The following is a 72,089-nucleotide window of genomic DNA, read 5'->3' as shown; positions in this document are numbered from 1 at the left end:
CAAGAACTTGAATATCTGAAAGGCATTGCAATATAATATGCCTATTTTGGATGACATGACCTTATTGTAGAAAACAATGGTTCTGGACCATTATAATATGCCTACCCTAGTGCCTTTCCAAATTATTTTCTGCTGTAGAATAAACACTTTGAGAAAACTTTCCCGCAAGAAAAATAGATTTTGGTTTTTTTATTCCCTAGCCCATAGCCCAAATTAGTTTGCACTATAAGAAGACTAGTGGTTTGTCTTTGATATTTTCCTCTCTCCAGCATGCTGATGAAAGCCTCTGGCATAAGTATGAAAAATTGCTTCCTGAACAATACAGATAAAGAAAATTTCCCTTGGAAAAAGTTCTTTCTAAAATAGCTGGTCAGTGTCCCAAAATATTTTGGACATTTCCCTGGCTCCATTCTTCCTGAAATCTTGGAAATTCATCAATGGCTTATGGCAGTGACTTGTGCATGCACCATTATACAGTTTATGGATATGAGGGTCCATTTAAAGTTGATGCAATTACTGAATTAATTGAGTCTACCAGATCACTTAAAAATATTTAAATGAATCCTGTCATAACCCAAACTCTTATGTCCTTCCACACCTGAAAGGGGTGATCTTCACCTGCCACTTGTATTCCAAGAAATCGGTGTTGGAAATCAATGAAAATCAATGTTTCTACCAAAACCAGTTCAGCTTAATTTTTCAGAGAAGATTTTTCTTCTGCAGACATGGTGCAGATTTTGCATTCTTTATAGACACTATGTACTTCTTTGCCAGATAAAAAATTTTCAGTAACCCCTTTCTCTGTCAGCCTCAGGAGAATTAGAATATTTTCTAGGTAGACAACTGCTGAGTTAAGATATCTGGTTTTTTATGGAGTGGCTCAGATGGAAGCAATGAAAACCAGCTGAGCAAAGAGCAAGACTGATAGGATTGGTGTGTCACACAGAAGTGAGGTATAGTTTAAAGTTCCTTAGTAAAACAGCTTATTTTGTGCCAGACATTATAAAGTTTCTGAACGCCTTTCAAGCAAAATCGTATTTACCAGAAGAGAATGATCACTTGGATAATTGATGTATTTTTTAATAACCATCAATAACAGTGATTTATGTACTCTCCTTATAAATAACATTAAAAATGAGGGAGATCACCAATAGAAGATTTTAGTTCCATGGTTTTTTAAATATATTTGATTCATAATGTACAGCTGCATTTTTCACTTGATATAGACCATAGTAAGGGAAGATGAGTATATGCCCTTTAACAGGGGAATGAAGTCAGGCCAGGTCAGCCAAAGTACATTTGCCAGCTCTGTTTTACCTCAGGATGGGAAAAAATGCCAATTAAAAAAAATGCATGATTCATAGACCTCTACAGCCACTATTACTCCTTAAGTCTTCCAGCTAGAGACAAATGAAGCATGGAATGTCCAGCATTGACATTATAATACAGTAAAGACAATCTGTTAAATCATACATATATTGTAGTTAACTCTAATTTGGAATATAAATCTTTGTGACAGATGATTGTGATATCAACCTTCCCTGAGTTTCATTGCAAATAACTGGAGCTTAAAGATAATGAAATGCTTCATGTCCCAGCAACTCTCTTAAGGTCAACCAGGGGAAGAGCTTGTACATTGCTGGGTGAGAGCACTATGAACAAGTTTATCCTGGCTCAGCATTCAGTGTTAATAAACATATTTTTCTTCACATGATTGGATGTTTTCTCAGAAGGCTGCCTGATCTTTTGATTTCCACAAGTTTTCCCTCTTTTATTCTTTCTCACTGCAAGAATCTAAGTTTCAATTAGTTCTATGGTCAAGAGTTTTTGGGATATGTTACTTTTCTTCCATGTGATTGCAATACTGTGTACATTATGCCTAAATACAAAAAGCACTTAAATTACAATGCCAGTGTTAACTTTTGTCAACCTCTGGAAATAAATAAAATGAGCATGGCGTAGGTGTATTGTGACTATCAAGTGAAAGAAAAGATAAAGCATGAAACTCCATATTGTTTTTCTTATAAATATTTAATGTAGCTAGGTGGAAAATGTATGTATTGTTTGCCTATCAAGAAGATGCTTCTGTGCACCCTGTACTTAATTTAAATAATTGTAAAAAACATCTAAACAATCAGATCTATATTAATTTATGACTGCTATTGACTATGCTCCTTGTCAATTCAAAACAGACATGTAATTTTACAGAATATTGTCAAAGTTGTTTTTTTTCCCATTTAACATGAATGTAATTCTGATCAAGATCAAGGACAATTACCATGGAATAATTGATAATATCAATTTTTTTTCTTTGCTTCCTGCATGTCAGCTAAGACAGCAGAAGAGGCAAACATCACACCTTTAGAAGGTCTTGTGCAGACAACAGGCCTATTGTTAAATTTAAGGTTCCATTGCACTGATATAAGTCCAGAGCAACCCAGTGAAAGTCAAGGGATTTACACTACTGTGAGATTGACATAAATGGGAAAGTAGGCCCAGGATCCCATTCACATTCACAAGGACATTCACTTTCATAAGGACACATTGCGAACAGGAAAAAATTAGCAGTAAAGAATTTGTTCATTGCAGGACTGAACAAGTTTGTTGTGAACTAATCACTTTCCACTGACATAGGATCCAAATGATCATAATTTTGAAAAAATCAGTTTTAAAACTTTCCATTATAACTGCTCAAGGTTTATAAACGTATTGTAAACAAAATGGAACGTTCCAGATGAATCTAAAGAGTTAATATGTACTGAAATTTGGTTGCACACATTCTGCAATCTCTCTCTCCAACAGGGAAGGAATTTATGTGCCATATAGGGTTTATTTTATTGCACTGTTATTTTTAACCTCAGACAACCTCTTTCTTATCTAAGGAAACCAAAAGTGAATGCTTTTGCAGCTGGATGAAAAGCGTTTCTAAAGAATAATCCTCTTGCAGGGAATCTGCAGTAACAATCTGTTTTCCAGAGATGAGAAGGCTGGCAAACCAACGGATCTCAGCTCTCTTGCAAAGATCATTTCTCCTCTCCCTTATGTTAGGATTAGGACAAAAAAGGAATTGAGGTCATTTGCTTCAGCAGAAGGTAGGCAAGGCAGGGCAAGACTTTGTGAAGAAAACTTATGTACTTTAACACTGGATAGAAGGAAGACAGTGGAAATCAATAGAAATTCTCCTGACTGCAACCCCAATTTTATAAGGTGATAAATAAAATTTGCCAATGTTTACGCCTATCAAAACCAGTGAGATCAAGCATATGGTGAAACCTACATATACTCACCATAAACTCATAAGAAAGAGCACCAGGAATGTTAAAGTCAGATAGAAAATCCTGTCCCCTTACCCGCAGGTTTTCCTTTTGTTTATGCTATAAAACTATGGAGAGCTATGGTGTAGATTGGTATAAGCCCTAGAGACATTGTTAGACATCATCTCCTCAAAGCCAGCACTGCCAAACACAAAATAGGTTCTTGATTTGCTGCAAATAATCTGTCAGATCTGGGTCTTCTCAAGGTGAATTTGAGTGAGAAAAAGGAATTGAAAATCTTAAATAGTACAAGCATGATTACTTGCTCATACATGAAAGCCAAGGATGGGCAATTTAGGTTTTCTGCATCAGCTCTGATTTTACTGGAATACTTGGTAGTTAAACCCAGAATATATTTATGGATTAATGTTTGGATGGATTGGATTTGGATTTATGAATGGATTATGGTTTAATGTTGGAAAACAGACAAGCTTTTCTAGTGATGGGCACATGGTGTTCCCCATCATTCAACTGATGTTATAAATCCCTTTCTGTGGAATCTAATTCTTAGGGAATTTGACCTCTCAGTAGGGAAATATCTATTTCACTCCTTGAGACTGAGTAAATCAAATGACACTTGAGAGGAATCCCCAGGGCATTCAGGCTGGGACAGCATGTGAGAAGTGGGATGCTTAGCACATAGAGTGCCAGATGCTTCCCTCATAAGAGTGCAGTTGGAAGGAACACTGGAGTGTGTTTGACTGCCAGTTTAGGATTCAGGTGCCTATAGTTTGCTTTACACACCAAAGTCCTCTCATAAATCATAAAACTATTTATGTCATTAAAAAGTTATCATTAAAAGGATGGATTGTAAGGATCATTATTCTGCACAAGTCCTTCAAATGCCTGTCTCAAGTCTTTTAGGCTACAGAATGCATAGGCAATGAAGGAGACATATCAGTTTTCACCCTGGATATCATTACTTTGCCACAGTTAGTAGAGATTTCTTTGCAGGATTTTATCATCCTCTGGGGTATAATCCTGCTTCTCTGAAGCTCTCCATAGCTCTAAGTTTCGTGCATCTCTCCTCTGAAGGAAAACCTCTGAACCCCTTTTCACAGGAAGTATTACCCAAGTACTCAAATATCTAGGGGCATAGTAATGAGTGTAAACCCATGGATACTGCAGCCTGTGTATGCAAAAGTGTAACCTACTGTACTACAGTGAACTGTGCAGATGGCCAGGAACCTCTGAATCAGCTTACAGCAGAAAGTCTAAACTGATTAAAATTTACATCAGATTTATGCGATTAACTATCATAAAAGTTTTAGTTACATACTGAAAATTATCCTATTAAACTGTATCTTTACAATCAGACATGTCTACATGTTTTAAATCCAGTTGAATAATAAATGACTTCTTAAACCTACAAAATGCAATTGTCGCTCCAGTCCTGTGACCAGCCTCAAAAACTGCTCATAATTTGAAAAAAGTCAAAAGAATTTCCAGGGCATATAAATATAAAATAACCTGCTGCTAGTTCAGAGACTTGATAGCAGAAAGAAAAATAGCAGACTTTAACAAGCTGCCTTTCAGAACTTCTGCTCCTGCAGTCTTTTTGTTGTTTTTGAAACAGAATAATGAGAACTGAACATCCTTGGTACCTTATGCAATCACTGCAGCAAAGTCTATAAAGACACCAGAAGATTTTATTTCATATTTTCTTGCACCCTCCTGTTCACCTATGTCTACAAGGAAACAATTACAAGTCATGTATATTGTAAAGTCAGACATTCAGAATTACAGCAAGCCAAAGTTTTATGCAACATGTAGGAGCAACACTAATTTAACTCCAGCTTCTGCATATCTTGCTTTGTGAATGGAAATTCACTTGAAAAAAAAAAAAAAGCAAAACAACAAACAAATCAAAAACAAAAAAGGCAATCCTGCAGCTGAAGTCTGTATCATCATATGTAGGCACAGTGAGGGCAGGAAAAAGGAGGAAAACTGTGGCTCACTGCATGGGCTAAAGATGTACCATCACTAACAGGGCTGACTCTTTTCCTTTGCTGATCTCACGCTGCTGAAAAGTTCTTAGTACAGCCTGTTCTGCAGGGGCCAGTGTTTTGTTTAACAGGTGATAGCTCCATGGAACTGAAAGAGAATTTCCTGGAAGAAAGATTTTTTTTTTCTTTCAGCAAAATTTCAAAGCTTTGCTTCAAACACTGGACATGTTAGTACTTCTCAAAAAGAAGAATAAAAAAAGATCATTTGTATCTGCTACAACAGAACAATGAAGAATTTTGCCTTTGTCAGTAGAGATTTTCAGAATGGTTTTAAGGCTTTTTTACCTGATGGGTTACGTTTAGCTCAGAATCAAGCTAAATAGTGGCTCAAGGACATTCTTTCTGATCTGCAATACTCGTCTTGCCCATCACGTGGTTTTATCTGCTCCAGGCCATGAAGTCTCTTATCTGTGCTATTACCAGTATGCCCTCTGGGCAATGACACTTCAGATGCTCCTTCCCTAAATGAAATAATTTACATATCTAAAATACCCATGCACATGTACACACGGATATGTACATGTACATGAACTTATATGTGCAAATAGGTAGATATATGTAAGCACATTAAATTTATATGTATATGCATATAGGTAATAACTCCATGAATAGTTTTATAATAGTTTTATTAACTCTTTTTTTCCAAGCCAGCAGAAAAAAATAATTGATCTGTTAAGTACTTAAGACTTAATTTGTAAATAATTTTGTAATTTATTTTTGTTTGGCACAAAGGAATGTAACAAAACTCCTTAAAAGAATATCCAAGGTAGAATAATACCCTACATGTATTGTTCTTCAGGTCACTCATGATGCTGTTTTTTTTGTAAGTCTGTGCAATATGGAAGTCTGTGTGAGACTTGCAGCAATGAAAGTTTATCAAAGTCTATTTCTAAACCAGTGCTGTTGTAATTGTAGAAAAAAAAAATGAAACCATGAACATGTGCAGAGTTTACTATTTAAATATGTGAAAAGTACAGTAGCAGTGTAACAGTCAATGACATGCAAATTGTAATCCATGAGCAATGGAAAAACAGCAGCTGTTCAGTAAAAGGCATCTGAAAAAGGAAGCATGTTCTCAGTAGGCTAAATGAACTTCAAGGGGGCCAGCACCTGAAAAGAGATTCTAAATACAGAAAGTATTGGGATTACTGATAATCTGTTGTTCATGCTCAGACTAAATACAGAAAGTATTCTAAATACAGAAAGTATTCTAAATACAGAAAGTACAGAAAGGGATTACTGATAGTCTGTTGTTCATGCTCAGATTGGACAGTTTACATCTAGTTTGGGTGTGCTTACTAAACACTGAAGTAATAGAACACGACTGAATAATAAATACTATTTTGCCCAAAGCAAGAAGTCAGTATGATTCTTTGCTGGTCAAAGCAAATTTGTTGTAAGTCATTTTAACCTATATACAGAGATTGTCCTAGTGATGAATTCATCCAGCTGTGTTTTGGACTAAAAGAGAGCTTTTAGAACAGGAAACATGAGTACATACATAGAAGGAAAGAAAGAAAAGCAAAACTGTATTGAAGACTGACACAACACAAAGGCTTAAAAGGATCAAGTTTACTAAAGGGGGAAGGGAGATTTAAAATAAGAAATAAGATATTAGAAATATAGATCCAGAAAGATCATGGACATTCAATTAAAGGAAAATCTTCCTAAATTTGGATGACAAGAAATAATATAAGAAAGAATTATGGATGTTTAGGAAAATAATTTAGAAAATATTTATGTCATATGAAACAAAAGCTATCAGTAAAAGTAAGTTTTTATAGGTCATATACAGTGAGTGTATTATCAAAGCCTAAGGAAAATAATTTTTGTAATAGGGAAAATCTTTAAAAAATCAGCTCAAATTTCAGTAGAAGTTATTTTTTCTTTCAGGTTCTTATAAAAGTATTTGATTATCAAGGACTGACTGAAAAATCTATTTTTCCTAAAAAAGTAAAACATGCTGTAAAATGGAAAACCTATTTTTTAATTTCAGAAATCCCTTCTGTAGCGACATACTGTGGTATTCTCTGTGTTTGGCTATCACTAAACATTTCTTAGAAGTCACAATCCTTCTCAGACCTCTTGCAGTCAGTGTAATGTGTATTGTAGTTAAAAGAATGTATATAAAGTTAATAAGAAAAAGGATTAAACTACAATTTAGAAGGAACCCACAGAATTTATAACTAGAACCCTACAAATACAGAATTCTATAAAAATATTCTCTTCACTCCTTAGTTATGAGGCACTGGGTGTTCAAAGCCAATATATGGTCTGGAATTCTGTCTAGTTCATGAAGAAAGACAGAAAGGAAGGGGGCAGGAACAGAATTCCTAAGGATTTCTATTAAGAAGGGAAATGTTACTTGTTTATTTATTTAGTTAGTTAGTTACTTAGTTAGTTATTACCTAAATCTTCAAAATCAAAGCTGAATATTTTCCCACTGAAATCAATAACCTTTTGTGATCTGATTCAACTCACATTGGCACACACCAGAAAGTACTTCAACAAACCAAAGAGAAGATAAAGTTAATTTTAAAGATTCTGCCTTTTAGAAACAAATGAATTTTCTTTCTTGTTACCTACCCCTAGCAGAGACAGCATTGACCAGACTGTAATGCTTTACATTTTAAAGGAAGGAAGAACTCCAAGAGAAGACATGAAAAAACTCTGGAAAGGCTGTAGAATTTGGGAATAATTATTTAATTGGATTTCTGTAACTTCATGCAACTGTAGTTTAAATTTCTGTTAAGCTCAGTATGAGGGAATATTTATTCTCCTTGCAGTTAGGCAGGTAGAATCACTGAGAGCCTCCTCTCCCATGCCAAAATGTCAGGAAGTTAATACAATGTACTCAAGGCATTGGTACAAGCATATGCAGCAACCTAAAGCAGCGTTGTCAAGTCAAAGCTGCTTAAGATAAGCTACAGCCTGAGTGAAAACACAGATCTCTTCTGAAATTAATTGTGGCTTTGAAAAATATTTTGGAAAGTATTGTGGTCCCTGTTTGGTGCAAAAAGGCTTGTAGTGAAAGTGTCACATTTTTCATGTGATGTTCCTGTCTGCTACTTTGATTAGCAAGCCCCAACTAATGCTGTGGTAGACTTTGGGAGAACCTATAGCAGAGTAAGAAATTGATTTTCAGGGAACACACTTACCATGCTCCAATTCATTGTGGGGGTGCTCTGAGGGAGAGCACAGGAATGAGATTCCACTGGGATGAGATGAGGGACATGCACCATGACTGAGCACCCCTGTGCTTCCAGTGCTTCCATGGGGCCAGAGTGGGGCCAGCTTGCAGGAGGTGTCCCAGAGGTACAGCCCTAGTTGTGTCCCAGAACCTCTTCTCCTCCAGCACTGTGTGGTTCATTCATACAGACACAACACTTACCTTGCTTGGGTTCACATTTTGTCCTTACTTAACATTAGTGTTTTACATCAACTGGTTGAAACCTGCAAATGTCTCTGTATTTAGATACATCTTAAAGCAGTTTTTCCTCTTTGGGCTATATTTGTGAGACAATGAAGAGTCCATCTGAATTCACTTGAGTGTCCTCTAGGTATGTATGAAATCTGGGGTTGCCGAAATACAACTCCTGATAAGGAGTTCATGGAAAAAAGCTCACCTATAAGAATCCTATTAATGCTATGCAGAGTACCTCAGATCCTGGGTACTTCAGCCCCCAAAAGAGATGAGAGGAAATCTCTCAGTCTAGGAAACAGTCTCCAAAGACAAAATGCAGACTAAGGATATCTTCAGGTTTCTGTTGAGACTTTCTGAAAAAAGAAAAAGAAAGAAATAATACAAAATTAATTCGGTTTTTTCCTCCACATGATTTTCTTGCTGTTCTCTTGGGAATATTTGGCCTTTTGACATGAGGATGATGTGAATATAACTAATGATGGCATGGATGTACTGCTGGACATATATGGCCGAACTTCAGCTTAACAAGATTTTGCCTGAAGAGGGAGATGGGAGCATGGGGGCCATGGCCTAACTCAGGTGGCTGTACCTCCAATCTCTGTTAATCTAAAATGTATTTTTTTTTCCATCCATGGTCCTATATGCATGTATTACAGGCACTTCTGGGGGTCAAATGAGGATATCCAATTGGCTGAACAAAGTTTGCTTCTGAAACTGGCAGTTTAGATTCATGTCAGCTGTGCTAGTGTACTTGGAACTAAGTAATTTTATTTTATCAAAAACCAAGCACTTTGTTATCTTCAATCAATGCAATAAGTCTCACCAAAAAAAATAAAAGAAGAGAATTTATAACTACAAATCAGATGCTGTTCATGAGAGTAATTTCAACTTTCCTGGAGATCTTCCGCTTTTACTTGAACTCACTTCAGTCTTCAATGTTGTTCTTCTTTTCAAGTAGAGCATGATTTTCACTCCCTGTGAGTGTTAGTTAAACATTATATTCAGGCAGGAGCAGGCTAAGCTTTTGTGAATATCATTCAGGAGGAGAAAAGTGTTTCATCTGTAAAATTGAGATTTTGTAAATATATCAGAATTCTTATCATGAGGAGTTTTGAAAATTAACTTTTTTTAGTATTTTGAAGCATAAGACTTTCAAATGGTTGCGATTTTTGGCTTCACTGAGGACTCCCCATGTTTGGTGTCTGGGGAATGTGTTAAATTAAAATGTAAACAAAATAAAACAGCTGAATCTTACACCCTACTGCCTCATCTATGCAGTCATATCCAACAAGAAATTATTTTAACAGAAAAATTAGCTGCTTCTATTTAGAATAATAATCACTCCAAATACCATCCAGTGCTGGAATACAGCTTTACATGAAAGCTAAAAGAATAAATAAGCAGCATCAGTTTTCATTAAAAATATTGAGTTTGAATCTTAAATATCTGAGCCCATTTTCTATTGTTTGGGTAACACGCTGGGATTTTGAGTTGCTAATTTCATTCACTCCTTTTACATAAGTCACTTTTGAATACTTTTTACAATATGACTGGAAAAACTACAATGTAAAAACAAAAAACCCCCCCAAACATGTCTGTGTGACATACATTTTTCACATTTTGAGAATGTATTTAGGTTATGATTCTATAACATATAAACCTTCTTTACAGAAAACTTCTGAATAGCAAGAACAGATTTTGCAATCAAACTAAATGCAAACTAAATTATTAATATTTACCAATTTTTGATATTACATCTCAGACATTTTCTCTTTTCAGAGCAAGCAATTCCAGATAAGACACATTTAGAACAGTTCCTACTAAGTAGTCAAGCTGCCTTTGATTAAGCTGGCAAAGCTGCAGAATATATATGACTGTGTGTTAACAGCTCAGCCAAGACAAAATGAAGCACAGAGTCACTGACAAGTGTAGATTTACTGTTAGGTCTCAGAGTCTGAATAACATACAGCAGCTCAGAACATAATAGGAAATTAATCTTGTGGAAAGACACACAAAAAATAAAACAAAATTAAATTATTTCTTCTTACAGTTGTTTCTTGAATAGCCGTAATTCCTGGATAGGAACAGAGCATGTGAAGAAAATACAGTATATAGGCATTATTTTGCTGAGTACAGAATTGGTAGGATAAAAGCAGTTCTTAATATCTTTCAGGAAGAGACACAAAAACTGACCACTATGACCACAATAAACATAATGAATATGTAAGAAACACTAAGTTAGATTTGCATAAATGATTGAAAGGGAAACTGGGGTTTTGGTAGATATGTGAATGATTCTGAGCTATTGGAATGCCTTATTTTTTAATACTTTTGCAGATTTATGGTAGAGAAAAGTAAGAGGAGCTGGAATAGATGTCATACAGAAGAAATGACCCAGAAAACCAATGCTGCTGGTTCTCTGCTCCTCATTTTGCAGCATAAGTGTAAATCTAAATACACTTTTAACTTTTGAATGAAAACCAAAAGAACATCCTCCATATTCAGGCAAATTCTTGGACTGATAATGGGTAAAATTTTTAAAATTTAAAAAAATTAGTTCCTGTCTGCTCTTCCTTACATCTCTCCCAGCTGCAGGCTCATCAGATTTAATGTGTTGGCTTTTAGGTAAAGCAGTGAAGATATGTGTAAGGTGACATCAAGTAATGATATGAGTCACAGAGTTGTGGAGCTTAAAAATAAAGCATTTCACTGTCCCAGTAAAACACTGGTTTTCTAGAATGATTTTCTTACTGAAGAGCATTATTGACCTTGTACAGGAAAGGCATAAGAGATAAATAGTTATTAGGATTACTTTTCTTTTTGGGTTTTTTTTGTTTAATTTTCTTGTTGTTTTGCTCTTAACTAAGCCTGGTGAGAACTACTTTTGCCTTGTAAGAAAATACACATCAAGGATTTTTGTCTAGAGAAAAAAGACATTGTTTTTTGTCTATTCACATTAAGATTTTATAACAGCAAATCTCTATATAATGGGTATATTCCCAGTGTCACTTTTTTCTTAAGATATTCAAGTGTAAGGCAGTTGACAATCACAAGATTTGCTGGTGATCCCTTCAACCAAAAAAGTGGGGAGATTAGTCAAAAAATAAACAAGTTAAACTGATGCTGTATAGGGCAACCCAAAAGTCAATGAAATGCTATACATGCTGTCTAAATGGAGTTCAGTAGTGAGCTGGGTGTCAGACTCTTCTCTCAAGTAACAAGCAACAGGACAAGAGGAAATGGTCTCAGGTTGGACCAAAGGAGGCTTAGATTGGCTATTAGAAAAAATTTCTTCTCCAAAACAGTTGTCAAGCAATGGAGCAGGCTACCCCAGGAAGTGGTGAGTCAGCAGTCCAGGAAGAATTTAAAAGACATGTAGTTGTGGCATGTGGGGACATGGTTTAGTGGTGGATTTGGCTGTGTTAACAGATAGACCTAATGACCTTGGACGTCTTTTCCACCCTAAATTATTCTCTGAAAGTTGTGTTTGCCTGCATCCAAATGACCTGCTGAGGCTTTCACAAGAAACTAGTCAAGGTGAAATATATTCTATGATGATAACTGGACTGCTCAGCTGGCATAATTCAGAGCAATAACCCTGTCTCTAATAGAATACAGAAGGGTAAGAAACATGGTTGTGCTGATTGTATTTGATTTATAGTTCTAGAGGAAGGATACAAATTATGCAACTGAGAATTTGCAATAACCTCTATGAGCATAAAGTGCAACAGGCCATCAAATAAAGGTTGACTTTTACAGAACTTCTTTACCATAAGTGTCCAGAACTTCAGAAATTATTGGTTCCAACAGTAGTGAGACATTTAAACACCTTTAAATATCTGGTCTTAAATTAATGTGGGATGATATCTTTAATTCACAAGTAGAACACCCATTGGTTGATTTGAAAATATCACATGTATTAACAGAATACTGAGGTGACATCTTGTATCAAATCATGATTGTTGTGAATTATATTTTAATGGTGTAATAATCATATATTATTGTTAGAGACTTCTATTTCAAAAAGACCTTGTCCCAAAATGTGCAAAGTTTTGTTTAGAAAGGCTGAATCACTTTCAGAAAATCTGTCTCCCTCCATTGACTTTGCAGAAAACAAATGACAAACAAACATAATATGACTAAACTCCCACCTGAGTTAAATGAAGTGGGATTAATTGGTGATAAACTGGGGACTGAAAGCAACAGCTATCTCTGTAACTCCACAGGGAACTTGATTCAGCTGCAGGGTTCTAAATAGTTTATTCCTAATGTTACATATTTTCTAAAATATTAAAGTTTATATCCAAACTGTTTCTATATGCTTTTCTTCACGCCATCTCTCAGTTTCATAGAGTTTAATACTGAGATCTGAACAAAGAGTCTGGGAAAGAATGCAAACACTCCTGCAGGAGCTGGGTTAAAGTCTATCAGTTAATTTCCCAGATCCTGATTCAGCCGACATAACCATTATTAGCACCATCATGAATAAGTGATTACCATAGGATCCTTGACTACAGCAGTTTTGTGGATAAACCCTATTTCACTTACTACATTCAGGAGTTAATTCAGGGCTCAGCTTAAAGCAAATAGGAAGAAGAATGTCAAGGAGAATATTCTTCAGTTTTGCTTGCTTTGCCATTCATATTAAATATGCTTTTATGCCAGTGTGGATGAAACCAGGTTTTCCTTGCCAGCACTGACTGCCCCAAGTAGACTGTTCACACAGCAATGATGACACATGGACAACATCAACAGACAAAACCAACTGGAAACCTCTCTAAAGAAGCATGGCATAACTTCCCAGAAAGACAGAGGGAAATTAGGGGAAATTTAAGAGTACGTCACCTAAAAAAGGAACTCTGACTTACCTAAAATTGAATCTTGGGACTGCACCCATATCTTCTTTTATCAATAGAGCTGACTGTGGTCTCTGCTGTATGATGTATGATGGAATCCTGAGCTCTTCCAGGCCTATTTTACAAATTCATTAAGTCAAAGACACAGAAGACTGGCATTATTCCTTTGAAGGGGAAGGTCAGATAGCATCAGGGCAATAGAGAATTCTGAAGATATAATCAAAGATGTGAACAGTCCTTTACCTTCAGGAAAACATAAAGGGGACTTTTTCAGCATTTCAGCTGAAGAAACAGGTAAGTGAAAGACAACAACCTGAAATAAAATGAAAACATCAATGCATAAATAAAAATTTCAGTAAAATAGTAGATATTGTACAACAATCACCATGAAAATTTATGTGCTTGATCCCAAAGAAGCAACCAACAGTATTTTTAATGTGAGATTACTATAGCATCATTTTTTAATAGAATAATTGGGTTTTGTAAATTGATATGACCCTGACACATGGTCTCATAGAGTTTACACACATTTCCCCAGTCCTTCCTATAGCATATTTGGCAGAACCTGGGAGCCTTGGAGATTGTGTCCTTTTACAGCAGAAAGCATTAAATCATGTTAATATTTTTCTTCAAATAATAGCTTTAAGGAAAATAAAGACAAATGAGCAACACAACCTGTGATACTACAAAATGTAAGCCCAAATTTGAATTTCCCCTCAGTGATAAGTTCTTCAGGTGCTGAAATCCAGAAGGAAGTATGAGACACTCCAATATTATTTCTTGAAAATAATTTAAAGGCTTTTTCACAGTTCTAGTGCTGACTTGAAATATTTTACAGCCTTGGTTTCTCTCCAAACTGTATCTCTTAATCACAACAAACTGTCACACACTGTCAGTTTTCACCTGTGGAAATTATAATGAGCAGCTTCACTTTACAAAAACACATCTAACTGATTTCAGATTGATGGGAATGGCAAACAAATGTGCCCCAGCCTTTGATGAGTTTATTTGTGCAGCTTGGAAATTTCATCTCAGAAGAGTAAATGTGCTCTTGACAGTTGGAATACAGATAGCACCAGTGCTCTTTTCTACTATCACCTCTCTTCAAGCAATACTGAACTAATCATGGGATAGATGTTGATTTCTTTCCCTTCATACACTGTTTCCTTAACTCTAGGCTGCAATCTCTAATGGCCACTTCCACATGTAGTAGTTGTACCCCTGTGTAATAAATCCTTTCTTAAGTATTACAGATGCTTTCTTCCCTTTATCAAAATCCCAGATGCAGAATTTTTCTTTCCTAATTTCATTACTTCTAGATGCACATGCATGGTGAAATCCTCCCACCATGGTCAAACAAATTAACAGATCTCTTAAAGAGTATGCTTGCCTTGTTGGCAAGTGGTCAGGAGTCCTTGCATTGTACCTGTTCAGCCTCTGGTGAAGGGGAAGCATATGATGGTTGATGTCCAAATTACCACTACTAAAGCAATTCAAAGTGGATTATTCTCCTACACAATGGCAAACTCCTAGGAGCTCAGAGAACAAGCTGGTGGCTGTACATTCTCTCTATTTAGACAGTAGGTATCTCCAACCAGCAGTGAAATAGAATATGGAAGAGGTGTTAGGAGCCATCACTGTGTGTCCCTTCTTCTTTAAACAACAGATGTGACTCAGGCTTCAAATTCCTTCTGAACACAAAGTTTGTATGATATGTACCTAGCTACTGGTAAGTTTAAAAGTATTATTGAAGTACAAGTTACTTGCAAATCTTGATGTTTGTAGCCTCATTTCCATACTACATAATATAGTACTATGTAATATTCCATACTCTACCAGAGAGTTGCAAAACCATCAAGAAAACAATAGAGTATAGCCATAATGCTGTTTTGGACAACAGAAAATAACTGAGCCTCAAGTAGAGTTGGCAGGGACTTAAACATGTGGAGTACAGTTGATTGTATTGGAAAGGTGAAGCCCCAGCACACGGTGCCAGGGTGAGGTGCCAGCCCACACACCGCTGCTTCTAGCTGCCCTCCATTTAGTTCTGCCTTTGAACAAAATCCTGCCTTATTAAGGACTCCCTGTGGAATCAAGATAATTGTCCCTTAAACACTCAAAACAAGATAAAACCTTTACTATATTTTGTTTTCCAGCAGATTTTTGCAACTCATTTACAGAATTGTAAATACACGAGCGATAAGAGTTTTCTGCATTACACAATGGATATCAAGCCTCTAATTACATTTCAGCTGTGAAAGCTGACTGTTACAAAAATGCTTTCTTCATTGGGACACAAACTAGATGCTTGCTCATTTGGTATAACGCCACTGAGATCTCAAGCTGCTGGAATTTCCAAAGGTATATCTGGAGGAAAATAATTACATCTTTTCTACTATTTTTGTAATGTGAAGGAAATAGAAATTGAGCTTCATACAGTGATGGATAATTTAAGAGTCTTTAAATAATTTCCAAACATTTTACTTTATGAAACCTGAAAACAAAACCATTACACTAGCAGGAAAAAAAAAAAAAGAAGAAGAAGAGATGGATAACTAAGTATAACTAAACCTGTGTAACAAAGTGCATTGTGAATCATGAAAAATTCAGCACACAGGAAGATGCTGTTACAACTGTGATTAGTATGGATGGAATCTGCCAGAACTACTAAGCATACTGAAGCATCAAGTGGTGTTCAGGGTGATAAATAACGGAGAGGGTTATTATCACCCTGCTAAAATATCACAGATTAAAGATATTTATAGCAAATTAAGTTATCCATGCATTTACTGTATAGTAACAGTTGCAATATTGGTGTTTCAAAGAGCTTTATTAGAGGTTTTCAAAGATCTTTCTGTGCTGTGGGTTACTAATCACTGCAGTGCATGTGTGAGACAATATTTATGAAGAAGAAAAAATCTGTATAAATGTGTTTTCAGAGCAGCTGAGTTTTCTTGCCTGACATACAATATCTCAAGCTTGTTTCAAAAAATACAAGCATCTCTAGTTCTTCCTGAATTCGGTGGAGGTGTTGGTCACCAGCCCTTCTAAAACAGATGCAAAGATTTATACTTCTGACTTCAGAGGATGGATGAAATATAAAGAACTTGTAGTCCTGTTGGGGAAACCATTTGTTCTTCTACCATGGTCTGAAAAACACCTGTACAATATCTTACTACACATCAATCTATTTCAGTCACTGTGTACAGGAAACAGCGCTTGGAAGAAAGTGACCACTTTGGCAAACTCAATACTATGCAGTCAGGCTTTTGGGAATTGTAGTCTGCTCAATGACTCTAAAAAGGCAGCGTCTAGGGATTTTACATCTACCTTTCAGAAAATCAGCCACTAAACCCGGTTAAAAGGTCAGGTATTCCTGGCTAGACAGGTTATTTACATTTCTAAATGACTCAGTTGAAAGATTAACTGGAATGAGTATAGATGGACTACTTCACAGCCAGGAAGAATATCTGCACAGTTCATCCTAATATGGGAACCTTTACCACTCAGTCTGCACCAGGTGGGTCTATCTATTTACACCCATCACCACTTAGTATCACCTGCCCTAGTGAAAATTTGCAGGTGGAGGGCATATTCTCCAAATACACTACAAGAAGTCAAATCCATGGTTGATCAACCTCTGCTAAATGACAAGTGTAAGGACTTAAAGAGCACAGTTTCTTGTCTCAAACAAGGCTACAGAAGGACTTTGCAAGAGATAAGAACAGAATGGAGCAACAGGATAGCACTATCCCCAGGCCTGGTGGAGGGGAGGTCTGGTTAGCACATCCTAGTTAATATGACAAAAAAAATCCCACTATGGCAAATACTGTAAAGAAGCTACTGCTCATACACATATCACCAACTAAAAAAAGATCACCCTGAGCTATGGATCAGATGGCATTTGTGACCATCAACAACTACTGAAGCCCCCACAAATATGCCTCCATGGATACCTGGAAGTTGAACTGTGAGACAAACCACCAGAGCAGGAGCTTGAGATAAGATAAAGGTGGTACTATGCATCTGTGCAGAAATCATCTCCAACTGGGTAAAAGGTCATTCCAGCAGGAGGAAGATCATGAACGCTGACTCACAACCCACCAACTCAAGAAACCCACCAACTCAAGAGAAAGACTGAGCATGTAGACCAATTAACATTGGAAGTGAGGGAATAATTCAACCAATAGAACAAGAGAACTGTGTAGCTACACAGTTAAGGAGCATTAATTCCCTTGTTTGCTAAGATCTATAAGCAGTGAAAAGTTTTGAATCACATAGGGACTCCCACCACCAAGAAGCCCAGGGTGAAAAACAACCAGCAGGATGTCACTGGATCCATGGGTGGTGACTATTTTCTGCTTGATCATTCTCTCTGTCCCTACACCCCACTTCCCCCCACCTTTTCTATTTCTTTTTATCTCTGCTCACATTCCTTGTTGACTTCACATTCCATATTATTGACTTCAGCATATGACCTTGTTTACACTTTAATTTGGGCAGAAGCATCCCTCACTATTCGGATTTTAACAAGGACTTGTGCAAAGGATGAAGGATCATGAAAGTATCACCACTCACCAGAGGCTGGGAACCTGCTGGAAGTATATGGGTAGTCCAACTATACTCCCTTGAGCACAGCTCCACTGCCTTTACCCTCCCTATTCAGAAGGCCACAGCATGACCAGTTCATTATTTAGTTCTTAGCTGCTCCCTTACTATGCTGTAGATGAACATTTGTAACCTACATTTCAAGCCAGGTTGTTGTCATGGATTAAGTGAATTACTACAAAGCTGACAATAGCTACAGGAGGGAAATTCCAGTAGATATCCTCTTCTTCTTGAGCTTTCTCCAGATTTCAGAAGAGATGTGCGATCCTGTACCTTGAACGCAGAAACAGGAGCTGTGTTTGCACACATTTCACTAACCAGCACCTCCTGTGCTTCCCCTCTTGCCTCCTCTGCCACCCCAATCAGCAATTTCCTGAAACCTCTAGGCACTGATGAATTTCTCCCCCCCTAAATCAGTCTCTGTGTGGAGACCCACGGGCCTAGCAGCTCTCTGAGGCAAGACACGATGGGCCAGAGCTGCTGATTTAATGCATAAGATCATGTGCACCTGTGGTACTATATAAATAATAAACTTTTTTCAAGAGAGGTACTTTCCTCTCCCTCCAGTGCCTAGTTTAACTATGCAATGCTATCCAAAAGATTAATTTCTTTCCATTGTCAACATGTATTGGAGATATTTAAATGGAAAACATAGGTTCTGTCAGGTTATTGATGAAAACTGAGTACAAATTTCTTGTTCCAGTTCCAGATTCAACTATGACTCTCAGGAAGCTGAGAAACTGAGACAAGCATAAAGGATCTACAGTATATACCCACAGGAGAAGGAGAAAAAAAAGGAAAGATAGAATATTTTCCAGTTTTCTATTTTTCTCTTCACTACCATTTTACTTTATTCTGTTTTTTTCTTTAGATATATATTTTAAGAGATGTTTTCTTTGCTTATATGTTATTAATGGTTTATTTTTAATCTATATATGTAATATATATCCCAAAGTTCAAAGGGCATGCAAACATTTTCCTTTTGTGGGACTTTTCCTGTGCATATGTTCTTTTATTCTCTTTTGGTGATTTTTTTTTCCTGCATACTAAGACTGTGTGAGAAATAAGAGCACCTCTCTTCTCTGACATAAGATTCATGAGTGTTTCCAAAAATACTATTTTCTGATATTACCAAAGTGTCTTAATTTTATATAACCCTAATTTTTCACTGCTTAACAGTCATGGAAAAAATTTCCAAATCTCTAAAGTAGCCATGAAAGGAAGACAGCCTGGTGGTCTAAAATCCAAGGCTTAGCATCAACTCACATACAAAGACTTTCATGGTTTTTTTGGGTTTTTTATCTCCTTTATACTTTTATAAGCCACAACCTCATAAATCTTAGTGAAATGTAAGAATTTCTGAAGTCATTCTCTAGACTTATACTACCATGTTCTGCTTATTTAGTAGTGACCTTTTGCATAAGCTGTAAAAGATATCCCTGTATTTGTAATTGAAATTATGGGATGGTAGAATATTAACTGAAATTTCAACAATAGTGACAGATGTAAACATAACTATTCCTCTATGAACATTTTTATATGACTTTGTGGATTTATGGAAGAATATGGTGTCATTAAACTATCTCCTGAAAGCAGAGTTGTTTCTTATTAAGTAAATTTTTAAATACCATGCCTAAAATATTTCTCACCATTCATATTTGTCTCTTTCCAAAAAAATCTACGACTTTTCTTTCAAGTCATATTACACTAATGCAAAGCAAAGCACAAAAATATTATTACAATTATTTTCTCTCAGCTGCTGCAAAGTGACAATGAGTGTTTATTTTTAAAGTACTTTGTTCACCTTTAAAACCTAAGATTAGTACAAGATTATAAAAAAATGTTTTGTTCCCAGAAAAAGACTTTGGGTGCCTAAAGCACATGCCAAATAAAATATAAATTTGCTACCATTATCTATTCAAAACCAAGATATTTCTGTCACCTCATTATAGTTTATACTTACAGTCATAAAATTTATGTTATTAAAAATGCCCCAGACAATTTTTACTCTAGAAGTTTAAAATGCTGTATTTTTCGTGCCTGTCCCTTAATAAAAGTACCTTAAATGAATAGCACCATCATTTCTTACCTAGTTATAACTGTTAAGATCTCAGAAGCCAGTAAGGCCTGAGCACACTACAGAAAATACAATTTGTAATGTGAAATACTCTCTGAGCTGTTACCTTGTGTGAACCAAATACGTGCAGGTAGCACCAAAACAGCCACAATGCACAGCTGAAGTGCAAAGAAAATATTTATTCCATTATTTTTCTTCAAAACAGGGACACATACACTGCAAAGTTTATTTCATCTTAGCAGGGGCAAAAAGCAGAAAGGCCTGAATCCTGCCTGTTACATATCAAAGGTCTGGTGCAGGCACAAATCTTCACAAGGCTGTGTTCTACAGTCAGCAATCTTCTCATCCCTTGTCCCTTTTCTTCTAGACCTGTGAAGAATGCTTTTTAAGTCCCTTACAGCATTCTCTTGGCTGAATTCTTGAAATAGAAAACAATGTGAATTCTCCCAGACCGAATATTCTTAGCACCCTCCAGCTGCAAGGTCATCTTGAGAGAAAACAATTCAAACCCCAACTTTTTTCCTCAGAAGCCTTCCATTTTTAACCCATTCCTCCTTCCATACCTCTTTGGATATAATTTTAAAACCTCCCATTGCTGATGCCACAAACCCATGTCGGTTTCCTGGTGGTTTTGTGACAAGTATTTCCTTTCTACTTGCTTCTTGCATCAAACAATAATATGAATGACTATTTATTGACAATAGAGCATTCTCAACTGTTCTTCTTGCAGGCAGCTTGAGAACTGAGTAGAAGAAGTGATTCACAGCAGGTAAATAACCTTTATAAATAATGTAATTTTTTTAAGAGCTCAAAGACACCTTACAGGATCCAAACATAACTTATGTGCCTAATCTACTGCTGAATTTCTAAATTCAGAGAAACAAACCAAAAAATATCTACTTTACTCTTTCAGATGCTTGAATCAATATGTGTATCTGCATTTTTCAGTGAAAACTTCTGTCTGTGAAGCTGTGCTTTTGCACATGCTGAAAGAATCTGTTGCTTATGCTGATGAAACTTTTCTCCTATGTAACATTTTGTGATTCACAAACTAAACATTTCTTAGAGTTTTGTCCCTGGAATGTCCAGATTTGCTTGGTGTATACTGAATTCTGATGCAGAAGCAGAGGATTCAGCATTTCCACTCATCATCATTTCAGTGAAACAGTAGGTGATGTTTAATAGTCAGACATAAAGTGGGAGTTAGTTCCTCCTCTCCCCAGTCAGTTTCCAGAGAATCTCCTAATTATTCAGTGACACAATAGACAGTGAGACACCTTTCTAATGCTCTTGGTTGCAACTGCAGCACTTGAGAGACAGGGATGCAAAGGAACCCAAAACCAGAGGGGACATCTCAGCAGAAGCATAATTTCATGCCTTGACAAATGGGCTCTCACAAAAAAATTTCTCCTCCCCTCCCTTATGCTTCTGTGATTTTCCCAATGTCTGTCTGACATAAATGACACAAAATTCCACAGTACAGGAAGTAGATCCTCTCATCTCCCAATCCTGCTATTTCTCACTCTCCCCAGCACCCCTACTGCTTTTTGCACCAAGAGTTTTGCACAGAGGAGCTGAAGTGGCCTCCTTCAAGAACACGGCAAGGAACGCCAGCTTCAGCTCAGGGTTGTATCCAAGTGAAGGCTCTTCTGTTACATCATTCTCTTTGGTCCTTCACTGGCCTTGACATAGGTATTACTGTCCTGCCTGAAATTCAATCAATTCAGAAAATATTGTAAAGTCTGCTGCAGAACATTGAGACTTTCTTTTAGATCAGTGCCTTCATTCAGACTTCCCGAACCACAGACAATGCACAAACCAGTATCATTGTATGTCAGACCAAATTACATAAATCAAATTCTTCCATGTAGAAAAGTATGGCTATAATGATTCCCAGTGCCTTAACACTTCATTCCAGCAATGCAGCCCCTCTGGATTAGTGTGGGCACTTTCAGCCACAGACAGTAATTAACCAGGGCAGTGTGGGGTGTACAGAGCTTTCCCCATCAACACAAGGCAATTCGGAAGGACTTCAGTAATTGATGGGTTAGTCAATATACTACCTCAGTGGCTCCTAACCTTTGGCAGCAAAATACCCTACCTAACAATATTTTTTAAATTATAATTCTGCCATGCTCCTAATTTTGGCAACTCCTTCTCTCTCTGTGTTGTACCACCAACAACTTTCTTTTTTGTATAAGAAATACAAACACAAGCTTATACCTACATGGACATAATTTCATTTTCAAACATCAAAAAGAAAAACCTATTATTTATAAAAATACAAAGCCTTTATTAACAGGAAATGCAAATTCTTCTAGTTCATGAATGAAACAACAACAACAAAAAGAGCATTTTGCTAGATGGAAATCCCTACATCAGCAATCACATTGTGAATAGTCCACAAAAAAGACTGAAGAAGTAAAGTTTTTCAACAACATTTAAGGGACTATTTCAAGAAAAATAAAATGAAGCCCAGATAAAAAGGGAGAATTATTTCAGACTCTTCACTTTATGCTGTAAATAGCTGGTGCTGGTATGGGAACTGATAGTTTTCCACAGGGAAAGGTGACCCACAGCTGCTCTGTCCCTAAGGAGAAAGCCCAGAAGATGGTGGGTATTGTGCCTCTCAGGGAGAGGACTGGCAGCATGAAGTGACCAGCAGAGCTCCCTGCAGCCACAGGGGGGCCTGGCACTCTCAAGCATTATGACTGGCATTTAGATAATATGAATATAACTATCCCATTACTCCCCCAGAACATGCTCATAGCTGAACCACTGAAGAACTGGAAAATTGCTTTAAATTCTCTTTGCTGAGAGCTTATTATTCCCTCACAAGGGAACGGTTCTTCCTCTATTTTTCCAGCTGTTAAATTACCTTCAAGGACACTTTTCAGCATGAACATTTTCTGCAGTGACTTCAGAAGAGCTGAGGAAGTGATGTGGTAAATGTCACTGTAGTTCAAATTATGTGAAATCTTTGAAAAATCCTATTTTAAAGCCATGTTTTTAGTTGGAAAGTCAGGATGTACAAATATATTTTTTTACTTTTCAAAGTTGTTTCTGAGTGTGCTTTCCTACAAATCCTACCATTCACATCAGAAATCCATCCATTTTTTCACAAGAAAAGAATGGTTTGATAGTGACACCTTTAATGAATTGAAAGGGCAGCACTGTCTTCCAACAGCTGGTATGTGCAAAAGATACTGTGGCAGTTGAATTCTGGTCATCAACACCAAAATAACCCTTTAAGCAGCTTTCTACCCAATCCTTAGTTATTATCACAATGAAAGTAAATTCCATCTTCATTGGGGATAAAAAAACAGTAGAAATAGTATTTTTTAAGAAAGTGAAGATTACAGCCAGAGATTAAACTACAGTTCTATAAAAAAAAATCTTACACTGAAGGAAAGGTACAAAATGTCGACCTTTGCATCTTTTAACATTAGTATATGGGCATATTCACCAGATGAAGACGAGTCATTTGAAAAATAAAAGGGAACTATTTGGAGCTTGAAATTCTCATGACATTTTTACATTGAGTTTAATATTAATTTTTTACTAGCAAAATGAAAGGGTAATCCACTTTAAACAGCATCTCTAAAGAACAAACAAATCATTAGAATAAATGACTAACCAGGTGCAACATAAATATGATACCTGAGTAAACTGTGTAAACACTGATGCTCAGCAGTGCAGGAGACAGAAGCTGAGGACATAATGTCCCCAAGCACCATCCCTAATGGTCCTAACAATAGTCTTTTGCTAATCTTTTGTTCATTATGTTGATAACCATTAATATGTAATGCTTTGCATGCATCATAGATCAGACTAGAAAATGGAAGAGTGCAAGGGATTCAATATTCATTAGACAACTTTTCCCAAGACCTTGAAGTTTCACAACTGCCCAGCACCCAGCAAAGTCAGCCCTCTGAGTGCTTTCTGATCCCAAACTCAGGCACGAGGAGAAATGAGAACCACATCCACTGGCCAGGGGATATGCTGGAGAATGGACAAGGTCCTGAAAAAGGATGCTTTTCCTAAAGAAAATGTTAACGTTGTTTGTGCTGTATCTTGGACATATAAAAAATAAAGGATTGGATATAATGTTTCACTTTTGGTCTTGCTGCAATATAATAGATTCAGTTAAGACATTAGTCATCAGATGAGAACAATAAAGTATGGAGATTGCCATCAGGGGTACCTTGTTTGCGCATTCAGTCACAAATATCTCTTTCTACACAGCTGTATGGACATCCTACTGTGTTTAGGTAATTTAGGCACAAATGCACAATCCTAATGTGAGTCACCACAGTCTTCCCCATATGCTGTGAAATTCTTTAGACTCCAGTCCCCAGCCATAAAACAAAACCAATGCTTTGCTCTCAAACATCTAATTCAGTGTCCTTGCTTTCCAAGCTCGCTATGAGCTATCTTCTGGCTTTCAACACGGCCTCTCCAGGACAGGGACTCTGTCTGCCAGCCCTGGGAACTGCCCAAAGACATTTGTTTGCTCAGAAAGCTGAGCAAGCCTCAGCTGTCCTTGAAGGATCCTCTGACATGAGGATGCTCAGGATCCTTGAAACACTGCTGAAATGTTGTGCCCCTTCTCAAGAGAATGCAGCCCATGATAGGCTGTGTAGGAGGTAATGACACAGCAACAGCTTAAATTAGCAAAACCCTCATCCTCTGCAACATGATTTCCATTGTTTTCCTCTTCTTGATAGTTTCCCAAAGCAGCAAGTTCAAGCACCTCCACTCTAAAATACAGCTACTGATTAGAAAGACTCGGTAATAACCTGATGCTCGCAGCCAACTCTCAATAAACTCTGAAGAATTTATTGTGAGCAGGGAGGGATTCTGCCCTGGGGCTCTTGGATTTTTGTATCATTATCTGCAGAGGATCAAGATTGTTGCTGAGTTTTCTGAGTCAGAGTGTGACTAAAAACCTTTCATCTGTTTTGTCAGGTAGCACAAAAGCCTGAGTTTATACTAGCAAATACAGCACACAGAGTTACATCCAGTAACATTGCACCCCAAATCGCATTCCACAAAATTTAGGGGCTGTGGCATAGCTAGGCATCTTCAGAGAACCAGCCTGACTCTCTCCAGCATACTCAGCACTGAGGCAAATGTTTTTTTCTATCCTAGCTGTCAGTGCTAACTGCATTCATACTCCAAATGTTGAGATAACCTTTCTGACAACTTCACACACTTTTGTATACATTATAAGACATTCCTTCACATCTGATAATGATTTGAAGTAAAGATTAATAGACTGATTTTCATAAGTACTTGTCAGTAACTGTGAGCTTTCTGTACTAACGACAATATGTGAGCTTCCTGAATGCACACAGAGGTTTTCTGGGAGAACACAATCTTAAAAGCACTGAGCACACTCAGCTTCTCCACTGATCGATATTCCTCACTCATTATAGGCATGTGCTCATGCACTGACTGAAGGATCAGTACTGTTGTTTTATTTATGGTCTCTTTCTAAAATGCAATTATACAGTCAAAATATGACAATTTATTCTTCTCAATAGCTTTGGCACTAAATGAGAGCTTTAATAAATAATTTTTATTGTTACTACTCTGGTATTTTCTGCAAGTGTCTTGTAATGGGAAAGATGTTTTTATCCCTAAGTGCTATCTCTTGTTTCTAGTGTTTGTTTGGGGGCTTTGGTTTTGTTTTTTGAGGGGTTTTTTTGTTGTTGGGTTTGAAGTTTTTCTTCTTTGTAGGGTTGGTTTTGTTTTTGGTTTTTTTTTTTTGAGTTGGGGTTGGGTTTCTTTGGAGGGGAGAGGGTGTTTGGGTTGTGGTTTTTTTGAAAGGGAGGCTCAACTGTAGTCTGTTAGAGGACCCAGTGAGGGTGGTATTAATACTTTCAGGGTTATTTCAAGATTATTATAAAGATGAAAAATATATTTCTTTATTTTTTAACATGCCTTTTCTGACCCATTTCCCATATTCCTGAAAAGAAAGAAAAGCAGTGTGGTGCCACAAAAGAGCATTTTTGTATATCAGTCTGCTACTTACCACTGCTCCCAGTAACTGCCTTCATGACATTGCAAGTGCCAGGTCAGGACTGGAGGAACAAGACTTGAAAAATAAAGATTTAGTATTTTGCCCAAATATATTTCCTTTACACAAATTCATATATCTTACAATTGTCCTTGCAAAAGAAATGTTGAATTTCTACTGCAGTCAAATTCTGGGCCGTCATATGTATAAGAAGGCATTTCTGAAGCTCCAAGACAAGTACCCAGGAGTCTGTGCCATCCAACTAGTAAATAAAATCCAGGATATTTTTCCAGTTACTTAATTTACTGTTGTATAACATATTTTCTGATTGGGTCTGAGTTTTTTTTCCAGAGAGGAGCACTGCACTCTGTATTGTTGAAAGAGGGTAAGGGAAGCATGTATATTGTCAGGGAGTGTATATGGTCGGGTAAATATTTTGACATCCTCAGAGGCGCCATGTAGAAACTTCAGGAAGAACAAATTGTCAAATGTGTTATCATAGAATATTTTCTGAAGTGATCAACTATGAAAGAGTTAACAGACTGTTATGTAAATGTTGCCAGTATTCAGTAATGTGGTATCCCAGAGCTACATTTTTTGAGGATAACCATTTCAAAATTATGGCAGCACTGTAGTATTATAGAAATGCTGTGGAGACCTGAACTACAGTGTAATTATTTTAAATGTAATCATTAATTTTAGAAAGTTGCTTAATGGGTCAATTTTAAAAAGGTCCCTTTTCTGACAAATTCTATGCCTACAAGGCAAAAAAGACTAAACCCTCCACACAAAATATATCACACTATCCTTCTGTGAGCAGTATCTGTTTGGGGGAAATAGCTAGTCAAGGAAAACCTTAGAGCAGAAGCTCAATGCTTATGATTTAGACTTCACCTCTGGGAGAAAACACATAGGTGTTTTAAATCAACTATCTAAATCAGAAACCCCTTATTTTTATTTAGGATGTCCACAAGACAACGTTGTGCCAGAGCTGAATGAGCATTTCTCCTGTGTCCTAATCCCACAGCACAAACACCTTAGCTCATTCCTATACTGGCATGTAGACTCATCACTGATGCTGCTGGAATCAGCCATGCTGAGGCTGGCACAGAACTTCATCCACAGTGACCCACCGTGCATAAAGGCAGCATTTATGCCTTCCTTTGTTTTAGGCAGGTTAGGATGTCTCTCTCAGTCCTTACCCAGCTACTGATTTTCAACTAAAACTTAAAAGACTTTCAATATCCAAAATCTCTTTTAAAACAAGAATGCAGATATTTCATTAACTGTTTCAAAACTTATTATGAGGACTGAGGTACAGATGAATGACTTGATAAATTAATATATTCTTTCTTATTTTCCTAGGAAACCAGGCTACAAATAGAATCCAGTTGCACACAAACCTTTGAGTTTCTTTTCATGTCAGTATTTGTTCAATGGGCACAACAGCTCACTGCAACCAAGGAAGCATCATTATTCATTTACCACCTCAGTGCTCATTTAATCACCTCCCACCACAGAAAACCTAAGTTTTTTATATAATCCCAGGAGATAAGACAGTTTAAAAATAGACACACCATTTTTAGATTTTTCCTTTCTGACCTTTTTGAATAAAAGGCAAATACTTCCAACAAATCATTCAGCACAACTTTCATTCCTCTCTTTGACATAATTTCCTAGCTCTATGGAGCACATGGAGCACTTGGCAGGAACATTTTGCACAGTATCTGGTATTGCCTGTACAGCAGGTCATTTGGGAAGGCCCCAAGAAAGCTGCATATTAATAGTGAAAGGGAGATGTCATAAACCTGTGTAAGCAGATCCTTTTCCTGACTGCTAATCCATGTAAATAGTAATCTAGGCTTATCTTTTCACTAGAGAAAATGCAAAATCAGTACCTGAAAACATACTAGCATAAAACAAAGGAAACAGAAGTTAAATAACAAAATGAAGCATCCAGTCTGTTAGAATCAGAAAAACAGAATAAAATGTAGCCTGAAATGGAAGAGCAAAAATCCTCTGAGGTCTGCAGGCAATGATCATGGGGCTCTCAGCACAGGGCAGCTGCACAGCAGCGAGTGGGCTCTCCATGCTCACACAGCTGATAAACAGCCAGCAAGCTCCAGCTGTGAGAAAATTCTTCCAGTAATGAGTGATAAATCAGATAATGGGAAGTACAAGCAATGGGAAAGCATAAAGCCTTCAGACACTGCATCTGGTTGGCACGGTAGAGATTGGTGAGCTTCATTAAGTGACCAATTTTAGCTTACTCTAAAGGCAAAAAGCCACACAGTGTTAAGGGCCTGCAGAGAGATGCACAAGCAGAGGCAGAAAGGTGAGGAGCTGAGTGAAAACAGTTCTGAGAACAACAGTAACCAAATAAATGTCCTGAGAGGAGTCTGTATATTTTCTTCATCAGCTGTATTCCTTACAATGTGGGAGAACCAGGAGAACACCATTTCATTTCATGGGTGTTTTCCACATCAAAACAAAACCCAGATACTTTCCAGTGCTTTCATGAAATATCCATGTTTTGATTGAAAAGATAAAGGGTTTTTATTATTTTCCTTCTTTCCCCCAGCCTCTACTTTCTTGTTCTCCTACTTTCAAACAAAAATTGATAATAGACTGCTGCTCTGAGAAGTCTCACAAAAGAGAAAAGGTGAATTTATTGTGTCTCCATGAAAAGCTTTACTAAGCCCCATGTTCCAGCAGAAATACATTTCTCTGAAAATATTTCAATCAAGTCAATGCTCTTCATCTAGGCCAAGCACAAAAGAGGGCAGCTCTGGCTGACCCTGCTCCACGAAGGCAGCAGCAAGGGAGGAGCTTTTCTGCAGAACCACCTTTACTATGAGTGGAAGCAGGTCCAGTCAGCCAGACGTGTCAGTGGAAATGAGACAGGAAGGGAGTGAGAAGAGAGCTGGGATGCTGCAAAATAATTGAGTGAAGACCCAGCTCCAAGACAGCTTATATTTCTTAGAACACTTATGCCTTTAAACTTTGGGGCATTGGCTAAAATTAAAGGCCAGGCAAAGAAGCTGGAACTCCCCCCCTTTTTACACATTTGTATCACACTGTATTTTCACATACTCATGACAATTACTTAGCTAAGACATGATTTTGCTGTGATCATTCTTCAGGAATATCACATGGGACTTAATTTTCAAATGTTATTTAAAACACCTTTTCTTGGGGTTTTTTTGAATGACCAAAACAAAAATATATTTTTTAAAGTCTACATTGGGAGCCTAATGCTGCAAGGACTATATTTATTTCAATTATACAGTTTGACTCTAATGAAAGCAGAAATTATCCTTGAGTGAATGATTAAAAATAAATGATCTGCTAAGAGCATATTCAGACTGTATTATCACTGCAGCGGGAGGAACACAAATTCACAAGACTGATTGGCTGCACATCCAGCATTCAAAAATCACAAAAAGCAAAAAACTTGATTAAGATTTTGTCATGAACAAATTCTAGTGTATTTACAAAATAAATTTAAAAAAAAAACAAAACAAAAAACAAAAACAAAAAAAAACCCAAAACCTCCAAAACCTCCAAACTTTTTATCTTTGCTCTACACAAACACAACTATTCTGTTTTTTAAGGTGGCAAGACAACAGACATTTCAGGAAATTATTTGTCAGGTGAGGTTTTTGTTTTTCAGTTGCCTAACAGAGTGCACTTCTGGGGAGAGATTTTGGGAGGGGCATTTCCAGACCTTTCTGTGCACCTAGTGTTGCTTTGGATGCAGAGCTTGCCACTGACTTTTCCTATATTGGCTTTCCACATCATCTGCTGCTATTTCTGCCTTATAGTAAAGGAAATCCAAGAGGAAAGAAAAAAAAAAACCCAACCAATTTCTCTGGACCCAGGTGGATTCCCAACATCTATTTATAGAAGCAAAGCCGACAGAAATCTCCTTGCATTTCTGGTGCTGGGGAACCCCACCTAAGGCTGTGTGTTTGTGCCTGCAGGGTTGGGGCTGAGCCAGTGAGGTAAAATGGAGAAGAGTGGCATTTCAACAGACACATCTTGACAGCATTCCTTGCAGGTACAATCTTTTGTACTTAAGGAGCTGTACATGCAACATGTCATCTCTCCGTATTTCCTTTCTGTGTACTATGGAATAGGATGCTGTGAGTGCCCTCATTTTCCATTGAGGGATTGGCACAGGTACAAAAACACTTCTGTGACTCTAACTCCATGGGAGAAGAAGCTGACAAGATACAGGACACATGCTTCCCCATGTGAAGAAGGGTAGGCATTCAGGCCACACCTCATCACTTTCACCAATTTTAGCAATGTGAGATCAGAACATGATGGCAGTACAGGCAATCTGAAGGCAAAGTGGTTCCTTAATTCACAAAATATTCATAGACAAAGACCAAAATAATCAACAGAGTGAGGATTATGCCCATACCTTCTTCATTCCAAATATCTTCCTATGGAAATTCAAGTTGCCACTCAAGTAACCATAGGCAGTATACCCAGGTAAAAACTATTCATTTGAGGGTGGGAAAGACTATTCTGTCTACCTGAGCACAGAGCAGGAGAAGTGGAGCTGATGCTCACACCTGCATGTTTAGTGGGCCAGAACTTCTGCTGTGGTACCCAAATTGTCCCCAGTACATCTTCAACAGTTACAGCCAGTTCTGCATAGCTGTGGTGATGCCTGTGGAAATCAAAATCTTGTAGAAATGGAGAAAAATGAAATTACTTTTTACATTACAAATACATTTTGAAACTAAATGAAGTACCCTTCCATGGGTTGGTACTTATGGCTTTATATATGTGTACTCTGTTGCTGGAGAAAACTAGATTTAAGCAGATAAGGAGAGGCAAAGGTGGAATGATAAAGGACACCATTTTCAAGAAGAAGCAAATCTGCCGAAGAAGCAGTGGATGGTCACTCCAAACTGGCAAAAGAGAGGGTTGGGGTTCCCAGCTGTTGACAGGACAGACTCAGAAATTCTCTGAGCAGTTGAGGACTTGTTAGTGTCAGGTACCTGCATAGGAATAGCTACATGTAGTCTTACAGCACTTAAACATTTCATTAATTTGATATAGTGGGAACGTCATCGAACTCTCACAGGAAAAATCACTGGGAAGCTCTTTTGGCTCTCAATTAGACCGTGCCTTGGTGAATGTCCGTTTGTCCCAGATTTCCCACAAAGACAATTAACTGCTATTTCTCCCATGGTTACAATTCTTCTAATTGTCAGTAATTAATATTTAAAGACATTGCCAATATCCTTTTGCTGATTACAAATATAAGTTCATAAAAATACTTCTATTTTTACTTCTTTTCTATTTCTAAAAGCTGATAACATCCAGCACTGTATCATGCACAATACAGTTTTGGACTACAGATTAATATCCTAGGCATTATTACAGTGGAAAGACATCTTTTTAATAATAGATTGTTCAAAATATTGAGTAAAAATCTGTAGATTTCTTATTGTAATGATTATAATACTGTGAGTTTGATTAGGTCATCCAGGCAAAGTCTGTTTGAAATAATTCATCCAACACTAAAAACTGATTATTTACAAAGTGATCTAGTGTTGATGAAATTTGCCACACAATATCAGCTAGCTACAAAAACATTACGACATAATTCTGTGGTATATTAAAAAATAAAAAAAAAAAAAAGGAATAAACCTAATAGCTGCTCTGCAAAAGCTTTCATCTCCATGCACTTTGTTCACCTGTCCTGCTGAGGACAGGGAGTGACAGAGTAGTTTGGGGAACACATGGCAGCCAGCCAAGCTCAACCAGCCAGGACTGAATTCTGCTGTAAGGTCAGGTTTGAGCAGACCATAGTGTCTGTGTGGTGGCCTTTAACAATGGAGGGACTGACTCCAGCTCTGGGAACAACAGTTCAAGAAAGACATGACCTGGTGGGCCAGCTCCAGAGGAGGGCCATGAAAATCATCAGAGGTTTGGGATACCTGTTCTATGAATAAAGGCTGAGAGAGCTGGGTGTTTGGCTGAGATAGATAATTTTCTTCTTAGCAACTGGTACATTGCTGTGTTTTGGGTTTAATATGGGAATAATGTTGATAATGCACACTGATATTGTAGCTGTTGCTTAGTGGTACTTACCCTCAGTTAAGGACTTTCTGATTGTCTGTGCTCTGACAGTGAGGAGGTGCACAAAATGCCATTGAGGAAACGAGGTCAGCACAGAACCAGCCAAAGAGATTCATGAATGATTGAATATCTCAGATGCCCAGTATAGAAACTAGGAGGGGTGCTCAGAAGCATGTCATGCTCAGCATATAACTAGGGAGACTTAACCAGGAGGGGAATTGCTTCTCAGGGATGGGATGGGCTTTGTTCAGCAGGTGGTGAACAATTGGATTGCGTCTTATATAATTCTTTTGGATTTTATTCCGTTCTCCCTCTCTTTCCATTTATTATTATTATTAAAATAATTAATAACACTTAGTTTTAATATTCTTTTAAAAATTTGTTTGAATTATTAAACTTTCTTAACCTAGGAAGTTTACCTTTTCTTTCATTGTCAGTCATTTAAAGACCAATTCTCATCCATATTTATTTTCTTTAATGCAGGACACTACATTTCTGTACAGTAGTACATGAAATACGAAATACCGTTTTCAAAATCAGAATTAAGAAGTATTTTCTCTGAAACAGATGGACAGAAGTAATACCTACATGGAGTAGAAAGTGATGGACATTTCAGTAAACTAGAGTAAAGTAATGGTTCTTAAAGGTGCATTAGGTTCTAAGCTAAGCAAATAGAAGCAAGTTAAAGATGTCATCTGCTATGCTGAGTGATCTGCCTAAATCATAAGGCAAATATAAAAATTGTGAAAATTACAAAAATCTCAGGAAAAATAGAGAAAAGTAGTGAAAATTACTGCAGCAAATAGAAGATTAAATAAAAATATTTAGCATGATAGTACTTTGATTGGTCCACTGTTAACTATCTACTACTTACTTGTATTAGCATAATGAAGAGTAACATGATTTTTCACCTTTCCCCAATAAAACAAATAATTTTCAAGTTAACATGGGAACCCTAAACAAAACAGTACACTGATCCATTGTTCTTTAATTTTGAACACAGAATTTCTGAATGAAGCCTGATTTTTGCTAGCATTTTAAGCATGTAACATTTGATAATATATAAAATAATTTGATCTAAAAACTTGGATTCATATATTTAATATCATCAAGCTGGTGTGTCCTAAAAATTACAAGCTTTAGAGAATGAACACCTGTGTCTGGTGAGAAGCTAGTAGGATCAGTATGGACCTGACTTTGCCTTGCTAAGTAATACATACTGACAAAAGTAAAATTTAAATTATTTGATTTGTGTCACAGTGAGCTTAGACAAATTGTGATACATGGTAGTCAGCCAAAAGGACCACAATTTAGTACAATTGAGGTTTTCTTGATTTGTTTCAAGTTGAGACTATATATGAATGTGCTCAGTACTTCATTGTGCCTGCTTTCAAGAGAGAAAACATTTTTTTTTTTCATTGCTGACACAAATTCTGGGCTTCAGTAATAGAAGAAGTGGCAGTGCTGTTGACAGATTAATAAGGTAGATTGTGTTCTGTATTCCTTTTTGAAGGAATAATTCAATACATCCACATGGTTTCCTAAGAAAACCAGTTTCCAGTTCTTTGGATGAATTTGGAGCTCAAATTGTGACTCTTTACAAAAAACGCAGGTCTTTTCTGGATGCATCAGTGTGCTTCATGTTTCTCTATTAGCCTTCAGGTTGGAGTACTTCTGAAAAAGCTCTCTACTCTCTCTACTGAGAGAATTCAAACCTCTCTCTAATCTTTCTGACCAGAAGGAGTATAATCCAGCAGAACACCCTTATTTCTATCAAAGTTGGGCCACAGTGCAGGAGACAAATCTGGGCTACATCAGGGTGGCTACAGAGGCATCTAAAGTTCATGAAGGAAAATTATTTTCTCAAAAAAATTTCCCAGTGAGTTCACATTTTAAGTAGCTCAAACAAAATCAACACTGCTTCGCCATCTATTTTACATAATACTTCAGGAGGGAGTTCGAGTTCACACTGGTACAGAAGATTTGTCTGAGGCAAAGGCTGGCAAATAAATCTGTGAGTAGATGCACCAGGCTCTTACGGTGTGATCCAAAAATCTCTGATTCCAAGGTATGGGCTCCACAATTTAATTCCAAATATGAGGAAATGTTGGTGTCATGGCTTGTGTTGCCTGATAGGTGGCAGTTCAAATCAATATAATGCCTGATAGTACACCCAGAGGCAGGGGTGTTCTCAGCTCTTAGCATGTGCAGACCTTGCTTTTCAATTTTCCTTGCTCTTCCTGCATCCCCAAAGACATAACCCTATGTCTCCTCTACATTTGGCAAACAGCAGCCATTGTCACCAGTGTGGGTAAGAGCCAGATTGCTGCTCCTCTTGTAGCAGGAAACACAAAGCAAAGATGAAGTTTGTTCAAATCCCTATAATATTGGCATCTTCAAGAATCCAAGGACAAAGTATAGCATCTGCAGTGCCACACATATTTTATCAGGACACACAGTATCCCTCCTAGGACACAGCTTTGCTTCAGCTCATTACTGGATTTCTTTTCTGTGCTTTCCCACTGTTCCAGTGTCCCTTTCTTCCAGTCTTCTTGTTCCTTCCATACTGGTTCAGTTGCTTAAAATACCCTTTCAGATTAATGCCAGTTGCTTTCTCTCCTTTCAGTTCCTATAAATGAGGCAGCATTTAATACCTTTCCGGTAGAAACACTGCAATTTCAAAGAAAGGCAGAAGCCATTAGTCCCTGGCGAAGCTCTCTTCCAGGTGGAGAGCTGCTTGTTGCTCTTCAGCCTGCTCACCCTCCTTGCTCATGATGTCAGCACAAAATAGCATCTGGCAATACTGTGCAGATTTTATTGTATTTTTTTTTTAGTATAGGAGAAAGCAGAGTTTGTTAGATATTTGTTTTGTAAATTCCATTTCCATTTTAATTAGAAGGCAAGTTCCTGCAATTTCTATCTTAATTACCATAATCTGCTTAAAGTCAGTATGATGGGTACTGCCAGGAGAAGGAGGTCAGTTATGTTTGCTTTGTCCTGAGTGGAAATCTTTAAACAGATAAGTATTGGAAATAGGTCTGCAATCTCTCTTTCTGATACATTATCCATGCACAGGAATTACTTCATGGCTTGCGTACAGTAGGATCTACACAGCAGGGGAGAAACAGTTTAAAATGTATCTCTGCATGTATAACAATTGTCAAAGGAAAAGTCATTTTTCTGTTTGTTTTGGTGGGTTTTTTGTTTTGGTTTTTGGGGGTTTGTTTAGTTGTTTGTTTTTTGTTTTGCTTTGTTTATGGAGAAGATCATATTGGGAATGCTTTTGTTTTCTTGGGAAATGACATATATGGGTAGGCAGATATTATGGATTTCTTCACTATTGAATTTTATTCCTGTGTAACTCAATTGAGTCCAGAGTTAGAGTGAAACAGCAGTAAATCAGACTCTATTATTCTCAGTTACTTATATAGAGTCACAAGTTAAATTCACTGTGATATAACCAGGAACGTGTGTGGGAAGGTACTTTAAAGAGTCTCTTCAGTGAAAGCCATCAATCTTTCTGACTGCATTAACCTCTAATCCACAGCCACTGTGTAACCAAAGGGTTTCAGAGGGTGCCTTCCAAGGGCATCCTCATCTGTCACCTCAGAGCAGAGAAGTTGCTGCTGAGTGAGGGGGAGCAAGTGCTGTCACCTGTACTGGCTTCATTCTTTATTAACATCATACAGCTTAGCTGCAAAACTGGTCTGGAGGAAATTAATGTAACAAAACTCGTGGACAAGATCAGGGAAGTGAGGGGTGATTACATTTCCTGGAATTTCTAGGCAGGTTAATTTTACCCATTCAGGCTCTCTCATAGCCTTCTATACACTTACAGGCCCCCAAATTTGAGCTGTCAAGTGGTATGGTCATAATCAGATGTTTATAACAGAAAGGACAAAAGATTTTGCCTATTGAGGTTTCATGTCTTTTCAGTTTCTGTTGACTATGTCTGACAAGCCAGCTTTCTTTTATATTATTGAGGAGTTACAGCTGTTACAGGGTGACCCTTTGCTACAGAACCGCATGCACTTCAGACTCCACAAATCTTAGGCAGGGAGCAAATCTTGCTGCTTATTTTCTGCCTAAATTTGTTTGAAATACATTTTAAAATCCATACATTTTGATGGTTATCATCTGTTTTCCCACTAGGCTGACATGAACAGGAATGTCATATGTGATGTGTGGTAACCTCCCTGCCCCCCTTCAGAAAGAAGGGTCTCCCCCTCACAAGTCTCATCTGCTGGGCTCTCAGCAGAGTGCAAGCCTTCAGGGAGTGAATCAACATCATATGCCTCATGTTGATTAAGGGGGAGCAATCACTGCCAGTATAGGTCAGTGTTTTAACACTCACAGATACTCAGTGCAACCCTAAGGTTTTTTAAGCCTCTTCAAGTATCGCTCCACACGAAAAACCCCAAAAAACAAAAAGCACATGCCAAAGGGAAATCTTCTAGGTTTGGGTCCTTGAACAATAGTAGACTTGATTTTTTTAAATTTAGATTTTTCACTGATGCTTCAAATGTATACAGCCATAGGAAAGGAGCATGTAGAAGTACCTTGTTTAGTATTATTTTTGGCAGTTTTTAATTAACTTTAACTCAGAATTTAATACTGAAGGTAAATTAAATCTGAAGTGCTGTTTAAGAGTCTTGAACACATGTAGAAAGGGTCACTTCACATTGCCTATATTTCTGGCTTTAAATTGCTACATTAATATCTTCTATGTTTTCAGTGCTAACATTTAAGAAATTATTTTTTAATTAAGTGGTGGTACGGTCTTCACAGCCTCTTATTAAAAAAAAAAAAAAGAAAATATGCTAAATTACTCTGGATGCATACCATTTATATAAGGTTTTACTGCATTCACAGTTGGAACAATCGTGGTTTATTTGGAAACCTTTATGTTTAGATGTATCGAAGCAGCTAATCTGAAGTTAACCACATAGAAAATGATTGTTTAATTGAATAAAAGCTGCAAGATTTTGATAGGGATTACTCACTGCAAAAATAAGAAATGTCTGAAACATTACTGAACTGGCTAAATTTAAGCAACCAGGTTTCTTTACTATCTAAACTGAAGCCAATATCCCATAGTGTTTTATATAGGTTTTGTCTGCTACAAACACATTTAGAAAAACAAACATGGATTGGATTAGATGGAGTTGAAGAAGCACATTTTTCTTATCTATAAACTATATACAAATTATTTCAGATGGAATATTGCCTTCTGTCCCATAGCTTCCATAAAGGTGTAAAGCTGTCATTGACTGTTGGAGCCAAGCTAACAAGATCTACAGTTTGTAAGAAATGTCCCCAGTCATGCAGGAAAGACAGTTTTGGTCATTTAACACCATAAATTTCATTCTATCATTGTGGTTTACTAGTATCTGTGGATTTTATGTCTCCCAAATCTAGTGATTTATTAATTTGTTGATGAGACCTATCTTATGCACTGCCTTTGACCTTGTGTTGAATAAGGAATGAGTTAGGCTCTACCATCAGGAAAAACCTGGATATGAAAATGCTGTCATATGAATTTTTTATCTATATGAGGGAGGAAATAAATATGATATATGCTCCTTTAAGAAATGTAGATAAATGAAATAGCCAGTTTCCAGATATTTTGTAAACATGCTTGTCTGCTGCCATAACATAGTGGAACATCCAAAATAAGCATTGCTCTGGTTTTGGGTGCACCCAGAGGAGAGGTCAAGCATGTACTTGGCCGTGTGCCTCAGCTAAGCGGCACTTTTGATTTTTGAACTTCTGAAGTTCCAGGAACGACTGACTTCACCTCAAAATGCAATTTTCTTAGAAAACAATGTGGGTAAATTCCAGAATAAAAGAGACAGAGGAGTAACCTGCCAAGAGTTCAGTGTGCTGCTCCCTCCACATGATGCATCATTTGCTCTCCTTACAGTTTGAACAACTGGCAGATTTCTACTAAGTCCCTGAATTGGCTAGAAACTGGAAAACATCAGCCACACCATCTGGGTCCAATACAAATGAGGCAGAAAGCAGAATTTTCAAAATGCCAGAGTCCCAGCCTTCCAAAGTGCTCAGTCACTTGTATCTTCTCCAGTCTCACTTCAGTGAAGTTGATTTTTTTCTGATAAAAACACTTCTTTTCTACCACTGACTGATGATATTGCACTACTGAATGTTTTTCCCACAGCCATGTAGCCTGGGTGAACCTCAAGCAAAAGTGATGACAAATCCAAACCTGTGGGACCCCAGTGAGGTCTCTGATCTAGCTGGTGGAGAATTTCCTCACTGTTTCTGTGATGCGTGGAAGAGGCTAGTTTGTTCAAAACAATGATTCCCAAAAGCTCTCACTGAACTATATGCAAAGTTTGGCTGGAAATCTGTCACAGCTTCTTCCAGTGCATTGCCTCACAGATGCTGGCTGGCATGGCTTTCCCGTCTTCCAGAGCAGTCCCACAATGTGCCATGCCCTCCTGTGGGAAATCACAAGTTTCTGCTGGGTTTGTGCCAAAACCCCAACTGCCACAGGGTTTGGAAGCCTGATATTAGAAGAGCTGTTTAGCAAGATGTCTGGGAGACTCACAAAACCCAGAGCAAGCTGGCTTCCCCTCCCATTTTGACGAAGCAGTGTAAGGCTGAATATCTTTGGTGTTAAGCCAGGGTTGCAACCCTGTCCTAACTGGCCTTAGAATTCTACACAGCAAGCTCAAAAATTTGATCTTTCCTTTTAAAGATTGTATTTAAATATTAAATTAATTAAAGAAAAAAACACCCAAAAACCCCCCAAAAAACCTCAATATACCCTTCATTTTTCCTGAAAAGTTAGTGTCCTAACTGGCCTTAGAATTCTACACAGCAAGCTCAAAAATTTGATCTTTCCTTTTAAAGATTGTATTTAAATATTAAATTAATTAAAGAAAAAAACACCCAAAAACCCCAAAAAAAACTCAATATACCCTTCATTTTTCCTGAAATACTCAGAATTTTAGAATTTTGTGATGAATAGGATCTTCAGAATATTGACTAACATTGGATCAAATACAAAACTGTTCAGCACCACTCATTCCATCAGAAACATGTAGAAGAGGAAATGGAACACCATCCCTCCTAGAGACCAGGGCTAAGCCAACAGATATCCTGGCCATCCATAGCTTCAGACCTAAAATTACAACTAAAAGAAAAGGGACAAAGAGAGATAGAACTATCCTAATGAAAAAAAAAAAAATCATTTGATTAGAAGGGTGAGTGTCTGAAACTTGAGAGAAGCTCACTGCCTTTCAGTAAGAAAAGCCTAACAATGTCCAAAAGTGAATTTTTAAATACAATTTTAAATGTAATGGATTTCATAATGCAAAATTATGGATATTTCTGTTGCTCCCTAAATGACCTTCTCTAGCACAGGCTTGGGGCTTTTTTTGCTAGATGTTGAATCTCTGGGAAATGTTTTGTTTCACTCTTCCCAAGGCCATATTTGTTTGCAGCAATATGAGAATTAACTTGAGAGGTAGCAGCCCACAAACTTTGCACAGAGTGGTTTTTAAATAGGATTCTGATGAATTCACGGAGGATTGGAATGAAACACCACAAAACCTTTACCTTGAAAAGCTCTAGTTTCTTAAATCCGTTTCCCCAGAGTACATTTACAGTAGCTGTCACCAAAGATAGCTTGTTGCTGATGAGCCTCAAATGAGCACTTCAAGTCCATGAAACAGAAGGTGCATAAGCAATCACATTAGTGCTATCAAATCGAGGTAAATAGCATAAGACAACATTAATTTGCATGCTGACAAGAGCTAAATTGCAGGGTTCACCTGTAGCAAAAATAAATCACATGGTGATCATTGCTTTTGCTTTTCTTAGAGTAGCATCTGCCAAGTACACCATAAAAATTCTGGTCACCTAAAGCAAAGTATATTCCAAAGCTAAATGTCATCATTACTTCAAATTACTGTGAATTATAACACAGAAAGCAATATTTGTTAGCCTCTAGCAAAATGGTAGCCTTTCCACAGTCCTCTGCATGAAACAGTAATAGTATTTATAAAACATAATACAGTTTTGCAATGCCACAGGCATTCAAATACTTGGAAAAAAATCCCTGATAACAGATGGAATGTTTTTTTGACATTAATATATGCATTTTTTTTTACACATAGCAGTGAATGAGAAAAGTGTTAGCTTAATAAATAGTGATGTTCATGGGTACTGAGTAGTTTCAGTTGGCTTATTTCCTGTCAAATATTCTGTCTTTATGATAATAACACAAATTAGAAATGGCTGGTAGTTCCACTCTGTACCTTCTTGTGCTCTCTTATATTACATGTCAGGATGTTTAGCTGTACAATATAGAACTACTGGCACAGAAGTAGCATTACCTACATACATAATTTTTCTGCAGCTATTCCAAGGGTCTCTAAAAAAACTCCAATGCCATGGCACTGCATGCTCCAGCAGTAGCACCACACTCTTTCCAGAAAGGAACAGATCTCCTTGAGAGAAATGTAAGAAATACAAGAGTCTTCATGCTGAATTGGCTCTCTCTTGCCACAGGATGTGTATCATAGTTGCTTAATTTAATCTACTGGGATGTCCTTATCTTCTTTATTATTTTTCCCAGAAAAAAATTGGATCTTATAGTTTCATCTTGAAATTTCAGCTTTACATAGAGTGGCTACATCTCCAACCTCACTATAGTTAGCAAATATCAGAGAAATTATCTGTAAACCTCTAAAAATTGCTACTGGTTTCCATATAACCTTTCTCACACTCTGACTTGATTTTAGTTTAATCACAATGCCATCTCTTTTGTACTCTTTGGCTGATCCTTATGAATAACCTGAACCTCATTCTGCTAGTCCTGTAGTCACAGCATTTCAGGCAACAATGGACTGTAGAATGCCTAGGGAGAGAAATCAGATTATATATAAGAACATTTTCAATGTCATTTTCCTAATTTGCATAAAATCATTGTTGTTTTTTGAACACATTGAAGGCTAGTATTACCATGGGTTAATTAAAATAATTCCATGAACTTGAAGCAATTGTACTGTTACATTATTTCATGTTGCATAATCAAAGAGTTTTCTACTGAAATCACCCACTTGATTTTAGTATGATGAGCCCCATGGCAAAACAGAAGCTGAAGCGCAACCTCCCACTTCCCTCCCCCTTCCAGAGGAAAATTAAAGAGAATTAGAAGTCCCTAACAAAGATTGTGGTGTGGAAAGTAGAGAGAGAATGCATCAAAATTTGCAATTCAATCATTTTTATTGCACGATCTCACATTTCAGCTGACAGTTAATTAATTTATGAAGTGGTATTGGGTGTTCCTAGTTATGCATTCCAGTATTTAGGTGCAATGGAGATAGATAACCTCCCATGGCATAAGAAGAAACTATGTAGTGATGGAGAGACATATTTGTCAAACCTCACATAGACATAATCAAGATGATAAACATTGAGTGTTCCTGCTAGAACTACAGCATTCATTCTAATGTTTTTAGTTCATGAGTTAACTTCTTACAGCCTATTTCAATTTACTCTAAATCTACACTTATATACCCCTAGCCCACACTTCATGTCTTTCAAATGCCTTGACTGTGTAGTTTCGTCTAGAAATCTGAACACAAATGGAATCTAACAAAGGTAGGAAAGATCTAGTCTGTCTCAGGATGGATTTTGAGCACTGCTGAAGATGCCTGATAAAGAAGTATGTTCAAATTTTTCTGTGCCAGACTCACAGTATGTCAACAGATATTAGATTAATGAAGATTCATGCAGCAAAATCAAAGGTGTGCATCAAGAATTTCCTACGATCAGATATTAGAAGCTATAGCTTTTCACCTTCAGCAGCATTGAAATGAAAAAAGCAGGCAATTACCAATCCTTTTCTAACTGTCTTCTATAACCACAGCTGAGGCCTCACATACACTGCATTAAGCTCCTTTTTAAAATTAATGAAGACTAATTAAGGAAAAAAAGCCTCCACAAGAAAAAAAGAAAGAAGTTGCTTTTCTAAAGGCAGCTCTAGCAACTACCACAAAATGCCACTGTACTGTAGAAAGCCAATAACTAACAGTAATATGAACTGCCAAATGTTGTCTCTTTCCAAGCAGATCAGGTAAGTGAATCAAATGTTACTTGAACTCTTATTTTCCATAAGATTATTATTAATAAAAATGTTATGAAACTGATGGACAATCTGAGCTAAGTGAAATCACATCATGGAGAACTAGAATAAGTAATAAATACTTAAAGAAAACATTACAGATCAGTTTATCTGACTATGACACATCTGGGTATGATAAGGTTCAAATTCTGAAATTTGGAGTGATAGAGTAGAATAAAAAAGATTTTTTTTTCCTGTGGGTATATTGAAGAAGTCATTTTCTGAAAAATACAAGTTATGGTATAAACCAAACCTCAGAAAGACTCATCCAGCTGCTAGAACTTTCCCCTACAAGGAAATGGGTCAATTAATAAGTAATTTCCCTTCTGGAACACTGAGCCAGTGGACTGCATATTAATATATATTAATTTCTACCACATGAACGAATACATATATATATAAAATTATCAGGCAAATACCAATAACATATATGTAGAGAATATGAAAATAGAGCACCTCTCCTATGAAGAAAAGCTGAGAAAGCTGGGGCTGTTTATCCTGGAGAAGAGAAGGTTTTGTGGAGACTCCGTAGCAACCTTCCTGTATCTGACGGAGATCTACAGGGAAGCCAGAGAGGGACACTTCATCAGGAACGGTAGTGATAGGAAAAGGAGTAATGGGTACCAATTGAAAGAGAGAAATGTAGCTTAGATGTACAGAAGAAATTTTTTTACTGTGAGGGTGGCGAGGCACAGGAACAGGTTGCTCAGGGATGATGTAGATGTGCCATCCCTGGAGGTGTTCAAAGCCAGGCTGGATAAGGCTTTGAGCAGCCTGGTCTAGGCAGGGTGTCCGTGCCCAAGGAAGTGGGTTTGGAACTAGAGGAACTTTTAGTTCCCTTCCACCCAAAACGTTACAATTCTATGATTAAGGCCATTCCTCCTTGTTCCATCACTCCACAGGCCCTTGCAAAAAGTCCCACTCAGCCATCTTTGCCCTTTTTAAAATAGCTGTGCTGTTTCACTTACTCCTAGACACTGGAGAATTTCCTTCAGAGTCACAGCTTTTCAAATATGATGGAGACTGGCTGGGTAACTACATCAGCCAGTTCCCTTTAGGCCCCTAAGATGCATCTCTTTGGGTCCCAAGGACTTGTATATGTTGAAGTTCCTCAGGAGGTTTCAATCCAGTGACAGTCATGCCCACAGAAGGGGAGAATTAACATCCCTCTTGTTTTTTTCAGGGCTGTATGAAGATGTGAAGACACTTGCTGATCATGTGTTAGGGGCTGATGGAAATGGAATATTCGGAATCAATTTTCAACAAACTCTACAATTTTAAAAGTTAAAAAGAATGTTATCTACTGCAAAATGGCACTTAACTGGGGGAATTAGACAACTACTTGCTACAAACCAGTTTGAACTGAGTCAACCTGTCCAACAGTTTGAATTGCAGCCAAGCTGAGAAAACCAAAGCAAAGTTTAACTTTGATAGAAGTTAGCAGAGGGATTCTTGGTAAATAAAAAAATCTTTTGGAACTAGAAATTTGTGTAACAGTCTAGATGAAATGTACCATAAATAGATGGAGTTTACTGTTTTTTTTAATATATTTTAGAGTAGGAGGATTGTGCATGATAGTGAAGTTGCTGAGAAAAAAAATTATGAGAGTAAATTACTGTGTTGCTAAAGTCTGGCTATACAAGCAGGAATGTCTTCTACTGCTCTGTCTGCTGACCAGCCCCAGTCATGACATGTAGGCATTTGGCCTGGTCTTGCAGAAGCTGAAGAACTCAACTCTATGTAAAATTTCTATTCCTTTTTTATCACAAAATATTGTGGATAAAGTAGAAAATAATTTTTATTACCTGTGATGGTGTCCTACAATTTTCTAAGGATTTTTTGGTTAAAGAGAAGTAAATTAGAGCAGAACATGAAGCAAGCAGAGCTGAACCTCATTCATTTTAATGACCACTGTGACCCTTATACAATCAAACATTTCCCCAGTGACAGGGGATGTCTTCTCCAGAGGGGCTAGATTGTTTTTTCATCTGTCTAAGGCCTAGCTGTAATTTTAAAAAACACATCAGATCCTCAGTAAATTTTCTATAAATTGAAATTGATTAAAATATTCCACAATAAGAGAGAACACACTAATAAAAAGAGTGATGCAAGAAAGCAAGATTCATTTCCATCTTAAGCACCCAAACATCTGGGTGTAAGCTCACAAGGTGTATTTAATGAAAAAAATTACTGAAACCTTGATGAAACCAGGCAACCACATCAGATTCCATTCTGATAGAATTAGAACTGCCTATAGTATGCCACAATCCAACACCTCATGCCATCTTTTCTGACCTGAAAGCATGGTATTACATATGGAGTGCAAAGTCATCAACTAAAGGAATTCCATGGGTTTTGTAGGGATGATCCATAGACTAGAGGAATGATATCTGTGTGCATGTATCAAAAGACAAAAAAGGTGAAGGTGTATTGGAAAGTGTGGGATCCAGTATGACATAAATTTTGTGGAAAAGGTGGTCAATACTGTTCCACTTTCAGATGTAGTAGAGTTAAGGTGAAAGCTGAAAGACTTGCTTTATTAGACAAGAACAGGGAGAGGACCTTGAATAATGAGTTTTAGTCTTGTCATGGACCGCAGGTAGCGTTAAAGTGCACATGCATTCCTTAAATTATATCTCCTACTGCCATTGCCCAAGGCATAACACTGGGCTAATGCTCTAGTCTGGCTCAGTAAGTATTTATTTTGTTCTTAAAACTGCTTAAGTTTTTTTTTCATTGCTGACTGCAACATGAAGTTTGGAAAAGTGCTAATGAAATCTGCCAGTAAAACACAGCTGTATGCCAGTGCAGAATAAGAATGGACTAACAAATAAGAAAGATCTGAACAACCTTAATGATAGCAACACATGAAGAATCATCAAACTTATTAACACAAGGATAAAAACTCATTAATATTTTGTTAAGGATTTTTTCTTTAAGCAATATGTTGATACCGGAAAAGAGCAAAGTAATATAAAGTCTTATAAGGATGCAGCCATGAAAATGTAGATGTTATTATAGTAGAAGCACCTTCAGTGAAAGTGAGAATATATTAATAGCATCATAGCTGTACTTCTCAAGAATGTTTTTTGACATTCCACACACTTACGTTCAAGAAACCCTCATCCAGACTGGACTGGTTTCAAGGAATGGGCTATTAAGGTACTCAAAGACATATAGCTGGTTTTGGGAGGAGACCAAAGTTACCTCTAAACTTCAGTCAGAGAATATGATGCAGTCAGAGTGCTGTGTGGAAATTCCAGCTTTAAGCCAGCAAGCTTGTGTACTGTCAACAGTCCAATAGCAAAAACAAATAGTTCAACTTGGGCTAAACTACTGTCAAGAAAGTTTCATATACTATTATGACTGAAACACACATAATTTTTATTAGTGCACAGTACTTTATGTTTCTCTCTTTTTTACATCAAGGGTGAGATGAACAAAGCCTCATTGCTGGTGTGGGCCTTTCATTATCTCCAATTGATTAATTCTCATGATCAAGATTTTGGGTGCAGGTACAATAATCCATTTTCTCTTAAAAAATTTGTCAATTATATTGTTCAAATCAAAATATTCAACAATTAGAATTCCATTGTTCACTTAGATTCAGAGGACTAGAGACTGAAAATTTGTGTTCATTCCCATCCAATCTGTGCATGAATGTTTTATTTTTGAAATATTCTATTGCTCTAAAGCAAAGAAAACAGAATAATTCTTTCTTATTTGCTGCAAATTCTGATATCTCATTAGGATCCCTGCTCAGTATCTCTCCAGATACCACTGTGACCTTATTGTAGCATGAGTATCATTGATCAAGAGACAGAAAGCTGTCAAATCTGTCTTAATGTGGGAAAACAGATGCAGAACACATTTGTACAGAAGTCAGACCTTATGGGCAATCTTTTTTTTACACAAAAATAATAATACTTTTGGAAGAAAAATAAATTTCTTGTTCTGTACAATTAAACTGTAGAGAGAAATCCTAGAAATAAAAAAATATAGTTTTTAAGTAAAACATCACCATCTGTCATCTAATAGCTCTTTTCTGCTACACTATCTATAAGATGAAGGGCTTTAAGATCTTTCAGATCAGCACATGACTTGCTCTAGGCAGTGGAATGGTGCAGGACACGCTGAAATCTTTGGATCATATCACAGATGGAAGAGATGAATACAGGCAATAAGCCAACCTAAAATGAAAATAAATGTCAATGTGCCATCTTTAAGGGAAAGCAAGTGTACATGTATATGCATAAGTATAGATATAACATTTTTCTCCTGCATATGTCTTAGTGACTCAATCACTTCCAGTGTACAACCCCTCCAAAAAACCCCCAAAATCAATCAAACCATCAAAAAAGCAAAGCGAGTTTAAAAAGTAATTCCAGTGGGGTTTTTTTTGAAAAGAAACGTGGTGAAGTCAGTTTCTGCTTTTAAGCTATGAGGGCTACAAAGACCATGACCTCTTTCTGTGAGGAAATCAGGTTTCATTTGAAGAATTTGCCAGCTGTACCATTTTGAATTCCTTTATATGGATTATCCTTGTGAAATAAAGTCATCTGTACCAGAACAGAGGGTAAGGCTCTCATTTACAACTAAGCATCTTTACACTGCTAGAAGAACCTTTGCCATTTACCCTGAGATCTTCTGTTGCTGCCTTAGAGGAGGAAACAAATTTAGCTGAAACAAGATCAGTATCAGCTTCTTGCACACATAGAGACCAGAGCTATAAGAGGGAAACTCAGACATGCAGGTTAAAGGAAAGTTAGCTAAGAGCAGGAAAGCTAAGCCCAACATTTTTACTGTGTGATTACTGAATGGAAAACTACAAGATAAATATTTTTAGTTGTTTTATTTTATTGGAAAAGAAATACACAGAACTATAATATTTATTCTTCTGTATGGTCTGTATGGAATTTGAATAAACACATGCATTTCTGAATTTTGCAGGCCCTAAAAATAAACTGGAAGAAAAAGTCATTAATTGAGCTAGGAGAGACTGGGATTGGGGCCTTTGGGACTCATTAGTCTCTGCTTTTGTATCAAACATCTAGGGAACAGGAAAGTATCTTTGGATAACATTTCACAAACTAGTCTGGTCTTTGAGCTGTGCATTTCACCCAGCTGAGTAAATATTATTTGCAGCCAACTGAGTAAGCCATTACATTAGCTACAGTGAAATTGCTGATTTGGAGCACTTAAAGTGGGAAGGTCAATAAAAAACAACAGGAAGAATTAACAGGCATGTGGCTGGTATAAAGTTCCACAAAGTTTAGCCTCTCCTTATTGGCAATAACTCTTGGTTAGGAGCTAGAATCTGCAAAAGCAAGTCAATTCTTGCCTTGGGTTGCTGTGACAACCTTAACACAGCTGATGCAAACAACCTGAAATTGTATCTAAGAATACAATACAACTGTAACTCCCAGCCAGACTTAAGGGTACAGACAAGAGAAAAGAGAATTAAAGAAGAGGTGTGATTTTATGTGATTTATTGTCTTTTTCTACGTGAATCTTTCAGATTTTTGAACAACAAAATCTGGAATCTATCTTGGTTTATGTTTATTAATTCTTTTTCTTTTTTATTTTTGATATTGGAAGTTTAAGGTCTTCATTATCCTGGAATATTATGTCTACATTTAACCATTAAAATATAGAACTGGTAAACTGGTAATCTCCACACTTGGTTTTGAATTCTCAGCCTAGCTACAGCACAGTTTGGATTGTTTTTATGCAAAAATAAATGCATTTGCTTCCTGAGGAAATTAAAGCTTATCAAGGAAGAGAAGTGAAGCAGAAAAGAAAAAAACTAACCTAAATTCACACGAGTTATTTGTGCAGATCAAGAAGTGGGGAAATACTCCTGAGGCATCCTTTTTCCACAGCTCACATCCTGCCATCATTGACTTCAGAAGGAAAATTATAAGAATTCATAGAATCAAAATGACTCCCCCGTAGTCACACAGCTTCCACATAATGCTGAAGAAACTCGAGGGTGTATATATTCATTGTTAAAATTACTGCTCAGTTCAAAAGCAAGAAGAATGGGCACTTCTACTATTTATTCAATATTGTTTTTTATTGAAGGATGAATATACATAGATGTCTAAGAGTCCTGCAGCATATCAGACAAATTCTTAGTAGATAAACATTTTTTTTTAATTATATTAACAGTTCTGGAAAAAAAAATCTACTATTTATTCAATATTGTTTTTTATTGAAGGATGAATATACATAGACGTCGAAGAGTCCTGGAGAACATCAGACAAATTCTTAGTAGATAAACAATTTTTTTATTTAAATTATATTAACAGTTCTGGAAAAAAAATCACAAGAAAAAAGAAAAAAAGCACAGAGTCTGTGTATCATGAACAAGCATGAGTAAACAGAAGTTGTCTTAAAAAGTATTCATTAAATTGATTTTTCATAAATTACCTTTCAGAGCAACTTTGGTATTTGGAAATTCTGTTCTTTAGAGATTCTGAATTCACAGAATTGACTTTGAGAGGCTGGAGGTCTCAAGAATTGATTCTTTCAATCTACTTCGCCCCCTCCCCCCTATTTTTTTCATCGGCAGTGGTTTTTTTCATTGAAGATGGATTAAAACCAGGAAGAAACATGCTGCAAGAATCCTGGCAAATGTCCTAAGCAGGTGTTTTTCCCATTTTCACAGGTCTACCTTCCATCCCATTGCCCCTTTGCACACACCACACACAGAAATATACTTCTGACTTAAACAGCTAAACACTGAGATCATGATCAAAAGAACAGCTTAAAAAAGAACATTACTGAAGAAAAACTAATATTACACATTTGCACCAGAAATTTAAGCCTAAAATTACACTCCTCTGACTAGAGAATAGAAAATTTATGATTCATCTTGAATCTAATAAAAGCCAGCAAATCCTGAACCAGACTCCTTACCCTTCTTCATAAGGGTTTACTTCATATGGTTTCAGTTAATAAAGGCAGAATCACAAAAATGCACAAGTCCAGATATGTTCACACATTGATATTGCACAAGAATGTGAAACTAGTGATGCAGACCTGGAAAAATAAGGTATATTATATGGACCGTATGAATTAGCAAGATTAGCTCTGTTTATGAGAGACACTGTCACATATTTCATACAAAATGCATAGATAGTACTAGATTCATTTTCCAAACATACGGTCTCCAGAAATCTGTACTGAATCCCTTCACTCTCCTGGTGGCAATTTCCCATCATAATAGGGACTTACAGATTTGCAAAAGCACTGAGATGATAATAAACTCTATTTCAATGAACAGCAGTTTTCCTCTTTAAAAAAAAAAAAAAAAAAAGAAAGTTCTTTAAAAAAGACCAAAACCCCATATATAATCTCCAGCTATATTCCAAAATAAAATTTAAAAAAGCACTTAAGGAAAATACTTTCAGTTTCCAATATCACAGAAGGCAAAATCTGAAAGCAATTTTTAAGGGGATCATTAAAAGCATTTTTAGAAGCAGTTTCATAATGAATGCATTTCAAAGAAAGCAAAATGTATTCTTTCTTTGTAAAAGCTAAATATCCATGTGCAAAATTTTTGTGTGAGAATTACAAAGTCCATCCAGAGAGAACAATTAAAATTATACAGTTTTGTTTGATCCTGGGATGTTCCATCAGATACCTGTTAATGATCTCACCAGGGACCGTGTAATTCTCTTTGTCTATCATTTTTAGAAGCCTGGGTATTAAACATTCTCTTCTATTTCTCCTCAAGGTTTCTGTGCTGGCTGCAGATATGAGAGAGAATAATCAGTAAGGAAGGAACTGTGAGAGAACTTCTGTTTCAGCTCATTGTGATTTAAATATGTCCAGGGGCTAGTGGTAAAAGCAAAGGAAGTTTCCTCCATCTCCTCCACTGTGGAAATAATACTCATATCTCAGTCATTTGCAGATATACTATTAATATTGTGGGAGTATGGATTTATAGAAGTACCTTGTCTTCAAAGAGCAAGTCTACTCAGGTCCTCGGTTCAGCAAGGTGCTCAGACACATACCTGATGCATGGGTGAGCTAATAATTCAAAACTATCAGCCAGTGGCAGCAGCCAACAGCATCACACACAGCAGCTGACTGAGGACTGAGGCTAGGCTGTGAGATTTTAAGAATGGCCTATACAGATTCCAAAGGCAGTTTCAGAGCAAAAATCCTGTAGCGATATTATATTACCTCTGCAGACAGATCCTATTGTCTCACATGAAATAGTGTTTCCTAATTTCTCTATCATCTGATTACCAATGCTTTTTAATTTCATCTGCTACAAGGAAGCATGAAAGAATAAAAGGAAGACATATTCAAAAATTAAGTCCTCTAAGGGCTTTATTCATCATTCATTTGTATTTAATAAAAAAAATTACCCATCTAAGTTATGCACACATACAAAGTTTAAATAAATGGATCTTATTTTTTCCTTATCACGAGCTCTACAAGCAGTATAAATCATGAATAATTTTAGGCCAAGGAGTATTCCCCCTGACTTCACTTGGGCTACTCTGATGCAAACAGGAACAAATAGATGTCAAACTTGCAGAGTTTATAATTGAGATAGAGAAATGGAGGCCTATTTAGGCATTAAAGATTAGTAATTGTTCAATAAAATATTAAGTGAGAAAATGCTGATCCATCAAATATGAAATTCCTTCTATTAATGGACAAGATTTCTCAATCTCATGCAAAGGAAGATTTTCATGTGGAGAAAATATCACCAAAGAGAGGTTCACTTCTAAACAATCAGAGCACTTACCTGGGCCACAAGTGCTTGATGCTTGCATCCCTTTTCTCCCTGATTTAAACAAAGAAGCATTAGCTGGACCAAGACTTTGAGCTGAACTTGCTAGAGATTTCATACACTCTCAAAGCCAGCTACACTTAACTCCTGCACACAATGTAAAATCACAAATACCAAAATGGATCCCGGGATACACATGATTACTACTGGTTCTGTTTGCATATGCTGTAATTTCCTGAGATTTGCATTACTCTCAGAGAAAATTGGAACTTACTCTCTGAGACAGTTGCCTCTGTCTTCCTTCCTAAGGACGGTTTATGGCAGGATGCAGCTCCACAACACATTTCATTTCAGTAGTGAATCCATCTGAAATGATCCCTCAGCTGTGGCTGCATTTTGCAGTTTGCCAACTCCCTTTCTAAGCTTAGTCTTTTTTTATTTTTGAGGCCATACCAAAGAACAGACCTGTGAAACAATTCCCTCAAAAACAAATCCTCCCCAGAGAAGGGATCTCCTGCTCCAAGACTGAAGTTATCATACTCCTCAGACTCTATTAATTTTCTAGTTAAAACAAAGTAATAGTTGTGGTAAGAACATGCATAACATAAGAACTCCATCATCTCCTTCAAAGATCACTTCATTTTATGCTGTTTATTGCACTATGTATTGATAAGTAAAAATTTCTCAGGTTATATATGTACATAAAGGGACGAGTTTTATTTGCATGTATAGCTTTTATTTAAATATCACCTCACTAAGTAGGTATGGATTTGGGCCTTGAGCAGTGCCTGAATCTTGATTAATATGATATTTTCATTTCTGAACAGAATAACTACCTACTCCCACAGGTGTCAGAGAGGAGTCAAAGCAATTCTGTTACAGAAAACCTAGTCTATTAAATGGAAACCTTGGTGTTACCACCTGTAAAAGTTCCTACTGAAAAGTTCCTACTTGTCCTCTACTTTATGTTGGATAGAATCAAAGAAGTTTGACACCTTGTTATTGGTTGCTAAGTCACCATGCCATGTATTTATATTAATTTCTGGATATTCACTATACTTTTTTAGAACTTGTTGGGTTTTTTGTTTGTTTTTTTAAATCAGGCAAGTGTGGAAATTCAGCAGTAGTCAGTCTTCCATGAAAGTAATAGTTATGTTTTCTTTCCTTGAGCATATTTTTCATTTGTACTTAATATGTGATAGTAACAAATCACATTAGTAATTTTCTAGAATGTTCAATATAACAAAGAAGAATTCAAGACTTCAGCAAGTTTCAAATTTTCACCATAGTATTTTATATAGGAGCTATAATGGTTCTTACGTGTTTCAGAGGAAATACATAAATATGCCTTGTTTGAAGGCAGCACATAATTTTCTCATCATATTAGTCCATTGTTAACCTATTCTGACAGCAGCAGCCACAATTACAACTTGCTTTGATATGTTGAACAAGATAAATTGTTTCGAGCTTTTTTTGGATTAAAAGTTATTTCCATTTTCTCAAAACCAATTTACAACAAAATAAGTAACAGAATTTACTAATACTTGGATAGAAATGCCTTACTTAGCACAATGGGGAAAAGGATACATTTAATCAGGTTCTATTCTTAGGAAGGGAGTAAATACAGCAAATTAATTGAAGGCTTATGTTCCACTGGATGCATTCTTAAATCTTTCCCTTCCCTTCCCTTCCCTTTCAGTTTTACACTGAATGTTTTTGTCTCTGAAAGAGAGATTAAATAACCATTTCGCCCTACTCAAGTGAGGCAAGACCATCTTTCTTGTTAGTAAGACAAGACCAGAAAACGGACAAATTTTGGGCAGCACTTCCAATAAAAATGCAAATAATCAGGAAAGGCCATAGTTGTGCAACAATAGAAATCAAAGTCTATAAAAGAAGGAAAGAGTGAGAGAGCTGGAGTTATTTATAAGAGCAATAAAAATTTAACTGGCTTCAAATATCTGAATATCTCAAAAAATATAATGTACACATAAGGCTGTTTCAAGGAAAAAGAATTTTTTTTTCTCCTTATTCAAAGTCTATAAAAGAAGGAAAGAGTGAGAGAGCTGGAGTTATTTATAAGAGCAATAAAAATTTAACTGGCTTCAAATATCTGAATATCTCAAAAAATATAATGTACACATAAGGCTGTTTCAAGGAATAAAGAAATTTTTTTCTCCTTATCTTGCCTAGAAGAAGATGTAATGGTTTAAAATTGCAAAAGCAGGCTTGTCTTAAACATTAAACAAAAAGGGACATGTGGGAGCTGAAGTAGATCAGCTAAGGTGGTCATTGTCCTTTTCTAGAGCTGTCTTCAGGACCAGTCAACATCCGCCAAGAACTGCACTGAAGTCCTTGAGTCTGCTGAGAGGAAAGGACCAACAGGCTGTAAGATATTTCAAGATCTTCACAAATCCTAGACTTTTAGTTGCTTTATGTTTTCTACACAGCAAAATTTAGGGTACTTGGACTTCCCAGCAATAGAAAAGACATGGTGGTATGGACTTTACTGAAGTTTGGAATTTTGCAACACGTGCTGTACGACCTAACTAGTCTCTTTTCCAGCTGCCAGAACATGTTGCTGCTGTGTCTTCTATATTTAGTCACAGTTCCTGATTTAAAACTTTTCAGGTTACAGTTGCTATTCACTTTTTGTGAGGGGCAATCCAAACTCTGTTATCCTTATCAAAAGTATTTCCTTTTAATGTTATGCTTACACAGCTCCAGAGGTACAATTTGCAGCTTATGGGCATGAGTATACCTGCTACTATTGGCACCCCTAGAAAAACATCCTGTCAGTGATAATTCTCAAGAAATAACCTCCCACAGACAAGAACTGTCATAAAGTCACTATTTCTGGCTCGTTTACTTTTTCCATCTCTTCACAGTTCCTCAAGTTTAAAAAAAAAAAGAATAAAACAGAATTACATTTATTTTTTTAAAAAAATGGATCCCCAGAGTCTCAGCTACACCCATGTTAACACATTTTTACTCTTCTTGTTGCCATTAATAGCCTTTCATTTCGCTCTGCCATATTCCATGGCTTCTCAATACCCCACTTAAACAGGAGTGATGGCACCCAAACTTTGCCTAGCTTAAAAGCTCTTTAATGTGGTGTAGGCATACACTTAATATGTTTTTCAGCCTAAATTAGGTCAAAAGAATCTCTTGGTCAAACACCCACACTGATGACTCGGGGTGTGGGGAAGGGAAACAGGAGGAGAGGAGGGAGAATGTCCCCAGATCAAATGAGACTAAATCTGGTCTTTCTCCTGTAGGGATAGACTGTGGCAAGTGAGTCAGTGCCTTTGGTTTCTAGGGTGAGATTTGAAACTATAAGATAGGAAATATAAGATGTAGGAAACATAATGGAAGAAATCACCTCTATTTTTTCTTAAAATAAAAAAACAAGTTAAACCCACTTCTACTAGTTGCAGCAGCTCTCAACAACAAAGATTCTGAATGACATACCTAATTGAGGAGTAGTGCCTTAGTCTAAGCTAGAGAAAAGTTAATTTTTTTTTTCCCTAAATAAAGCCTTCAATAAAGAGATTTACTTGCCTGAAACTGTCATTTCCCAAATTTAAGAAAGTCACAAGGACCATTTATCCTTTCTATGACAGTGTATATGCATATCCATATATATATATATATGCTGGAAGTATTCCAGTATTTACATGGATGAAAGTATTAATACAATGAAACTGTTTTGTCCACTTGTGTTAAAATGGCAGGAAAATCTTTACTTCTTGTTTAGGTTTGAATCGAGTTTCTGAAAGCCCCAAAAGAAGATTAGATTGCAATATGCAGAGAAACTTCCAGAAAGTTCATATTTGTGGGGCTAGATGATAAAGAGAGAGGAGTAGATTAGGCTCATGTCCAGCTTGCTCATGTAGCTATCATTTCATAAATAGATTTTTTGGATTATGGGGATTATTAATCCAGTGTTTACATCACTGGATTAAATGAGATATGATCAAAATCTAATCCTTTTTCTGTGCAAAACTGTTTTTGAAAATTATTTTAGAAATAATTATAAGAAGCAAACCTTTCTCTAGAGAGCTCCATCATTTCCTGCAGACACTCTAGTTTCCTGCAGGAGCTCTCACAAAATGACAGCAGCTGTCAGGGTTTAAAACACTGCATCACACACATCCAGATTTGCTCTGAGCAGAACAAGACATGACAAGGCTACAAATAGCCAGTGGCCTTTTCACACACTGGGCTTCAACCAATGGAGGCAATGCAGGAGTTTTCACGGAAATTATCCAGCAGAAGCATAAATTTCTGTTGCCATAGTAGATACTGAGCTTCTACCTTAGCTGCAGACAAAGGCTGAGAAAACAAATCAAGCCCTATTATAATGTTTATTCTCTGACCCAAATAAAACAACCTATTGTGTTTACACACATATAGCCTGGCATATTTTGGCATTTGCCAGGGTTTTTTTCTTTTCTGTGTATCAATTTGGGTTTTTTCCACTGACTTTCACTGCCTATGGCAAAGGTTTAGAAAACATACAGGAGCGAGTATCCTTATATATTAATAGACAGTTTTCATTTCACAATAAACTGAGGAGTTCTTGTAATTTAGCCAAACATTTTGGTGTTTGAAAACAGACACACTTTTGGAAAGTTTACATTTTAAGGAAAATAAATGTTTCTTGTTTCTACTGCTTGTCATGGTTTAGCAATAGTACTCCCCAATTCAGTTCCCCCTCTGAAAGTCTCCCAAACCAGGTGCTGCTCACCCTCTGTCCTGCTTCCCCTCTCCCTTGCTGCTCCTGGGATGGACTTGAGAACTGGAGGCATGAAGTGAAAACCACGGGCTGAGATCAGAAGTGGAAACAGCAATTAGACAAGAAAACAAACAGTAACAGCAACAGCATCAATAACAAAAGGTATAAGACAAAGAAAGTATTTACATGGAAAGTAAAACAATACTGGAGCGTTTTGCACTCCACAATGAAAGAGTCTCACTCCTGCCCCTCACAAGTGACATCAGATGGTATCAAACAATATTAGGGCCTGGCCATGCCCACTTCCCAGCTACCATAAAAAATTAATCCTGTCCTGGCTGAAAATAGGCCACTGCTGTGTCTCCATAGTGAGTAATATTGACTGGTGCAGTTACTATAGGGAAGCAGGACACCCATTATGCAGCATTTTAATGACACCTATTAGCTCCTACTGCTTTCAGCAAAAATGTTGTAGCAGATCTGGGACTGTGTCCAGGCTATGAAGGGTTAACGCATGTTCTGAAATCACTGGATTAGCTGACGATTTTGCTGTGTTGCAAGAGTTTTGTGTGCCTTGTCACACATACTTCTAGCCATAGGAAAGAAGCTAACCACAGGAATGAACAGGGAAGATTGCCATCTTTCCCTAACCCTAACATTTAAGTTTGATGCAGCAAATGTAATAATTTTTTCCTTAAAATGTGAACTTCCCAAAAGTGTATCCTTCAGATGTGAGGACTAGCATCTCCAAACTATTCATTTAATTTGTCCTCCCACTCTCACTGCTCCTTGCTCTGCCTGTATGATGCAGAAACAAAAGAACAGAATATATGAGAGATGATATGCACAGTACCTTCTTGGAACAAAATCATTACTCATCCACTCTGGACTGCTTGGAGATAAAGAGGAGGAAAACAGTGGCTGTCATCCCTGTTCAGGACTCATATGAACTTTTATCCATGATCTGGGAGGGAAGTGAGGTAGGTTCTACAAAAACCACCACCAAAATATATTAGAAGTTAAACCAAATTTCACTCCTCCTCTTGAGCTGCCATTCTTACGTAGCATGCAGCTTATCACATGGCATTTCATAAAGGCAACATTATCTGTCAGCACAAGGAGCACGGGGAATTTTGTTGCATTGTTTGATGTTCATTGCCCAAAAGCAACCCCACTGCTGAAGGCAGTAAAGAACAAAAGGCATGAGACAAAATCAGAGTTTTGCAAATGAAAAGTCTTTTATTTTAGCAGATAAGTTAAAGAGCAGTTCTGATATTCCTCCCACAGCAGAGCAGGTCAAATGCATCAGCAGCTTTGGCTTCTTCAGACGGATCCAAAGATTGTCTTAATAGCCAAGCAGCCAGACCACTTCTGCAGTGTTTACAGACTGAATGGCTGCACTTGAGGACCTGGAAAACATACCTCACGTTCTGAAGAGAGATGGGTTTACACAAAGAGAAATGGGTGCACTCAGTGTCTTCCAGAACAAGACCTAATCTGTACTAGAAAATGTCCTCTTCAACACAGCAATGCTCCCTTCCTGGCCCAGTGGAGAGTGCAGATAGGACACAGCACCTAATTCTTTGATGCAGGGATCTTTTGAATAGTTACAAAGAAAATAAATTAACTGAAAGACCCCAGCTTGATTTCAGACAAAGGGCTATGAAGGATCAAGTGCTCTTCAGAGAATGAGAGCCACGCAGTCCCTGTGCCTCAGCTCTGGTCCCAGGATGAACACCCTGGCTGTGGGATGCAAGGGGAGGCAGCAGCTGCTGATGCTTTTCTCCAGATATCTGCAGACAGCATGTTGCTAAACAGAAAACATTTTTTCCCTTTACAGTCTCTTCCTCTGGACAGAAATCCTGAAGAAGCTCAAACGCGGTTGGAGCCAAATCTCTCCCCTTTGTCCCCACAGTTAGGCTGCCAAAGAGAGAAAAGTACAAATATTTACTCTGCTTTTGTTTTATGCCCTGCCATCCACTTCTGCCTGAGCAACATCCACAGAGCAGTATCCAATACCAACAGAAACCAGGCTCTGTCATTTTGCCAGCAATGCTGAAAAACCTTCTGTCTGCCCAGATAAGAATAAGACCCAATGTGATCCTAAACTAGCAGCAGGAGCACTTATTTCTTTCTCACTGAAGGTATCTTTTAATGGCTTTGCAAACATCCTGCTTTGTACATAAAGTTGAGATATTTGTCTCTCCCTAAATTTATGATTTGCATCACCAGAAGAGAGCAGAGTCTGACAGTAGAAGAATGAAGAACAAAACAATTGTGTTCAATGTTTCTACAGCTTTGCTACTTGTCTCTTTTCTTTCACTAAAGAGCTCAAACAGTTAAGGAGAAGAACTATGTAACAAATAAAGCCATGACACTTGCAAAAAAATTTCAGATTTTTCAGAAGTTTTAAGAGCAAAACCAAATAATATTGTGCAAAATAATAGGAAAAAAATAGACAAAGTTCTCAGATTTTCACATGCTTAAGGACATAAACATTTGCACAATACATCTAAGATCCAATAGCAAAATAGCAAAAAACCCAGTTTGCTTAACATTAGAATTTCAGTTTCTCTGAAAGCATAAAAGATTTTTCAATACATTCAAATACATTTTAAAATGCTGAGTTTTATAAAATTAGATAAAATCACATACCTCTTTTCAGCATTTTAATTTTTGTAAAGATATTTCAAAAGGGGTTTCTTAAAACAGTCTAAGATTTGGCTCTTCTATCTTCTACAGAAATAAAGGGTAGCTCAGATACAGCAATGAGGCTAACAAATCATGATGGGTCAGCTGACTTGGAGACAAAAAGGCTTATCTATGCCATTTTTTCGCTTTTCAAACTTTTTCCTATCCCAAACTGGAATGCAAAGGTGGAATCCATCAAAATTGTATGGCCAAACCCTTCACCTTAAAAATGTGCTTTGGATTAATCAAATTGCTTTCACTGAAACATTAAATCTTTTAAGTTTTGGGCAGATTCAATTTTATAATAAAAGGTTCCTTCAGGCATTAAACCCTTGGAATTTGAAAAATCTCTAAGGAGAACTTTTTTCTGTTTTGCTTTTTTCTCAAATCTGTTTTTAAAAAATGGCATTTCATTATCAGCATGTTTTTCTGCTACTAAATTTTGCCTGGTACAAGGCATTGGACTATACTATGGACCTAGCCTCTGGAATCTATGTTATTACACCTGGGTGAATGTCATCCTTTTTGATCCTCCCCATCTTTTCTCTTAACAGAAAATTTCTCTTATTATATCATTTCTCACCCTACACCAGAAATGCACTGATAAGTAATCTGAATAATTTCATCACATCAGAAGTGTGAACAAAGCACAACAAAAAAGTTCTCTGGGGACGCTTTATAAATTTGTTAAAAGCATAATGAGAAATGAGAAATGAATTTTTTTAAAAAAGATATTAAAATAAATGCAATGATAATATTATCTTTATCCATTAAACTGTGAGAGTGCTGGGTCAATAATGCACTGGATAATAGCATAAGGCTCTCAATGGGAAAAATAATGCCACTGAAAAGGATTTTCTAGTCTGGAGGATTCATTACTATTTTATGGTAATTCCTATAAACAGAGGGAGCTGGTGAATATATTTTCCCGAGAGAAACATATTCATGGACCTTGCCATCAAGCCTTTTTCGGCACAGTACAAATCAGTAAATCTTGCAAAGGGTAAAGCATAAGGATGAAATGTGTAACTTGGAGATGCATGTATATATCCCTCCTATAAACTGCTCTGAGATTTCAGGACTTACACCCTGCTCAAAAATTTTATGTGATATGATCTTAACAATCAAAGCATGCACCCTTTGATGCATATAGCCAGCAGCTGACACATAGAATTATTGGTTCAAGGAAATTTTTATGTTATTTCATTCCAGTTGTTAATGAATACCAATTACAACACAATAAACTGGATAAAATCAATTTACAAAAATGAGAAGCTGACTAGTCATGTGGGTTGGGTAATTCACCAATGCCCATGGCTGGAAACCATTTCCAGAGAAAAAGGATGGGGATGTTCCTACTCCCTTCACTCTGATGTCTGGAGTAGAAGCTTTCAGTTTGGCTGTCAGAAGAGCTCAGAGGGCTCGAACTGATCACCTGAACACAGGCATAAGGAGTACTGGGTGGACACAACCACTTGCACCACGTCTCTGTCTAAATGCTTCAGTCAAAAGCTGAGAATTTGCTCCAGCCAAGGGTAAATATTTTCACCCAGACTTCTCACTGTGCTAATGAACTCCCTGAGCTCATCTCCAATATGACAAAACTCAAGATCAGAACTTTTTGCAGCACCTGACTTTCAGCCCTCTGTCCTTCATACAGTGTTCAGGGTTCTCCTGTCCTCCAAAGCCCAAGTCAGGGTCACAGACAGGATACACCAAGCACTGAGCTGTAGAGGGAGCTGACTACCTAATCAACAGAGAAATTCCCCTGAAAAAAAAAAGGGACAGGAGATCTTAGGCATCTCTGGAAATTCATAACCCAAATCCTGTTTTGAAGGCTGGCACTTCCTACCTGTATATGACAAAGTGACTGATATAAGTACTTGGGCCTTCTAAAGCCTACACAAAAAGTGGTCTAAACTTGAAGAGGAATCTGTGTAGGAAACACCATGGTCAGGAAGGCAGATTGCTCAGACTGAGGCTCATCCCCTTACACTGCCAGTGGGCTGCACCAGAGGCTTTAGACACTTTATAAGACCATGTGTCTCTATTACCTAATAACCACTAATACAAGCCCCAAAACTTATAATAGTTATGAGGGAAAAGTTATTAGACATCTGTTTCACTGGCAACCCAACATTAACCCTTTCTTAGAAAAGTCTCTAGACTTTTCTGACCATGTAGTTCATTAAAGGAAACTAGATTTTACCTCTCAGCTCATCCACAGCCTGCTGATGCTGTCCCTTCCTGTGAAAAGGGCCTTGGCCAGATCAGAGTATCAAAGCTGGCTCTGCTCCCTGCAGACATGCTTAATGTACATATTTAGGAGGCAGATGTCCCTCGCACTGCTGACTGAATTACTGTGCCTTGGCCAGATCAGAGTATCAAAGCTGGCTCTGCTCCCTGCAGACATGCTTAGTGTACATATTAAGGAGGCCCTCACACTGCTGACTGAATTACTGCTCTTGCACTGGGCTTGGAGCTTCATCCACTAGACAATCCTGAGGAAGTTTTAATCTACGAGCAGAGAGAGGGCAAAAAAGGCATAATGATAATTTCTTTATGAATCCCAAACATGTTAGCTCAAAAGACAGAAACCATGGTTTGTTTACTGTAGCACTATTAAGCATGCACTGAAGAAGGGTCTGGGGAACAGCAATGTTCATAAACTAAGCAAACTCACAGTGCAAACTGTGTTGTGTGACACAGATGGAGGTCTGAAGGGCGGCAGCTAGCGCTCCCTTTCCAGGCCGCATCTACGCTCCTGCTGTTTTTCACTTCAGTCTTCTCTTACAAATAATAATTTTTGATTCCTGTGACTGTTGTTTTTTTAATTGAATTTGGGGGTTTCCATGCAATTTCAAAATGGAGGAAGGGCTGAAACCTCCTTTTAATACTACGTGATTGTTCTCAAAAAACCATGCAGAGGGAGATAGTACACAATCTCTCCATCATCGGCATAGATACCTCTTGCACCCTCTACAAAGTTTAACTTTTCAAATCTGTTACATTTACTATGCTTCAAAAACATTCCTGGTACTGAAAAAAAATTAAATGTGCTGAGGAACAAGAGAGTGTTTTCTCCTCTAGAGAGCCAAGAATGACAAAGTCACAGAGAAAATATTTTTGACATATAAGGATATGTTTCAGACATCCTTCCATAGTTGTAAGCATTATCATAAGCAGCTGAAAGATTTTCTTAGATGACCATGGTTATGAGCCTTTAATAACAGCACTGTAGGAAGAGATTTCTCAATTTCTGACTTCTGAATTCATAATTTAGAACAGAAGATAGCAAAAGACCTTGTGAATCTCTGAATGTAATACCCTTTATGTATATGGTACAAGCACATAATCCCAATCTCAACAGTTAAATGAATCTGTAATATTTCATTTACTTAACTAAGTAGTAATTAAGATTCAGAATTATTTCTTTTATTGATCCTCAGATTTATGAAGTCATCATATAATTCACATCTACTCTTCTGAGAGGTTTATAAAGCAGGTTTCTAATTAATAATCTAAAAGGCCACTAATAACATATACTGTTTAATTGCAAGGAGGAAATATTGATAATAATGATAAGTTCAACAAGCCTCTAGCATGTTCCCTATTCAGTTTACAGCAGACAAGTATGAGATTCATCTCTAATCTAATTATTCAGTAGACCAAACATCTGAGACTTCTATCTTATTTAGAGAAAGTAAAGAAACAAATCCAAGTTCAGGACAGGGCAATTGTAAGTGTGGTCATCCACTTGAAACAAAGATTGTTCATTTAGACCTCACCTAACTGTAAGTCTCAGATTTTAATTCTCCATCAATTAAATAGGAACAAAAAATTATAATGGTACATGTAATTAAGCATGTACAATAAAAATAAAACCATAAAAGCTACTTGTTTTCTGAGACTTTTATTTTCCCCATGTATTCTCTTTACTTGGAAACACAGGGGGAAAATAAAAAGAGTAGATGGCCTGCCTCAGCCCTGCATTGGAGCAGGTGACATGACCCAGAGGACACTGTTTTGGAAAGAGAAACAGAGGGAGACACAGCAGTGGCTGCCCAGGGATGAGGGTGTCAAGGTTTGCCAGTGACAGTCACTCCCCAGGTGTAGGGTAACTTTTCTTTCCCGAGGCAGCAATGTCATGTTGGTCATTTGCCTCAGTGCTGTAGTGATTTACAGATGTTCAGATGTTTTCCTGCAAGAAGCTGACTTGCTATAGTTCCTCACAACAGATAATCAAGAAAACTTCTAGCCAGGGGAAATCCTCAATTTCTGAAGTGTAGATCTCTGTCTTTCTCTTTTTCTGCCAGTCTTTACTTGTAACAAACAAGTAGGAAGAGTGGAAGGAGGAGTATCTCACAGAGAAACACACTGGCAGCACTGTCAGTGGGATGCTTTTGCACAGAGCCCCAATAGCTATTAAATATTTCCAGTAAATTTCCTCTCTAGATGATTAATCATTTTCTGACAGGTTCAGTGCTGAAGAGAATGACTTGAAGACAGACATAAAATAAAAAATTATACATGGCAAAAGATGCGAGTCCTTAAAAAGTTAGACCAGGAACAAACCCTTTATTACTTTGTGCATTTTTGTTTGTTTAATTGGCCAAGCAATATTCAAAATATAGAATACAGCAGGAGGAAGAAAAGAGTGTGGAATTGGAAATGGAACAAAATTATAAAAACATGGCTTTATGTAATATAAATATTTTATAGCAAAATTGGTGGTAGCCATCTGGGATTTATACACACAAACTCAGTGTTTATTCACATTTCATTCTCACTTAGATTTACATGACCAAAGATATTTTTACTGTAGTCAAGATTTGCTTATTAGTCCAATAACATGAGTATTTTGTGTTTGCACAAGGCACTACTAAGACTTGTTAATCACAGTCATTAGAATAAATTCTGCATTGGCCTTTCTATGGCTGTGTAAAGATATGAAAACAGGCATTGCATACACTTGTACTGAAGTCAGAAACCTCACTGGTTTGTGTAAAAATGGTTATTTGCATCAAGAAATTTCCTCATTAATGATGAGTTCATCTTTTTTCTCCCCTCATTTTTCATCTAATTTTATTGATTGGCTGCCATAGAACCAAAACAAGGAGCTTAAACCTATCTCTGAACATTGTTAGCATTGAACTGACAGAGATTTTTCCTCGAGTCCTGAGGGCTACTGAGCTATTCTGATCCTGCCTGGATCACTTGCTAGCAATTGCTATTAGTTCTGTTTGTGTCTAAGAATAACTTCATGGCCAAAAAAAAAAACAAACCACATACTGTTTTATATATAAAAGTTTAGAGTGGCAAAATGATTGATGAAATAAGATGTGAGCCACCAGCTCTGCACCAAAGGAAGCAAATGCTTCTATTTAAAGAGAGACACCACAGCTCTGTCTCTGCTGACTGCACACACCATTGCACAAAGGAGGAACCTCAGAAGAAATGCTGAGCAGCAGAGGGCTCCAGACAGGATTAACATGCACTAAGGTCCAATAAAATCATTATGACAATCCAGTCTGATCCCTGAAACAACACACCGTATAATAAAAGAAAAAACCCAAACCTAAACTGCTCCTAGTTCAAGGTGCTTTGGACAAGTAATTGAATTAAGCCAGAGTTTTAAACAACTGTCCTCCTCTGAGGTGTTCCAGTACAAGGATTCTGTACTTCTTTGTCTCTACCAGCAAAGCAGGTGGGGACATAGCTTATTAGTTATCAGACCACTCTGAGCAAGCATTTAATAATGCACTTATCTGCAAGGATACTTTAAAATTAAAAATACTTTTGCTTCTGCCAGTTTCTGGTTTTCCCTTACCAATACTGGTATGGAAACTACCATAAATGAGAAAAAATTTCATGGAGCAACACAAAAATTGAGTTGTGGAACTTTGATGAAAAGGCTGGGAAACTCAACTTGGAAGGCTCAGGAAAAACTGAAGAGCTTAGACAAAGATTATATTGCAAGACTGGGAAAAGGATCTGAATTAAATGGGAGGACCCTGGGCACATGGTTGAGGACAGGTATGTCCAGGCTGAAGAAGAGTCTGGAATTGAAGAGGCTGAGGAGGAAGGACAGAGGGACACAGAGGCACCTTCTCTCTGCACCATCCATCTGCAACAAGAGCTTGTGCTTGGAGGAGATGAAGCATGCAGAGGATTTCAGCCATGCTCCCTCCACTCTCCATCCCCACTTGGTGCCTGGACAATGGCAGCTGTGAGCTGTGAGCTGTGGATGTGTTTGGTGTATTAGCTTGGCAGAATGACAAAGAACTCAGCCAGGGAGCAGACAGTGCCTCCAGAAGGGGAAACTTTAATGAGAGGTGTTTGTGGAAAGACCATTCAGACTTCTTCAGAGCTCTGAGCAGGAAAACAACTGTATTCATCCTTCTCTTCCCAGCACAAGTGCATCCATCTTTACAAATTCAGACTTGCTTTATTTTAATTTTCTTTGTTTCTGTTTAATTAAGCTTCCTCACACCTAAGAGAATAGTACAAAAAATTCCAATCCACATAAAACAAAACAAACCCAAGTAACATTTTAAGCAAAGCATTATGTGACAAGACATTAACCCAGAAGTGAAAGGTGGGCAAACACCTTTTCCTTAAAAATTGCAGAGTCAATGCTTTCAGCTGGACAACTTCTGCCATTGGATAAGTAGATTCAGATTACCAAAGAAAAACATGCAAAATATTTTCTCTGTGCTCTTGTATAATGTTTATTTTCTGAAATAAGTTTACAAACTGCCTTGTCAAATTCACAACATATAAAAAATAAAGAGTCACAAGGTAATTACTGTCCTTGAACATGAACCTGCCTGAATTAATGACTCAGTCCCACACAGATCTTCAGCTATCTTCATTTTTTGAAGGTGTTTGGATAAAGATGCTGTTGCTGTCATTCTGCTGCTGATTACTGTTATCACAAAAAATATCAGGCATGAACAGTGGCTCTCAAGCTCCTTAAATGTGAAATCAGGTTTAGCAGTCTGACTGTTTCCTACTTGAGACACAGTACCAATGATCCCCATCTCCTGCAACTAAAGTAAGTTTCTTGCAGAGAGAAGAGGGTGTAGGCAGGCAGTGCCATTGCTGCTCCTCCATGAAAGCTGCTGTGCTCCTGCAAGGGCTGTAAGCCTTTGGCTGAAATAATTATTTTCCTTCCACTTCATTCTCAACAGCTGCTTTGCTTGAGTCTTTGCCTCTCTGCCTCTGATTGCTTTTTTCTGCTTTTCCTCTAGTAGTTCTCTGCATTAAAAAAAAAAACAAAAAAGCTTATTTCTTCTAATTAAGAGCGTAAGTAAAATTCCTAGCATGAAAAAATAAGCAATTTTTTTTAAAGAAAGGAAAAGAAAATAATAAAATCAGAAGTGTTCCTCTGTTAGAAGAAGGAATACTAAACTCAGCCTAGCTCTTTCACATTCATGACATGAATCATTCTGCTCCCATGCCAGTACTTGACAATTTCACACTGAGATAAAACAGAAATAAATATGCAATACAGTATAAGGAATCAACAAATGGTAAACAAAAAGCATTTAATTTGCAACATGTATGCAATAGGGTCTCTAATAATTAAAATGCTCTAAAAATATTTTTTAAAAGCATTAAAAGTATTCCAAGATAATGCTAATATATATAGCACCAACCCACAGAATGAGCCTTTTATAGCATTGATGAGTAACAAATGGAATGTATAATGAAATAATTATTTCATTAAAGTTATCTAGTTACAAAATGTCTACACTTACAATTTACATACTTCAGGATTTGGAGGAAACTCACAGATTGCTCTCTCACCATGAAAGAGCTACATGGTTCAGAGTCAGCCAAGAAGAGAAAATGACCTACCTCATGGAGTCAGGCACTAAGAGATAACCAAAGTGGGGAACAAGGCAATGTACTAAACCAATCCCAAACAGCAAAATCAGCTGCATTTAGAGTACTATCTAGACTCCTTTAGATGCAGTAAGAAGGTACTGCAATAATACTCTTCATGAGACTCCACTCAAACGACATGCAGAGATGTCAGACTAGACAGGATCCTTCTCACCTGACTCTGTCTAGAAGTGCCTTATGATCATTTCCACGTGTTTTATGGGTTCTTCTGTGTCTGAGACACAGCCTGAGGATATTGAATCCCATCCAAAAAGACCTTAGGAGGACCCCCTTGCTTTCTATTCACTACAGAGGTAAACTAGACTGCAAGATTTGCAGCAAGAGAAATCCAGTTAAATACTAAGCCCTTCATCATAAGGGTGGTCAGATATTGGAACAGATTGCCAGAACTGCTGAGCAACCTCCATCCTTGGAGACATCCAAAAACAACTGAACAAAAGTCTGGACAACTTAATAAAACTTTGGAGTTTTTACTGCCTTGTGCAGAGTGGCTCCAGAGATCCCTACCTGGTTAAATTGTTCCGTGATTGCATGAATTTTTTCTACAGAACAGTTATATTATTTATCCACCCACAGATCCACATGCTTTCATTATTTTCCTTTGTTTCCTTCTGATTTTGCTCAGGCCATGCTGTAGCATTCCTCCATATATCAAACTCTCAGAAAGGTGAGAGAGGTCTGGACATGGATTGTCCATAGAATGTGTCATGACAAGGTTCAACTGCCCTGTCCACAACACACATTTTTTCAGCCATAATTTTTCACCATGCTATATCTCTAGTTGGATCAAAATAAGGGAAGTATAATGAATATTTTTAGCTACAGATAGCCTCTTCTCTATCTAAACAATACCTATTTTATATAAAGTTCTGAAGAGTTCTTGACAAGTGAAAACATATTAGATGCATGTTTACTGTGAAAAACAGTTGTAGTGTTCAGAAACCAATAACTGATACATTTATAAGTGCATAATTTTTTAAAAAGAGTTATTTTCATACATATTTATTTGCTTACTTTGATGGATGAATAGAAATAGGAATTTAATAGATGCATTTCTGCCCTAGATTTTTTGAATCATATGTGATACTTAGAACATACTTAAAAACTCACTTTTATCTGTATAGACAGTCCTATATTGTTTCTACAAGCAAATAAATAAATTTGAGGAATAAATAAATAAATGTTGAAGAATGAGGCTGACTGGAGAATAAACCTTTTGTATTCCTAGTATTTCATGTCAATCAGGTTTAATTAACTCCAGTTAAGGTTCTGTCATTTACATTCTGTAAGTTACAATGTTTGTTCAAGGATCCTCTTTACAAAGCTGATAAATGTTGTTCAGCAAAGACCAGACTAAGAAAAGCATGGTTTCAGAGTCAAACTAGCTTGAAACTGCTGCAAATTTTATGGAAGCAGACAACAGATTCACATGATTCGCCATGACCTTAAAGATGTTTTCTTCCATCCCATTTGTTGCCTGCCTGACAACCTAAAGCACTTGGATTGCATTAGTCCAAGCTGGTTCACTAGAGGTGTTTATTAAAAGCAGAGCCAGTTCCCCAACCAGCTGCTAAAAGCTATTGTATGAAGCTCAGCTCCTGCTCTGTCTCCCTACAGCCATGTCCCAGTCTTTAATGAGGAACAGTCCCTTCATTTTCTCCCCATGCTCCCATGAGCAGGGCTCAGCTGTGGCCTCGCTCCACACTCAGTCCCAACCATTTGCACCCATCATAAGGGACTGAAGGAGGCCCCTAAGGTACAAATACTCTTAGAATTTAGAAGGGTTAAAATATTATTATGCCAACTTCTCCAGTCTCTATGTGCAATTGACACCTTCATGTACCATTTCCAAGCTCAGCAACTAAAACACAAAGTTTAAATTAGACAACAGACCTGAAATTAAAAATTGATTAAACATTAGACTATTGCAGTTCAAATATAAGAACAGAGAAATATTTCACTGTGTTTATGGGTAACTGTAAAACTTATAAAATTGATATTTAGCTTGAAAGATGATTCGATTAGGTTTTTGATCTTAATAGAATTAAACTCCATGTGGCATATTAAATAAGCTAGGTAGAATTCCTGTAAACATAAAATTAATGTTGTGAATATACTTGGATTTGATCAGCCAAAATGCAATATTATCTCAAATATACACTATGTTTACTAGGCAGCATATTTATGATGCTGAGCTACTGAATCTGGCACAGCAGTTCTAATCAAATCTGGTCCTGATAATATAATACATAAGAAACAGACGGATGAATCGGAATTACTTTGCATCAGAAGTGCACAAATTACTTCTAGATGAATGGACTGAGATTAGTTCTATGCCAACCTCACAACTATCATTTTTTTTCTGGCACTCCTTTTCCTGCCATGTGGGGAGAAGAATACCCATCAAATGATATCACAGGTATCTGCTTACATGACAGGTCTGCACTATTTTTGGGCTCTCCATGTATTTTAACACAAAACTACATAAATGTCCAGAAGGTCATGGACCACATTTTGCTATGGTGGGTAGGTGGAATTGCAAAAGAAGGCCAGACTGCCTTTGTGTGTCGCTGTCAATATCCATATGGTGTCACTCGAGAAAATATTTGAGACTCATCACTCATTACATTGAAGCACTAACAATAATAATTTTTTTTTTAATCCACACTGTCTTTGGACATAGTTCTAAAGGTCAATATTAAGTCTGAAGACAACATTCCACCTAGTTATTGGCCATTTCAACTCCAGGCACAGATTGTGATACACAAGGAACTAATTTAGACCTGTCCTATCATCTGTACTTCCTAAATACTCTTCTGAGCACAGCTGTGCTACCAGCTGCTTAAAAAGTGGGGCAATCCCAGAGTTCATGTGCAGACATTGTTTGTCAGAAAAAAAAAGAGGGAAACACAAAAAAAATCTTCTGAAGTTGTGTTTCATCTTTTCCTGAAGACATATCTAAGTTCTGATAAGTCTGCATATGCAGAAAATCTCAAGAACATAAACCATAGAAAATAAGCAAAAAATTAGGGCCGGTGTTTAAAATAGTAAACCTCCCAAGTTAAAAGGATTTTTCTCTTAGACATTGCTCCCAATTTGTTTGCAAAAAGAAATTCTGCTGTTCTGCTGTGTGACATGTGGTCAGACCAGAAAGTCTTCCATCTAAAGAGACTATAGATCTGAAATCTCATTTTTGGAACACACAATATTTTATTTATCTTCAACCAAACAGAGAGGAAATCTTAGTCAAAGCCATCAGATACCATGAAATACCATCCAAATGAATACTATCAGGCTTTTGTAATGCGAAATTTTCATACAGAAGGATGTCAAATTTTTTAGACAGCTAATTTACTCATCAGCGATAAAGACTCTAGTCAATTAAAGTATGTGGAGGTTCATGTTGAATGTACTGAACTGCTCTGATTTTAATAAACGAAAAAAACACTGTGATGAGAAACTACACTCCCTCTTTTTTTAAAAACTTTCAAAATTTACTTTCAGATTATTGGATTTTTAAAAAGGCTATACTTTAACCCATTTTTGTTCAAAGTAAATAAACACTTTTACTTACTAACGCTTTTATTTAAGCCAGTTTTATTTAACTGTTTTATTTAAGCCAAATTTAAAAAAAATCATTTCTTCCAGGAAAAAATAAAAGTAATTTAGCTATTCACTTTGCTGTAAAATATAGAATAGCATTTTGAAGCAGGAACAATTTGGAAAACACTGGAATGAAGACAATGAGGTACGCTTTGCAAGAGAGAAATCAGCCCCAGGCAAATCGGCAAGGGGAATCTCAACAAGATGGGGAGGAAATGCATGGCACTGAAATTTCTCCTGGATAGCCCCTGCCTGTGAGGCTCCAACAAAGGCCAGCTGTTATTAAAAACTGTTTTGCTTGGCAGAACTATAAAACAACTGCGGTGTTCTCCAAGGATGGGGTTTATCCCAGCTGAATCCTAAAATTGCCTTTTGGAGAGGCCAGCACTATCAGTAGCAAATGAGAAACCATCTGCTTTGCAGTTTGTTTTTTTTTAATTAAACAATGCAGGGTATTGGTTTGGTTTGGTTTTTTATTGGGTTTTGTTTGTTTGTTTGTTTAGAGGGGTTTTGAGGGTTTTTTTTGTTTGTTTGTTTGCTTAATGAGCGGTTTTTTATTGGGTTTTGTTTGTTTGTTTGTTTAGAGGGGTTTTGAGGGGTTTGTTTGTTTGTTTGTTTGCTTAATGAGTATGAAGCTCTTCATATATTACCAACACCAGGTTTGGATTTAAATTCCCCTCATCTCCACCAGGTTACCCCTTGCTTTACATAGGTTTTTTCAGAGCTGGAATGGCCACAGAGACAGAATCACAGAGTGACAGAATCACAGTCACAGAATCCTGTGATCAGCAGTGAGGCAGGGGGTGAAGCTGTTACTTTTCTCCCACTACACAACTATTCCCATCCCTGCAGACAAAATAGGGTAGTTGGTCTTGCTTTTGATCAATAAATTTCTCTTCTATTTTCTCATGCACTTGATCAGCACATTTTTCATTCAAAAGCAATGACAAAGTTTCAATGGACTTTTCCATAAAGAAGCTCAGAATCTGGCTCTGCTAATCCATTGAAATGAACTTCAGACTGGCAATGATTTCAATTAGACTATTTTGCAGATAAAATCAGGAAGAGCTCTTGCTTGATTAAGACCAGCCCTCCCCAAGCCAGGCCACAGAAATTCATTTTTATTCCTGTACTAGCCCCACACTTTTGCATTAAAGACACATCTGAAGAGCAGCTCAGTTTGTAGCATTTTTCATTGGGTTTTATTTTAAAGGAAAAGCAGGGTAATACCTGTTTTTCTACACACCAAAAAATGCAAAGTCTCAGAGATGTTTTTGTGGGTTGAAGTCTAAAAATGCAAAGCTGTGCTCTATGAAACCAACATTTTGCCCCAAGAGATCAGTCCTGGTGGAAAATCAGTAGGTGAAAAACTGAAGGAGAAAACATGTGAAAATATGTTAAGGACAATAAAAACTTTTTTTGATTTTGAAAAATTGTGCTCAATTCCATATTTGTATTTTACATTCTACTGTATGTTTTCCAAATAGTGGTGGGAGGTTATGCCCTATACATTACACACAGTATTTTACAATGCACTGCCAGTTAATGCATAGTTTTCTAGGACTACTATGCCTTTGGCTGACATGTTCTGATGGTCGGTGTTGACCACGTGTTTTGGTAGTAAGCACATGTATCACATAATTATCTATTCCTTTATGCCAGATGCTGGCTCCCCTTCATGCCCCTCAGCAGAGGATCTTTGTTCTTTGGGTTACACCATTGGCATTGACACCAACTTGCCCTGGAACGAGAGGGTGCAGCCCAAGGACTTTATGACCATTAGGAGGAAACAACATTCCCAAGCTGGACAGCAGGCTGCACCACATGTA

Source organism: Passer montanus, unplaced genomic scaffold (assembly GCF_014805655.1).
Source record: "Passer montanus isolate IOZ18808 unplaced genomic scaffold, ASM1480565v1 scaffold6, whole genome shotgun sequence".
NCBI classification, from domain to species: domain Eukaryota; kingdom Metazoa; phylum Chordata; class Aves; order Passeriformes; family Passeridae; genus Passer; species Passer montanus.
This window is presented reverse-complemented; position numbering follows the sequence as displayed.